The sequence below is a fragment of the Nicotiana attenuata genome, unplaced genomic scaffold (assembly GCF_001879085.1).
Source record: "Nicotiana attenuata strain UT unplaced genomic scaffold, NIATTr2, whole genome shotgun sequence".
Lineage (NCBI taxonomy): Eukaryota > Viridiplantae > Streptophyta > Magnoliopsida > Solanales > Solanaceae > Nicotiana > Nicotiana attenuata.
The window spans coordinates 350271-422098 of NW_017670660.1; the positions used below are offsets into that span (position 1 = coordinate 350271).

Consider the following 71828-nt stretch of genomic DNA (forward strand, 5'->3'; position numbering starts at 1 on the left):
TCATGTCAAGAATATTTATAGAAGACTAAGCACTCTATCATAATATCTTAGCCTCAAGAACCACGCATTTTTCACAACCTTCTCACTAACTCTAACACAGAGGTTAAAGACTATACCTTACCTTCGCAAATCATGTGCCCTCATACAAAAAATACAGAGTAGTTCCACATATAATAAAGTTCAAGAACAATTAGGAACTCAAGATAAATAGAATTCACTCACTCTCAAAACTAAAATTCTTATGCCATAGAAGACGTACCATATGCTTGCCCGTAGTGTAATACTTTACTAATTGAGCTAATTCGTCAAAGATAAAGTAGGACTTTATTTTGGTTGTAATGTAGGATGCGGGACGGGTAAGATACATTTCGATATAGTGACTACACCTCCTGAGCACTTTAATACATACAATTTTACAGTTTAAACCCCACACTTGTGTTGAACAACATCCTAACCTTTATAATATAACAATATCGAGCTCCTAATTTCTTTAAGCACAAACAAGATGAGAAACTACTGCTAGTAAGGAATCAATTTTTTTCTTCTTTAAGTTTTGATTTCTGTTTTTCTTTCTTCAATTCCTTACAAGTGGCTCTCACAAATTTTCAAATAGTCCGCCTCCCTCCATTATTCTTAGTTCTACTCAAAAGCCTACGATATCTCCACTTAGCTTTTACAAGATCATAACAAAATCACTTGCTCAAGAGGGGTAGAAAGTTTAAACAGATAGTCAATTCAAACGAGAATCGGGCTTGCAGTATGGTTGCGAAAGAAGTAGGATTATATGCTCAAAGGGGCTAAGTAGGATACACACTAACCGGGTGGGTAAAAGCATATATCTGGCTCAACAAAGAAATGCCTCTATCACATCCTAGACTGAACAAAACTGCCATGTCGCTTTGCAAATACACGTGGCAAGTTCTAGACATCAACTGACATGCACAGAATAACAACATCAACCTCACACACATTGGCACATAACTCACTCAGGATCAGATCTATCCCTACTCTCTAGTCAATGTAGTTAAGCAAAGTCACAATCAACCAATTTAAGGCACTTACTACTCTCAAGGCACAACAAAGTCAAGAGCAGTTATCTCCATTTAACACCGGAGCACAAGACTTCCCTATTTCTAACAAAAGAAAAACTAACTACACCCGGTTCAAACAAAAGTAAAGAACCGCGACATAAAGAAAAACCAAGAGGGAATTCTTACACTACCTAAAAAAACAAAAACTTTTGTTGTCTTCGACTTTGATCCCTCAAAAAGACAATCGAAGAAATCCATCGTCGGAAAAAGTCAAAAAAATTCAATCACAAGAAACGAAAACAAACACACATGTACATATTTACATTCCCCACCCCATACTTTAAATTGTGACATGTCCCCATGACACACAAATAAAAAGCAAGAGGTAAAGGATGTAGACATGTGATTTTCGACCCTCCCCAAGATTTTTAATATTTTAGCATGTAAATATTTAGTTTAGGCCTAATATCTCTATTTCAACTAATTTTGACTCTTTTACTTTATTTCGTCAAAAAAATGAAAATTACAAAAATATTTTAGTTTACGTATCTTTCATAAATTTAAATAAAAAATATATAAAAATAGTACCTTATCTTTATTTTCATATAATCTTGAAAACACAAAAATAGTTTCATGTTTTAATATAGTTTAGTTCAATTAATGAAGACTAGTTTTATATTTTTATATTATAAATTGTATATTTAGAAGGAAGGAGTTAGTCTTGGGTTAGTTGGTCCCGTTTTAATCTTGTAGTCCATTTTTTAGTCTTTCTCCCAATTTTAAGGCCCAATAATATCAAACCCATACCCCTTAACCTAAAAACCCTCTATATATAACCAAAATTAGCCTAAAAATCCCTAGACTCTAAGACCTAGATCCCTACACTATCAAATCTGCCGAAGACCCCATTTCCCAAAGAGCTACAACCTAGCCCCTACTTTTGGAGAATGATCACCTTTCTGCAAACAAAGAAAACGGCAGCCTAAGGTGTTGTTAGATAATGATCTAACAATTTGAGAAAAAGATCTCTCGCTTTTCTCTCACTCAATTTCTCAGATTCGCTTTCGTTCCTTCTTCTCCCTTTTCCGGTTCTCGAAGACACTTCTTTCCTTTTATCGGGCACGATGTTATAATTACATTGTTGTTTAAGGCACCCAGGCATTCCACTTTCAGATTCACTATTTTTTCTTTTTTGGGCCACCCTACTGTGGTTCTCGTGTTCTGTTCATTTCTGGGCCTGTACAGTTCTACTTCAATTGATCATTGTGATTTTTCCACCACATCAAGAGTTAGATTTTGGAGAGAGACTTGCTTTGCAACATTCTAAACCTTTGTTGACAACAAAGATAGAACCAGTTCAATAAACCAAGAATCCGAGCTTGGTTGAGTTTCGTCCGGTTTCGAGCTTTACGGTATCGATTCGAGGTTCCAGTTTGTTAGTTTCGGTATTTCGGTCCAAGGATTATTTTTTTTTTAGCCCAATTGATTTGCAATTTTCAACTTTGTTCATCAATAAAAGGTCCATTTCTCAATTTTTATTCTCATTTTATTGTGTTATGATAGCTTGGTGCGCGTGTTGGTTGATTTGTGATTCTATGTTGTTTGAGTAGCATGTTCTAGTTGTGATTTAAATTGTTTTAATTAGTTGTATTTCAATTGGGACTTATGTAGTCTTTTCTCTTGAATAAATGCTTTTAATTGGGTAGATGGCAAAATTGGAGTTGTTTCTCTCTTGGCAAGGAATAAGAATGGGCCATAAGGTGGGTCTTGAACCATAAGGAATCTGGCCAAGTAATAAATCATGTTAGCTAGCCTTTGCTCCCCAATAGTATCTTGTTCATAAATTTGGCATCACAACAATCTCAAAAATTAGGAAAAACATGAATATTCGTAGAAAATGCTTTAGGCGCGATTTAATACATCATCGTGATTGTGTACACGTTCGCGTGACATAATTACGATCCTAAAAACAAAACCGGAGTATGCATTCGCGCAACTTTGACAAAAAATTTCTTAATAATAATAAAGCGTTATTAATTGTGGACACGTTCGCGTGACACGATTTTTCACGCGCCAAACAAATGGGTACACGTACACGTGACCCGTTTCAAGATAATTTATTAATTAAAAAAAGGCAAATACACATAGGTTCTATAATGAGTAATTAGACAATTTAATAAGCCAAGTATGATCAAAGCGACCGTGCTAAAATCACGGAACTCGGGAATGCCTAACACCTTCTCCCGGGTTAACAGAATTTCTTACCCGGATTTCTGTGTTCGCAGACCATAAATAAGAGTCAATTTCCTCCATTCGGGATTTTAAACTGGTGACTTGGGACACCATAAATTATCCCAAGTGGTGACTCTGAATTTTATAAAAATAATCCCGTTTCGATTGTCACTTTAATTGGACAAACTCCCTTATATACCCTTCCGGGGGTAGTAAAAAGGAGGTGTGACAGCTCTGGCGATTCCGTTGGGGATAAGAACCCAGAATCCCTGGTTCAGGGTTCAAGAATTCGAGCTTGTTAAAATGATTTTTATTTGGTTTTATTTATTATTAATATTACTGTATTCTGTGAACCTTTTGTGCTAAGTGCTATCTGTTTACCGCTTTAATATTGTTTGAATTGTATAAAACTGTCTTCTTACGCCACCCCTCAAAGTCTTCTGAAAATGGTGCACACGTTCGCGTGGCCCGCTTTTTCTGTAGAAGTTATACCAAATAGAACGAGGCTGACCAGCAACATGGCCGGGCAGACTTTAGTGCTCCCGGTACGTTGCCCCCTCTTCGGCCCAGTTGTCCGCTCGGGTAACCCAGGTCTAGAACACAACCCCAGGATTTAAACCTAGAAAAAATACAACCTCGTGCCGGATCTCTAGTAGGAACGTTTGTTTGCATCTCGTGCATTTGACTTTAACACAGGAGTTGGGTCCGTCTAGGCAGGTGTACCCAAAAGAACAGACCATCTTGATGCACCCTATGTTCTACATGTTGCATTTCTTCAAGGGTAAAAGGGTTATTTGGCGGACCAATGATAGTTGAGGGCAAATGAAAACAGAAAAAAAAAAAAGAGAAAAAGAGAGGGTGAAGTGTGAAAATAAGGCAAGTAGGGCCCAGTTATGTTTTCTTTCACATTTTTGTTAAGAAAAAAGAAGAAAAACTTGAAAAATTCAAAAAAAAGATTTTGCACTTTTCTTCACTTTTCGAAAATCAAAAAAAGGGGAAAAGAAAATCCAAAAAGAGTTTACATGTTTCATCATTTTTCAAAAAAAAAAAGACAAAAAAAAATATTTTCACTAAATTAGTTGTGTTTTAATTCTCGCCCATATCCAATCTGCCCGAACTACGCATACCTGATTCTCGTCTTTCGGGGCTTGATACGTAGGCAACCTGCATAGGGTCCGATCTTCCTAGTGAGTTTAGGTTCTTGGCTTCGCGGGGTCTTAGCCAAATCTTGCATTTTTAGCTACTTTTAGCCACATAGGTTAATTTTAGAAAAATAGTCACAACTGTGTCCTGCATGTGTCTAGTAGGGAATGTTATTGTCTCACATATTGTTGGTTTCAGTTTTCTCATACAGGTGTGGATTTACTTACCGGAGTTTGAGCATGGCAGACACCCCGGGACCATCTAGTCAAGATCGCTCATTCAGGAGTGGATTAAAAGGAGATTTTCTTTTCTTTTTTATGTTTTGAGTCTGTTTTTTTGTATGTCGTCTTTTACTTTCTAGTTTTATACAGTAATGTCGAGTCTCTTGTTATTGTATTTCCTATTTTGTATTGGAAAAAAGATGTGTTATAAATCAAAAAAAAAAAAGAAAGAAAGAAATTTTGCGTTTTTATATTTCCATAAGAAGTTTTCTTTAGAATACTAATTCTAGGAATTAAAAAAAAAATCATTTGAGGTGGTTTTTCCTTTAGGCAATTAATATCTAGAACTTAAAATAAAAATTATTTTTATATTTCCTTTAGTATATTAGGACTAAAAATTCAAAAAAAGAGAATTTTCTTTTAGTACCTCTTTAAAAGTTTTCTTTAAGATATTAATTCCAACAATCCAAAAAGATTTTCTTTTGAGGTTCTTCTTTGGGAAATTAACGAAAAAATGAAAGAAAAAAAAATTTCTTTTATTTTCACTAGAACTTTAGGATATTCTACATAGAAGAAAAAAAATATACTTTATCTTTTGTTTATCTTTAAAGTTTCTTCCTTAGGTAATCAAAACTAAAATCCAAAAATATTTTTTATCTTGTTCATTTCTCGTTTCGAAATCTTTCTTCAGGCATATCAAATGAAAATTCAAAACATTTTTTCTTTGGTTTACTCTTTAGTTTTTCTTCTCAAAAAAAAAAGAATCAAAAAATATTTTTCTCTTGTAGGGTTTTTTTTTCCTTAATAATTTTTCATAGAGTATTTGTTTCAAAAAAAAATAAAAAGAAAAAAAATATGCTCGTTAAGCTTGAGTTTAGAATAGGTTATAGAACATTAAGTCTAGAAAATTTAAAAAAAAAGGGTCTTGCTTCTTTTACTTCTCTTTTCTCATCAGAATAGTCTTTAAAGTAATCAAAAAAAAGAAAGAGAGAACGTTAGTTCATTTAGTCTATTTCCGATCTTCCCGAACTACGCAAAGATCTGATTCATGCGGCGTCATGATACGTAGGCAACCTACATAGGGTTCGATCGAATCATTTTTCTTTTTATTAAAAAAAAGAAAGAAAAAAGAGGTGAAATTAGGGGATGTGAGAAATGAGAGGAAAGAAAAGAGTGATAATTAAAAGAAAAAAGAGGAAGGAAAATGAGCAAGCCAAGAAGTGCTAGAAAAGAAAGAAAAGAGAAGTTTGAAATGAACAAAATTGGGATGATGCCAAGTGACCTTGTGACCCTCGAAGTCATTCTAGAACCGTTAATTATTGTTAGGTGCATTGCACGCAATGTGATATTTTTAGTTGTTAAATGCCCTAATGCTAACAGGATGACCCCATTTTGTTCCTTTTGTTATCTCCATTGATTAGAAGGGTGGTTGGTTTGTGGTTTTTAAGTAACTTATCCATACAACACAAGGTCAAAGAGCAAGGTAGCCATGGCTAGCAAAGACTTGGACAGAGGGGTCATTGATCCGTCTAAGGGACTTGTTGAATTAGAGTCTGAGTTGAAAGAAGAGGTCTTAAGGTTGAAAGAACAGATGACCGAAATATACCAAGCCTGGATTAGTGGGCATCCTCCACCATCAGTTCCCACTAACTACACTGAAAGCCTTGTCACCATTCCGCCACTGTCACAAATCCAGCTTCCTACTGCTGCTGATGTCTACCTGCAACCTTTTCATACTCCACCCGCCAAAACCACCTCATATCCCGCTTCTTTGGCCACTCATGCTTTTGTAGCTCCTCCACCAGCTACTTTTCCTCGATCCTCTAACGAGACCGTGCTCAAAGTCCCCGATGCCCAACACTATGCTCCAGAATCAATTTTCAAGGTCTCAGGTCCATACTTTCACGCTCCTCATTTTGAGCCACCCGGTGAGACTGCAAAGCCCGCTAAGACTGTGGAGGAAGATGAGATATCCAGAAAGCTGAAAGGGTTTAAGATGCCAAAGTTTAATTTGTATGATGGGCGTGGAGATCCAATAGCCCATCTGAGGGGTTATTGTAGTGAAATAAGAAGTGTTGGAAGGAAAGATGAGTTGCTGATGGCGTATTTCAATGAGAGCCTGACTGGGGCAGCTTTGGAATGGCATGCTCGTCAAGATGTCGGTAAGTGGCATACATGGGATGACATGGCTCAAGATTTTGTGCGACACTTTCAGTACAATATAGACATTGTCCCAGACCGCTCCTCCCTATCTCAGATGGAAAAGAAACCTAAGGAAAGTTTTAGGTAATTTTGGTTCATATGGAACGAGCAAGTTGCTCGGGACAGTCCTCACATTGATAGAAAAGATGTTGCTGAGCCCCGCCAACGACAGGATCCATTGCGCATTCCTGCTAAACGCTTTCAGCCTCAGTACCGACCCCATGAACATCTCCAAGCTCCACATAATCCACCCCAGTATTATCCTTCAAACAACATCCGGCCATCTGTCCAACCACTAGGTCACTCCCTAGGGCGAGCACCAGCATCCCAAAATTCTCGTGCGCCTTCACAGCATTTTCGAGCATCGAACAACCCTAGAAAACTGGGGCATGGAGGGAAACAAAGGCAAAGAAATAGTTTCACGCCAATCGGAGAATTCTATACAAGCCTATTTGAAAAGTTAAAACACTTTGGCCTGATTGAGTCGCTCCTCGGCTATACTCCGGACCCATATGCAAAAGGTTTTGATCCTACTGTACGGTGCATGTACCACTCTAATATCCAAGGTCATTGCATTGAAGATTGTCGTGTTTTGAAAAAGGAAATAGAAAGAATGATTCAAGAAGGGGTAATTGTGATCTAGGATAGTGGCACCCAGCATATCGCGCAGAATCCTTTACCTGCACATGATGATGCACACTTTGTGGGGACGATCCGTGGTGACAGGGAGCATGAGAATTCTCTTGAGAACTTGCTGACTGAAGTTAATGATATTGAAATTGGTTTGGTAATATTGATGTGGAACTCAGTGGCTAAGATGCTGAGCTTGGTAATTGGAAAGACACTGCTCTCTTGGCTAGCCAGGGAGGAGTCTTGGTGGTTCATTTTGTTGTCATTTCTGTTGTCCGGTTTGTTTCAGGGTTGTAATCCGGATATTGTCTTATGAATCAAACCCTTCTATCCTTTTATTTGCCTAGTTCATTTAGTCGTAGTACCCCTTTTAGTGTTATTTAGGTTTTTCCAGGATCGTAGCCCCAATGTGATTTGTTTATTTTGTTGTTCAAACCCTTTCACCGTCTGTCTAATGCAATTCTCAATTATCTATTATTTCTAGTCATTTTTGTTTATGTAATGACCTGACCGATCGTTTTGTCTTTTAGAACCTCGTTCCCCTAAATAACGCCTCCCGTACTTGCTTTAACTAATTTACGACTTGCGGGGGCGATTGGTTCGGGGATTGGAAGGGTTTTGAGTAAATATATGCCCATTTGCTTCTTTAGGATTTCTTAAAAAGACCAAGTTTGACTTCGGTCAATATTTTGGGAAAACGGGCCCAGATTCGTGATTTGACGATTTCTGAGGGTCCGTGGAAAAATATGGGACCTGGGCGTGTGTTCGGAATCGAATTCCGAGGTCCCTAGCCCGCGTGTGTTCGGAATCAAATTCCGAAGCTTGGTAAAGGTCCGTAATGTCGTTTAAGACTTGCCCGTAAAATTTGGTGTCAATCCGAGTAGTTTAAGGGCGTTTTGACCCGTTAGAGGAGAGTTAAGAACTTGGTGATTCAATGGTTTGATTCATTTGGTTTTAGGGGGTGATTCCAAGATTTAGCATTGTATTGGGAGTTCTGAGGGTTCGAGTAGGTCCGCCTCGTGATTTCAGACTTGCCGGTATGTTCGGGCGGGGCTCGGGAGCCCCGAGCGTCAAACGATCGAGGCTCAAGTGAAGTTAAAAATTCAAGAAGAGGCTGAACTGCTGCTTCTGTCATAACCGCATCTGCGGTTCTAGGGCCGTAGAAGCGGGACTGCAGATGCGGTCAGGCCTTCGCAGAAGCGGCCAAGGGAAAACCGCAGAAGCGGTCATGAAACCGCAGAAGAGGTTCCGCTTTAGCGGAAGTTCGACCGCAGAAGCGGTACAGCGAAATTGGGCCAGAACCGCAGAAGCGGCCCAAAACCGCAGAAGCGCCGTTCAGACCGCATAAGTGGTCCAGTCGCCTAAGCCCAGAGCTGCAGATGCGGCCTCCTTTCCGCAGGAGCGGAACCGCAGATGCGGTTCCCAAACCGCAGAAGCGGAAACCGCTGGGCAGTGAGCTCTTTAATTCGAACTCAAAGCCATTTATTTCATACACACTCCACACTTAGGCGATTTGGGGGCTCCAAAGCGAGGGTTTCAACATAGCACTTCAAGGTAAGTTACTCCCATTCATTAATAGTTTAAATACATGTATATTAGATAGATTAAACACTAAAAATTAGATAAAAATCAAAGGGTTAGGGCTAGACCTAGGGTTTTAATAAAATTAGGATTTAAGCATGAAATGGACTAGAATTTACATATTAATGATCCTTAGGTTATAGAGAACAATTTCCTTCGAAAAATATCGGAATCCGGGCACGTGGGCCCGGGGTCGAAATTTAGGAAACTTGTGGGAAAGGATGGGAAATTACTTAAATAGTTAGAATTCGGTCTTTTAAGCCTTTATTGACTAGTTCTCACCTATTTTAACTAGTTTGAGATCGTTCGGCTTTGAATTAGGAGCTTGGGCTTATCCTTGATATTGGGACCGTGCTTTGGAGTGAGGTGAGTCTCCTTTCTAACCTTGTAAGAGGTAACTATCCCCATAGGATTAATAATTGAGTAATTGTTGCTAAATGCGGGGGCTACGCACGCGCTAGGTGACGAGAGCCCGTGCGTAGCTACTACTATGTTAACTGTCCGGGTAATTTAGGACCCACACCATGCTTGTTTATATAAATCTTTATATTATCTTGGTATTCGGAACACCTAGGATATGCCAGAGGCTTAAAAAGGGAATAAGAACGCGCTTGCATAATTGTTGGAGTCTTGCTTGGCATTATTGACTATTGATGTGCCTTGTGTGTATACTTGATATTATCTTCTTATTCGTGGAATGGGCCGATCGCCTCGGTATGAATAGATGCATCTATAGGCGCGCCGTCGACCCTCGGCCAGTGCACAATTTATTTCTGTTGGATCGGGCCGTCGCCTCGGCATATTTGCGCATGCTTATATAGCTTTGCCTGAGAGTGTTAGATATTAGAACTGTTGTTTTTCATGACTCGAAAGGAATTGATAATTGTAACTGAAGTAATTGATTAATCTGAATCTTAGCGAGAATATGTGTTATATACCTTGTTGTAAACTGTTGCCTATTAATGAGTTCTCTTTGTTAAACCTACACTTATAATATTATCTGACCCTAGTGAGTATCAAGTCGACCTCTCGTCTCTACTTCTTCGAGATTAGGCGGGATACTCACTAGGTGCATATTGTTTATGTACTCATGCTACGCTTCTGTACTTAAATGTACAGGGTCTGAGGCAGGTGGATCCGGTTATTTCTCTGGTGTGCATTCGTGAGCAGACTTGGGACTTCTACGGTGAGCTGCTTTCCTTCCATGTCGATCCACAGCCGAAGAAGTCTATCTTTTGTATTATTATATTCTGTCTATTCTGATCCAGACAGTAGGGTAGTGTGGTATCTTTTGGGTTGTATATTCTACTAGTTGCCCGTAGCTTGTGACACCAGGTTCTGGCACACACTTTGGTAGAAGATTATTTTGGGGTTGTGTAACTATTTTATTATGGTATTTATCTCTCCTGGTTTTAAATTTCTAGTTGAGTGTTTATTTCACTTATTCTAATTAAAAACTTTAGTAATATTTACGCAATGGCTTTCCTGACAAGGGTGTCAGGCGCCCTCACGACCTATTGTGAAAATGGGTCGTGACAACATGGTATTAGAGCACTAGGTTCACGTAGGTCTCACGAGTTATGGGCAAACCTGATAGAGTCTTGATGATCGGTACGGAGACGTCTGTATTTATCTTCGAGAGACTATAGGGTATTAGGAAAGACTACTCTTTATTCATTTTCTGTCGTGCAGTGCTTAGAGTACTAAATTTCCCTCTTCTATTCTCTCACATATGGTGAGAAATCGTACCGCTGACGTTCCGGACCCGGGAGGAGCTGCTCCCCCCGTTGCTAGAGGCCGAGGTACAGGCCGGGGGAGGGCACCAGCCCGTGGTAGGGGACGAGGGAGTCCCAGAGCCGTTCCAGTTGTACCACCAGCAGATCCTGTGGAGGACCCTATTATTAAGGAGCAGGGCGAGGTGCCCGCAGCTGATCCTACCCCGGCAGATTTCATGACAGCACCGGGATTTCAGGAGGTCATGGGCCGCATGCTACGGTCCATGGATACTATGACTCAGGATGGTTTATTTCCAGCAGACCCAGCCACTTTGCAGGCAGGAGGGGGAGCCCAAACCCCTACTGCTCAGGCTCCAGGCCACGCAGCTGCAGTATATCAGACTCCGGGTGCACTACCCGCAGATGGGGCTCAGCCAGCTGCTGCAGTGGCACCCCAGCCCAGGCTAGCTGTGGATGGTGACCCACATAAGTTATTAGACAGATGGACCAGGCTTCACCCTCCAGTCTTCGGGGGTGAGCGTCATGAGGATGCTCAGGACTTCATAGACAGGTACAGGGACACACAGCACAACATGAGGATATTGGAGTCGCATGGAGTCGACTTCACTACTTTTCAGCTTGAGGCAGGGTCCGTAGGTGGTGGCAGTCCTATGTATTCGGCAGGCCAGCAGGTTCTCCTCCCATCACTTGGGATCAGTTTGTACAGTTGTTCTTGGATAGGTATATCCCGCCCTTTGAGAGGGAGGAGCTGCGGTACCAGTTTGAGCAGCTCGAGCAGGGTCAGATGTCTGTGACTGACTATGAGGCGAGGTTTTCCGAGTTGTCCCGCCATGCACTCATGATACTTCCTATAGATGCGGAGAGGGTGCGGAAGTTTGTCACTGGATTGTAGCCCGGTATTCGATTTAGTATGGCTCGAGAGGTGGAGATGGGCACAGAGTATCAGCTAGTGGTCGAGATTGCTCGTCGGATTGAGGGATATCGCCAGAGGGGTAGAGAGCAGATACAGCAGGATAAGAGAGCTAGGTTCTCCGGCGGGTCTAGAGGTGCCCCAGCTAGGGGCAGAGGTCAGTATGGGAGAGGCCAGCCTAGTAGGCCACCAGTTTCAGCACCACCTCCTACCCGGGGGGCTCCAGCACGCCCCTATCTTAGTGTTATGCCAGAAACTTCCTACCGCCCGCCAGCCATTCAGGGTTCCTCCAGTGGGTATTCAGGTCCCCAGGGTCCTCCTGATTCTTATTTCAGTGCCATGCCAGAGAGTTCATGTCGTCCACCGGCTATCCAGGTTTCTTCCAGCGGCTCTACGGGTTATCAGGGTCAGCCATCAGGGCAGCAGGTCGCCGCCCCGCACTGTTGTTTTGAGTGCGGAAATCCCGGTCACATAAGGAGATACTGCCCCAGGCTTCGGGGCAAGACAGTGCAGCAGGGTCAGCAGCCCATGGTTCCAGCACCAGCTGCCCAGCCACCTAGAGGTGGAGGGCAGACGGGTAGAGGCCGTCTTAGAGGTGGAGGCCAGACAGGGAGAGGTCAGCCAGCTACTACTCAGTCAGGCGGAGGTCAGACAGCCGGCGCTCCAGCCAGGTTTTATTCTCTTCCAGCCAGGCCGGATGCATTGGCCTCAGATGCCGTCATCACAGGTATTATTCCCGTTGGTGGTAGGGATGCTTCGGTATTATTTGATCCAGGGTCTACTTATTCATATGTATCATCTCTGTTCGCTCGCTTCCTAGTTGTTTCTCCTGAGCCCTTGGGTGTTCCTGTTCATGTGTCCACTCCCGTGGGTGATTCTGTGGTTGTGGATCGGATCTACCGGTCCTGTGTGGTCACTTTTTGTGGTCACGAGACTAGAGCTGATCTTCTGTTGCTCGATATGATTGATTTTGAGGTCATCCTAGGCATGGATTGGTTATCTCCATATCACGCCGTCCTTGATTACCATGCCAAGACTATTGCACTAGCGATGCCAGGATCACCGAGATTGGAGTGGAAGGGTTCCACAGTTGATATGCCTAGCAGGATTATTTCTTTCTTGAAGGCTCGACATATGGTCGAGAAGGGGTGTTTGGCCTATCTAGCTTATGTTCGAGACATCACTGCAGAGTCTTCGACGATTGATTCAGTGCCGGTAGTCCGAGAGTTCGCTGATGTATTTCCTTATCTTCCTGGCATGCCTCCGGATCGCGATATTGATTTCTGTATTGATTTGGCTCCAGGCACTCAGCCTATATCTATTCCTCCATACCGTATGGCTCCTAAGGAGTTGAAGGAGCAGTTAGAGGAATTGTTAGCCAAGGGGTTTTTCAGGCCCAGTGTATCACCTTGGGACGCACCAGTGCTATTTGTGAAGAAGAAGGATGGGACCATGCGGATGTGCATTGATTACCGCCAGTTGAACAAGGTCACCATCAAGAACAAGTACCCGTTGCCTCGTATTGATGATTTGTTTGACCAGCTACAGGGTGCTAGGGTATTCTCTAAGATTGACCTGAGGTCAGGGTATCATCAGCTGAAGATTCGGGACTCGGATGTTCCGAAGACTGCATTCCGGACTAGATATGGCCATTATGAGTTCCTAGTGATGTCCTTTGGCTTGACCAATGCACCAGCAGCATTTATGGATCTGATGAACAGGGTATTCAGGCCTTATATTGATTCCTTTGTTATCGTCTTCATTGACGACATCTTGATATACTCACGTAGCCCGGGGGAGCACGAGCATCATTTGAGAGTAGTGCTTCATACCTTGCGAGAGCAGAAGCTGTATGCTAAGTTCTCCAAGTGTGAGTTTTGGCTTGAGTCAGTGGCATTCTTGGGGCATATTGTGTCCGGAGAGGGTATTAAGGTAGATCCCAAGAAGATTGAGGCAGTTCAGAGTTGACCACGTCCCACTTCAGTGACCGAGGTCAGGAGTTTCCTGGTATTAGCAGGTTAATACCGGCGATTTGTGCAGGGTTTTTCATCTATTGCCTCACCCTTGACTAGATTGACTCAGAAGGGTGCCCCATTCATTTGGTCTGATGATTGTGAGGAGGGCTTCCAGAAGCTCAAGACAGCTTTGACTACGGCACCAGTTCTTGTATTGCCATCCGGTGCGGGGATGTATACGGTGTATTGCGATGCTTCACGCGTTGGTCTGGGATGTGTGTTGATGCAGGAGGGGAGATTTATCGTATATGCCTCGCGTCAGCTGAAGATTCATGAGAAAAATTACCCTGTGCACGACCTAGAGTTGGCAGCGATTGTTCATGCTCTTAAGATATGGAGGCACTATTTGTACGGGGTGCCTTGTGAGGTTTACACCGATCACCGCAGCTTACAGCATTTGTTCAAGCAGAGGGACCTCAATTTGAGACAACACAGGTGGCTTGAGTTGCTGAAGGATTATGACATTACTATTCGTTATCATCCGGGCAAGGCGAATGTGGTCGCGGATGCCTTGAGCAGAAAGGCGGAGAGCATGGGTAGTTTGGCATTCATTCCAGAAGAGGAGAGGCCCCTAGCTTTGGACATCCAGTCCTTAGCTAATAGGCTTGTGAGGTTGGACATTTCAGAGTCCAGCCGAGTTCTAGCATGTGTGGTTGCTCAGTCCTCGTTATTGGGGGAGATTAAGGCCCAACAGCTTGATGATCCACATTTGGCGGTTCTCAGGGAGACGGTACTTCAGGGAGGTGCCAAGGAGGTTTCTATTGGCGAGGATGGCGTTCTGCGACTCCAGGGTCGTCTATGTGTTCCTGATGTTGATGGTTTGAGGGAGAGGATCTTGGAGGAGGCACACAGTTCGCGGTATTCTATTCACCCGGGAGTCACGAAGATGTATCGTGATTTGAGGCAGCATTTCTGGTGGCGGGGGATGAAGAAAGACATAGTGAAGTATGTGACTAAGTGTTTGAATTGCCAGCATGTCAAGTATGAACATCAGAGGCCAGGTGGCCTACTTCAGCAGATGCCCATACCAGAGTGGAAGTGGGAACGCGTCACTATGGACTTCGTAGTTGGGTTACCGCGCACTTTACGGAAGGTTGATTCAGTGTGGGTCATCGTGGATAGATTGACCAAGTCGGCCCATTTCATTCCAGTGGCGACTAATTATACAGCAGAGAGGTATGCTCAGATTTATATTCGGGAGATGGTTCGATTTCATGGTGTGCCGGTGTCCATCATATCAGACAGAGGTCCTCAGTTCACTTCCCATTTCTGGAGAGCCGTGCAGAGTGAGTTAGGGACTCGGGTAGAGCTTAGCACAGCATTCCATCCTCAGACCGACGGACAGTCGGAGCGGACAGTGCAGATCTTGGAGGATATGCTTAGAGCATGTGCGATTGATTTTGGAGGGCAGTGGGATCAGTTCTTGCCCTTAGCGGAGTTTGCGTACAATAACAGCTACCAGTCCAGCATAGAGATGGCCCCGTACGAGGCTTTATATGGGACACGTTGTCGTTCTCCTATCGGGTGGTTTAAGCCTGGTGAGGATAAGATACTTGGCACAGATCTAGTACAGGATGCCTTGGATAAGGTAAAGTTGATTCAGGAGAGGGTTCGCACAGCTCAGTCCAGACAAAAGAGCTACGCGGATCAGAAGGCACGGGAGGTATCATTTATGGTGGGCGAGAAGGTTCTCTTGAAAGTCTCGCCCATGAAGGGCATTATGAGGTTCGGGAAGAAGGGCAAGTTGATCCCAAGGTTTATTGGCCCCTTTGAGGTGTTGAGGAGAGTTGGGGAGGTTGCTTATGAGCTTGCCTTACCCCCTAGTTTATCAGGAGTTCACCCAGTCTTTCATGTTTCGATGCTTCGGAAGTATCATGCCGACCTATCCCACATGTTGGACTTCAACACCATTCAGCTAGATGAGAGCTTGGGCTATGAGGAGGAGCCGGTTGCTATTATTGATAGGCAGGATCGCCAGCTGAGGTCCAAGAAGATTTCTGTGGTGAGAGTCCAGTGGAGAGGCCAACCGGTCGAGGAGGCGACCTGGGAGTCCGAGGAGGACATGCGGAGCAGATATCCCCACTTATTCAGCAGTCCAGGTACTTTTCTATGTCCGTTCGAGGACGAACGTTTGTTTAAGAGGTGGAGAATGTAACGACCCGACCGGTCGTCTTGCCTTTTTGAACCCCGTTCCCCTAAATAAAGCCTCCCGTACTTGCTTTAACTAATTTACGACTTGCGGGGGCGATTGGTTCGGGAATTGGAAGGGTTTTGAGTAAAAATATGCCCATTTGCTTCTTTAGGATTTCTTAAAAAGACCAAGTTTGACTTCGGTAAATATTTTGGGAAAACGGGCCCGGATTCGTGATTTGGCAATTTCTGAGGGTTCGTGGGAAAATATGGGACCTGGGCGTGTGTCCGGAATCGAATTCCGAGGTCCCTAGTCCGAGTAATGAATTTTTATCTAAAATTGTTTAATTGAAGCTTTAAGGAATTAAAGAAACTAAGTAATCATTGATTCCCTAGGTATCGGGCTCGGATTTTGGTTCCGAAGCTTGGTACAGGTCCGTAATGTCGTTTAAGACTTGCCCGTAAAATTTGGTGTCAATCCGAGTAGTTTAAGGGTGTTTTGACCCGTTAGAGGAGAATTAAGAACTTGAAGATTTAATAGTTTGATTCATTTGGTTTTAGGGGATGATTCCAAGATTTAGCATTGTTTTGGGAGTTCCGAGGGTTCGAGTAGGTCCGCCTCGTGATCTCAGACTTGTCGGTATGTTCAGGTGGGGCTCAGGAGCCCCGAGCGAGGTTCGAGCGAAGTAGAAAAATTGAAGAGTAGCTGAAGGTTTGCTGCTTCTGTCATAACCGCATCTGCGGTTCTTGCGCCGCAGAAGCGGGACCGCAGATGCGGTCAGGCCACCGCAGAAGCGAAAAGGACAGGCCAAGCGGAAAAATCGCAGAAGCGGCCAAGGGACCGCAGAAGCGGTTCCGCTTATGCGATCCCCAGACCGCAGATGCGGTCCAGTCACTTTAGAGCCAAGCCACAGAAGCGGTTCCGCATATGCGGGCCTCAGACCGCAGAAGCGGTCCAGTCCCCTCTTGCCCAGTTCCGCAGATGCGGACCCATCTTCGCAGATGCGGGATCGCAGATGCGATCCATCAACCGCAGAAGCTGAAATCGCTGGGCAGTGGCCTTCATTTAATTCGAACTCAAACACCATTCTTTCATTTTACACTCCACACTAGGGCGATTTTGGTGCTTCCAAAGAGAAGGTTTCAGCATAGCATTGTAAGGCAAGTAATCCCCATTCGTCCTTAGTTTAAATACATGTATATTAGGTAGATTAAATACTAAAAATTAGATAAAATCAAAGGGTTAGAGCTAGACCTAGGATTTTAATAAAATTAAGATTTAAGCATGAAATTTGTTATGAAATGGACTAGAATTTATATATTAATGATCATTAGGTTGTAGAGAACAATTTTCTTCGAAAAATATCGGAATCCGGGCACGTGGGCCCGGGGTCGGAATTTAGGAAACTTGTGGGAAAGGTTGGGAAATTACTTAAATAGTTAGAATTCGGTCTTTCAAGCCTTTATTGACTAGTTCTTACCTATTTTAACTAGTTTGCGATCGTTCGGCTTCGAATTAGGAGCTTGGGCTTGTTCTTGATATTGGGAGCGCGTTTTGGAGCGAGGTGAGTCTTCTTTCTAACCTTGTAAGAGAGAACTGTCCCCATAGGATTAATAATTGAGTAATTGTTGCTAAATGCGGGGGCTACGCACGCGCTAGGTGACGAGAGCCCGTGCGTAGCTACAACTATGTTAACTGTTCGGGTAATTTAGGACCCACACCATGCTTGTTTATGTAAATCTTTATATTATCTTGGTATTCTGAACACCTAGGATATGCTAGAGGCTTAAAAAGGGAATAAGAACGCGCTTGCATAATTGTTGAAGTCTTGCTTGGCATTAATGACTATTGATGTGCTTTGTGTGCATACTTGATATTATCTTCTTATTTGTGGATCGGGCCGATCGCCTCGGTATGAATAGATGCATCTATAGGCGCGCCATCGACCCTCGGCAAGTGCACAGTTTATTTCTGTTGGATCGGGCCGTCGCCTCGGCATATTTGCGCATGCTTATATAGCTTTGCCTGAGAGTGTTAGATATTAGAACTGTTGTTTTCCATGACTCGAAAGGAATTAATAATTGTAACTGAAGCAATTGATTAAATCTAAATCTTAGCGAGAATATGACTTATATGCCTTGTTGTAAACTGTTGCCTATTAAAGAGTTCTCATTGTTAAACTTACACTTATAATATTATCTGACCTTAGTGAGTATCAAGTCGACCTCTCGTCTCTACTTCTTCGAGATTAGGCGGGATACTCACTGGGTGCATATTGTTTATGTACTCATGCTACGCTTCTGTACTTAAATGTACAGGGTCTGAGGCAGATGGATCCGGTTATTTCTCTGGTGCGCATTCGCGAGCAGACTTGGGACTTCTACGGTGAGCTGCTTTCCTTCCATGTCGATCCGCAGCCGAAGAAGTCTCTCTTTTGTATTATTATATTCTGTCTATTCTGATCCAGACAGTAGGGTAGTGTGGTATTCTTTTGGGTTGTATATTCTACTAGTTGCCCATAGCTTGTGACACCAGGTTCTGGCACACACTTTGGTAGAAGATTATTTTGGGGTTGTGTAACTATTTTATTATGGTATTTATCTCTCCTGGTTTTAAATTTCAAGTTGAGTGTTTATTTCACTTATTCTAATTAAAAACTTTAGTAATATTTCCGCAATGGCTTTCCTGACAAGGGTGTCAGGCGCCCTCACGACCTATTGTGAAAATGGGTCGTGACATACACCGACCTTAACAAAGCATGTCCTAAAGATTCTTTTCCATTACCACATATAGATCAATTGATCGATGCTACTACAGGACATGAATTGTTAAGCTTTTTTTATGCGTATTCAGGTTACAATCAGATCAAAATGGATCCCCTAGATGAAGAAAAAACTTCATTTATAACAGATAGGGGGACTTATTTTTATAATGTAATGCCCTTTGGTCTCAAAAACGCTGGTGCCACATATCAAAGATTGATGACCAAAATGTTCCAAGAACATTTAGGAAAAACTATGGAAGTCTACATAGATGATATGCTTGTCAAATCTCAACTAATAGGAGATCATTTATCACATTTGTCTGATACATTTCAGATCTTACGAAAATTTAGTATGAAGCTAAATCCCGAGAAATGTGCATTCGGCGTTTCATCAGGTAAGTTTTTGGGTTTTCTTATTTCTAACCGTGGTATTGAAGTAAATCCCGTGCAGATTAAAGTCATTGAAGAAATCCCTGAAATGCTTACAAATAAGAAAGAGGTGCAGAGACTAACGGGAAGAATTGCAGCCTTGGGGAGATTTATTTCCAGGTCATCGGAGAAATGTTTTAAATTCTTTTCAGCTCTTAAAAAGCAAGACCAGTTCGAATGGTCTGAAGAGTGTCAACAAGCGCTCAAAAACCTGAAGGCATACCTGTCAAATCCACCATTGCTCGTAAAACCGAAGGTCGGGGAAAGGCTACTTATTTATTTAGCCGTTTCAGAAGTAGCGGTGAGTGCTGTTTTGGTTCGTGAAGACCAAGGTAAACAATCTCCAATTTATTATGTTAGCAAGTCGTTATTAGATACGGAGACGCGATATCCTCAATTAGAAAAGCTTGCACTTGCATTAATCATGGCATCTAGAAAACTAAGGCTTTATTTTCAATGCCACCCTATTTCCGTGGTAACTGCTTATCCATTGCGTAATATATTACACAAACATGAATTATCGGGTAGATTAGCCAAGTGGGCCATAGAATGAGTGAATACGACATCACATATCAACCTAGAACCGCCACAAAATCTCAGGTGTTAGCAGATTTTTTAGCTGATTTTAGCCATGAGATACAATCAGAAGCTAAAAAGGAACTAAAAGTGTTTAATGGGTCTAATCCGGAATTTGGACCTTATTTACTGATGGCTCATCTAATGTGAAGGGGGCAGGTTTAGGAATTATTTTGGTACCACCTACGGGTGAAATCATTCAACAAGCCATAAAATGTCATCCTATAACTAACAATGAGGCAGAGTATGAACCGGTGATTGCAGGTTTAGAACTGGCACGTGAACTTGGCATTGATCCGATTGTAATCAAAAGCGATTCACAGCTCGTGGTTAATCAAATGCTGGGGACTTATACAGCCAAGAAGCACGAATGCAGCAATACTTAGAGAAGACACGTGATCTGGTTAGACAATTTCAGATTTGGAAAGTCGTGCAGATACCAAGAGAGGAAAATGGCGAGGCAGACGCCTTAGCTAATCTCGCATCTGCGGCAGGCGTGATGAATAACGAAAATGCTTCTGTAACTCATTTGTTTCATTCAGTACTCGATCATGAAAAAAATGAGGTAAATTTCCATAACTTGACCTGGGATTGGAGAAACGAAATTGTCACTTTTTTGCAGTATGGAACCGTACCTGAAGACAAGAAAAAGGCTCACGCGCTTCGTAAAAAGGCTGCTCGGTATTGTTTAAAGCAAGGCAATCTTTATCGAAAAATGTTTGGAGGTCCTTTAGCAAGATGCCTCAGGCCTTCTCAAACGAAATATGTAATGAGAGAGATACATGAGGGGCATTGTGGAAATCACGCAGGAGGAAGATCACTGGTAAGAACCATGATTAGAGCAGGCTATTATTGGCCTAAAATGGAAGAAGAAGCGGAAAATTTCGTGGGTAAATGTGATAAGTTCCAAAGATATGGTAACAACATGCATAGACCTGCGAAGTTGCTACATCCAGTCATTGCGCCATGGCCTTTTATGAAATGGGGGATGGATATCGTGGGTCCATTACCACAAGCAAAAGGTAAGGTAAAATTTTTGCTTGTACTCACTGACTACTTTACTAAATGGGTAGAAGCAGGAGCATTTAAACAGGTACGAGAAAAAAAAGTCAGAGATTTCATTTGGCGAAATATCATATGTCGATTCGGTGTACCAAAGGAAATAGTGTGTGATAATGGCCCGCAATTTATAGGCGCACAAATCACAGAATTTTTTCAAAGTTGGTAGACCAAAAAGATTACCTCCACACCTTACCATCCGGTGGGTAATGGACAAGCTGAATCAACAAATAAAGTTATTATCAACAATTTGAAGAAACGATTGGAAGAATCCAAAGGCAATTAGCCAGAATTGTTACCTAGTGTTTTATGGGCATATCGCACCACAGCAAAAACAAGCACGGGTGAAACACCGTTTTCACTAGTGTATGGAGCTGAAGCATTGATCCCAGTGGAGATAGGAGAACCTAGCACGAGATATACACAAGCGACTGAGGAATCCAATGAAGAGGAAATGCGACTAAATCTTGATCTACTTGAAGGAAAAAAGGAAGCTGCATTAATAAGGATGGCAACACAAAAACAAGTCATGGAATGATACTACAATCGAAAAGCACGTCTAAGATACTTCAAGATTGGGGACTTCGTACTCAAGAAAGTTTTTCAATCCACGAAGGCGGCTAATGCGGGAAAATTAAGTCAAACCTAGGAAGGACCTTACAAGATTCATGGTATTGTGGGGAAAGGAGCATACGAGCTGGAAACAATGGATGGCAAGATATTACCTTCACATTGGAATGCCGTTCACCTGAAGAGATACTATTTCTAAGGAGTACCCACGGTCAGGTATCCTCATTTTAAAATTTTGTTTTTGAATTGTTAAAATTTTACTAACGATTTTAGATGCTAGGCAAAAAGCTAACCCGTACTAAATGATGAATCACGACCTGCAAGGCACGTGGAATAGATTAAAATTCCCGGTCTAGGGTTACACCTATTCTGATAGAAATTGAGACGGGTTAAGCAGTCTTCATCTATAATCGTACCTCCGAATCCCGTATGTTTTATTCCTTTACAGGAAAAGGACCAAATAAGAGGAGTAATCAAGTGCTCGAGACTTCATACTTCAAAGCTCAAACACTTGGGGGACCATATAATATACATAGACATATGTATAAAGAAGGCAAAGAAGATTGAGAAATAATCAAAGTTCAAGCCTGAAAAGTTTACTCATTGAATGAGTCAAGTGCAGAGCAAAGTTACGAGCTAAAGCCAAAGAAAAACCTTATCATAGTTAGGTTAAAGGCAATCTGAAACGGGTTATAAATAAAAACCTTGTGTTTTATTTTCTTTTTTGAAATCTGTTGTAAGGAAAATAGTTACGAAAAAGTTATAGAAGTTATTTAAATACATGTAAGGTGTTATTTGAAACTTGACAAAGTTCAAATAAAAACTTGTCAAAGTTATTTCAAGAAACATGTGTATTCCTATTTCTTTTGTCGTACATTAACACCATTATGAAGTTGAGATGTCTTCTTCGTTAAGTGTCAAATATAAAAGGGCCATCTTTTATAAAGTTCATGATTGATTTAAACATTCATGGAATTAAAAAAGCATTTTACAAAATAAAAATGCAAATTATTGAATAAGTCCTTAAATATAAAGGCAAGAATGAGCAAAAACAAAAGTTCAAAAAATAACTACGAAAATTTCTTAACATTAAAAAGTTTAGACTAAGTATGAACTTAGTCATAAACTAAGAGTTATTCATAAAAAATGCCCCGAAAAAGGTCTGGGGACTTAATGTTTTCAACAAACCCTCAAATAGGACCAAGGGTTATAACCACATTCCACCAAAGAAACAAAAAGAAAAGAGTCACATATCATAAACTTGTCACTGAGGAGTTGAAGAAGGAACTAAAGCAGGGTCATCAGCAGCTGCAGGCTCAACTTGACTTGAAGGAATTGGAACACTCACCGTACCCATATCATCTTCAATGTTTTCAGAAGTTTCAGCCACGGGAGAGGGGAAGTCTTGGCTCTGCTAAGTCTTTTCAATGGTTTCTCTTATTTTAGCTAACTCAGCTTCCAAATTAAAATTCTCTTGGCTAACTTCCACAAGGGTATCATGGCGAGTATTTAAAAATTCCCAACTCACTTCAATTGCGGTTTTGTCCTCAAGAATCTCGTAATCTTTTTTACATTCAACAATTTCACTTTTAAGCTTCTCATTCTCAACCAAGGCAGAATCATAAGAAATTTGAAGAGAAGCATGTGAACTTTCTAAGGAACGAACCTTCTCAGAAGATTCCCGGAGGTCTTCTTGAGTCTGAGTCTGAGTTTGCACAAGTTCACCGGCATAAGCTTCTTTCTCACTTAAGAGAACCTTCAACTCTCTGATTTCCTCACTAGCCTTGGAGAGTTGCTCGGAAAAAGAAGTTTTGAGAAGAATCTTGTCTTTACCAGCTTGATTTGAGGAAGCTCTTTCAACCGCCAATTCTGAAGTTAAAGCTCTCAACTGCTGCTCTAAGGTGCACTTGTTCTCTTCTAACGTTTCCATGTCTATTTGAAGGCTTTCATATTGTTCTCTCCAGTTATCTTCTTCAACTTGATACTCATGCATTAATTGCTCCGTGTGAGAAACCCTCTTCATCATTTCTATACCAACGAGGTTGATCTAAAAAAAAAGAGGAAAAGGTAAGAACCTTAATAAAAAGGAATAGCAAATCTTTAAAAAGGAATACCTTTAATGATGATTGTATTATGTCGTTCATCCAAGTTAAAGAGTTGTGGCTCTCAAGCTTGGCTCTCTCGATTGGACCAATTAGGGGTTTCAACCACACGTCAGCCCCACCTGATTTTCTCAAAAGATTACCATCGGCAGGGACCTCGATGATAACTTGTTTCATGGCTCCACTTCCACTTGAGGAACCAACCTTAGTTTGTTGAACAATTGTAGGAGGAACTGTGGAAGGAGTCAAAACAGCTTGGGGAGGAGCAACAACAGCAACAGTCACGACTGGAAAAGAAGGTATCGCAGGAGCAGATATAGAAAGAAGCAAGGGGTGTTTCATCAGAAATTGGTCCTAAACTTTCACTACCAAACCCGCGGATAAAAAGCTGTTCAATAGAATCATGGGCAGCAGCGGGAGTATCATCGTCGAAAATCACCAACGAGGCTTCAACAGGCTCGGTGAGAGGAATAAAACGAGGGGGAGATGCTTCATCATCTGAAATAATTCTTCTTCTAGCCCGTGGTCTTTTTATCAAAGAACCCCCGTCTTGTTCTTCCTCCTCCTCAGAGTCTTGATCAACAGTAGCTTTCCTTTTCGATGAAGAACCTAAAATTATCTCTTGGGCCCTTTCCAAAGAAATTCTGGAAGCTACGACGGCCTCAGCACTTATACCTCGAATGGGAAATCCTGACAAAAAGAAGGGTTAAAATAATTTCTGGAGGAAGCAATAAGTAAAGTTATAAAAAAAAAACTCTTATCGTGAGTTTTCACTTTCCAACCAAATCGATGAGAGAGAGTTTTCCAAGATCTGCCCTCCATCGGGGCGGCATATAACAACTTTTCTACCCAACCACGGAAATTGGGAATCTCATCGACAATTCCCATGGTTGCTAAAAGAAAAAAAAGGAAAAGAAGGAAATTAAAATGACAATCATCAGAATTGAGAAAAAGGTACGAGAAGGTTATTAAAAAAGAAAAACTCACGTGCAAAATTCCACTTCTCAGAAAAGGGAATATTTTCATCACCCACTAAACCAACAGTGGGGGCAGCAACAAACCTGGCATACCAGCCACGGTCTTTATCGTCTTCTGGACTAACCAGAACTCTTTTACTTCTTGCTACTAAAGTAAAGATTCTTTGGCGAAAGAGTTTGGGAGAGTAAAGGTGAATTAAATGGGAGAAAGTAAAAGGCACACCAGCCATATTGGCCAAATACCTCAAACAAGAAACAACCCTCCACACAATAGGGCCAATTTGTCCTAAACAGACGTCGAAAAAACGACAGAATTCGAGGATAACAAGGTCAATAGCAGGTTTGCAACCCAACGTGAAAGGGTATGTATAAACAAAAGAAAACCCAGTTAAATAAAAGGTGATTCTTTGGTTCGCATTGGGGATTATAATGGGGAAGTCATGGCTCCAGTAACAGTCCCTACGAACTACAGAAATTAAATCTTCAGTAATCTGAGTCGGATAAATGTCAACACGTTCTAATGAAGACATAGAAGAAACTTGATTTCTAATGGATTCTCTATCATTGTAAAAAGATAGTTCACAGGAACAATCTCATCTACAGTAGGTTCACGAAGAGACTCGGCAGGTTCTTTACTTCTCGATGAAGACCTTTGAGAAAGGGAGCCTCTGGTTCTAGAAGGGGGGGTGGAACTGGTCGAAGGTAGAGAAGAACCTCACGCAGACGAAGAACCTAGATTACGAAGTCTACCTCCTCTCTTGTTCCTAATAGGAGCAAGAGGAAGGTTATCGACAATTGGGACTCTCCTAGGGTAAGGGTTTGACGAAGACATAATAGTACGAGGAAGAAGGAAACAAGAATTGAATATTCTGAGAACTTTTTGTGAGAAAGACAAAGGTGAAAACTATATTTATACTTAGAAACAACCGTCAAAGGAAAAGGTGCAATGATGGAAACGTCATGATGAGAACTGTCGTTTTGTAATTGGTGAAGCCGTAAAAAAGCCTTAAAAGACGCTGAAAAGTCGCAGAACCAATTAGAAGATGCCACGTGTAACGGACATTAAATAGAAGTGACAAATGAAGCATCAGTTCCAGAGGAGAATTAATGGCGGCAAATATTCCCGCTTTAATAAAATCCACTTCCCAAATATTCTATTGATGAATAAATGGCAGGTGGGGGGACTATCTGTATTGGGAAAAATTGAGTTCATAAATGTTGAATTGATTGAAAGATGACATGTCATGACACGTACACTGGTCAAAGAATGGCGATCAGCAAAGAATAATCAAAGAGGCATGAGTTACAACAGACACGAGCAGAGATTCAAGAGACTCGGTGCTCGCACCTCTTTATGTTCAAAAGTCAAAGATAAGAGAATGAACCTGATAGCAAAAGAGGGTACGGATACAGTATTTAATAGGCATTAATTACTGAAAACGTTAGAGAATCTGTATTGAATTACAATGATTACCATTTATAACGTAGCATTAAATGCCATTAATTGTCTACAATGGCCTTATTATGACAGAAGCAAAACATATCACCTAGAAATAGCTACAAAAGGGGAAGCCTGATCATTTGTAAAGACATGAAATACTATTGGAATACACTGATTTACTTTGCTTTCTATTCAACTATTCTTTATATCAATTATTCCTATTTCTGTTTGATTATCAGTAACCCGAGTTCTTCTAAAATAAGCTTTGGCCGAAATCCCAATTTTTGGTTAAACAATATATATATACACACACTGAAAAATTTAAGTTTTTTCCCCCAGTAAAAGCCAAATGGAGCCCAAAATTGGTGGATAACAATATAAGGCCTTCAATATTCTTTTACCTTTACTTCTTATGAGGGTTCAAACATTGTGCCTGAGACCAATTAGTCCATTTGTGGACATCAAAAAAAGAAGGCAACAGCGGAAAGAGAAAGGTAAAATGAATGACTCTTATCGTTTGGATGCTAAAAAACCACAAGGGAAAATGAAAGTAGTTTTCCTTAAATAAGTTTGTGCTATGTTATCTTTACTTGGATGTCAAACAAATTTGCTTGAATTCTCAGTTCTTATGTTTACAGTTTAATTTCTTCTTTTGCCTTTTTGACACATCATTCATTTGGGCTTCGGCAGCTGGGTTCCCATTGAATTATCAAGGCCTAAAGCTCATATGACTCCTGCAATCCATAGCTTGATCCTCTTGCATTTTGCAACTTTATTACTATCTAATAGTATTAGCTAAGATCTTTAACTTCAAAAATATGGTTTAAGAAGAACAAAAGCTAGTGCCTTCATCATTAATATTTTTCTTTGGGCCATTCCACATCCAAGATTATATGGCTGACATGCAAAAACGGAAGCTTGGGACCCAATAAATACAAAATTGGTGGTACAGCCGAAACTAATTGCATTCACTAGATAAAAAGTGTGTAAACTATATATATATTTTATGTATATAATACACATCTATACACAAAATATATATTTTATCGGCTATTATTTTAGGAACGGCTAAAAATATACATTTCTCCTAATACAAATTAGTTAGCATTTCTTCGTTACCATAGTTCTGTACAGGGATAGCTCCAATCATGGCATGTGACCGTCAAACTAGGTATCTTATGTACGTATTTTTTAGAATTAGTCTAATATTATCTGTTGGCACGCATAGTATAAAATATTGAATGGTATACTTGGTTGAATATTGGGTTATTTATCCTGAGGGATAGAGATTGATTTCTACTTANAACATTCATGGAATATAATGAAATTCCAGTTTTTTAATAGAATATATAATCAAGTCAATCATGTTTGATCTACTTCCATTTTTTCCCCAAGGTAAAATGGTAATGACACCACTATTACGTGCTTCAGGATACTATGTAATTCATTCTTTTTGGCTTTGTGGTAAGAATAAGAACTTCCTCGTTGCAATCTTATGCTATAGCGTCTAAATCTCACCAATGACCTTTCACTTCTCTTATTATTGGGCCATTACTTTTACTTCCATCTGATATTATTTTTTAAGGTATTCATTTACATCTTCAAAAGGCCATGAAAAAAAAAGGACAAAACCCGTCAAAGGCATGGATTGCCACTCTTTTCCCTTCTTTCCTAACCACTACCATATTATACTCTACTACACAATTTTTTCTAGGGGAATTACCAGCTATGTCCATTTATAAGTAGCTCATTATAAAAATTGGTCAATTGATAAAATATTACTAATATTAGCCAAATTAGCCAATTAGCTATTTGAAGCAAAAAAATATCAAATTTTTGCTTTGTTTTGAGTGGGTGTTATTAGAATAGATTGGGCACAACTTAAGGAGCTTGAATCTCAGTTTTGGGATGATTTGGTGAAGTTTTGAGGTGGTTTGAATTGAAAATTCGAAGTAAAAGCTAACATGAAAAAATATTATATGTGTATCACACTGTGTATCATTTGTGTATCACATATGTTATCATATTGTATCAATTGTGTATCACATGTATATCCATGTATACCTGTGTGTGAGATACATGCGTGATACATGTTTGATACATGTGTCGCAGAAGACTTTTTTGACTAATACTCGATTTAATTACCAATTTTTGATAAAAACCAGTCCAAATCACCTCCAATCTTCCTCAAATTTTGTATATTGACTTATCTATATATTTTCAATGAATTCAACTATACCCATTGAAAAAGTTCCTTTTTTGCTTAGATTTTTGGAATATTGTATAGATTTTTGTATTTCATCACCTTATTTGCTACCCCGTCCATGAAATTTCCTTTCCATCTTGTATCTAATGTTGCTAATCACGACTTAAAAATATGGAAGGTGATTTTTGCATGTGATTCTTTGATAGAAAGAATCCTATTATTTGGTGTTTCAATTTTTGTTGGCTAGTTTTGGTAAGTCTATGACTAATGGCTAGAGGTTGGTAAGTTGAGATTTATTTGGGACATTTTTGTAAATTTTCCTTTTTTCTATTTGTGGTATGTAGGGATTGGCCCTTTAGGACTTTCAGGGGTTAAGCCCATTGGAAAAGGACCCACTACCCACTCACTCAAGGGTGGTCCAACCGCAAATCTGGCTCTACCTCCACCAGGTGTTCGTTCAACAACATACGGCGAAGCCCCCCTACCTAACACACCTCTAAACCTTCCAATACTCCCATTCGGCGTTAATTAATTACTACTTAATTGATTGATTAATCTTGGAAACGTAGCAGTATTATGACACCGCAATTCAAATTACTCTACTATTAATGATCTTGAATCCTAGTGATTTCATTCACTATCTAGCTTCAAGTTTGCATTCCACGAATTAGAATTTCATTGATCTTGTTTCTTTTTCTAATTTACCTATTTCAGATTATATTGCACGTTATCGTTTTATAATAATATTTTAATATTAAGATGTTATTACCAATCTATTCTAATTGTATCATTGTCTCATCCCTACTGTTGTCCTGTTGAACCTTTCTAAACTTTTTCATATAAATATTTACTCTAGCAGTTCACGAAGTTGAAATAAAATTATGAAGGAGGCATAAGGGAAGTGCATTCTTTATTTGAAAAATTAGTATTTGAGAAAGAAAAAAAAGAAAGAAATGAACGAATTACATTAACTAATTAACTAATTAAAGCAGTCGAATAAAAGTCAGATTTTGCAGGTTCACTTTTCGTGCCTCATTTCCATCGATCTCTGCTTATTGCCGTAGCCGCCGCCAAAAAGAACCTGGACTCAGTACACTGTCACCGTTAAATTTGCGGTTTTCAATAACTTTGAATTTTGAGTATATCATTGATTCAGGTTAAGGTTGAAAGCTAAAAACTAGGCGGATCTCGATCTTATATGGCTTCTGAGGATGTGAAGGCGAGCGAATCAGCGGTGGAGAAATTTGTGAATCTCGCTGAAGAGGCGAAGCTAGCTAGACAAGACATTAGGCCTACAAGCCATGCCGTTATCAGTATCTGCAAATCACTCGTCGCCGGAGGTGTCGCCGGTGGCCTGTAAGTTTATACATCACTGAACGTTGAACATACTCTAGAAACTTCCTAAGCATTTTGTCTTATATTTGGAGTAATTTCATTATTGTGAATTATGGAATGTAATTTTAACATTAGTTCACGTCATAAATAAAGTCAGTTAGAAACTTAGAATGCATGAATTTGATGGACTCAATTTCAAGCTCGCACTTGATCGAGGTTTATGCTTTTATCCGTATTTATAATTTTGGTTTTTAAGATTTGCTAATCTAATCAGTGTTCCATCAGTATATGAGGTATTCATGACTGTTATTCGCCACTTGATCACATGATTTGACGAGTGTAGTATTGAAAATTTTGTTTTATTTTTTTGACTGACATGTGTGAAAGAGTCTTGAGTGTTCCGGCATGTCATTGATGTTTTGACACACTTATCTCAAACAGAGACTTTGATGAGATTGTAGTGTTATATGCTTCTTAACTCGGATGACTGAACTGTGTGGTTTCTACTTCCTGGGAGTGATAACAGGGGCCTATCTAGCCTTATAGTACCGGGTTCATTTGAACAGTATTTTCGTAGTCGAGCATAATTTATGTGTAAAAATTTATTAACTTGCAACAAATAGTAGATATGAACCCATAACTTGAGAAATATAATAAGTTCAATGCTAAAAGATTTAGAGATTGAACCCATAGAGTTTAAAATCCTAAAATCCGCCCCTGAATGGTGACTGCCAACTCTTTAACGAATAAAATTATGGATCTCATAGACCTGTATGGAGAGTATGAGCGAATTTCTGGATAGATTATTGTTTTGAGTTGGAGAGATGTGTTAAGATACTAATTTGAAATTTAAAAATGGGGAGTAGTTAGTTTAAAGGCATCACATCAAGTTTATGTGATACTTATGAAGTAATATCCTCTCCATCCATTTGATGTGACATCATTTTACAGGTTATAATGTTATTTTAGTTTTATGGATGAAACATTACTTCAAAGTGTAAATTGGTTTTGCTAAATGTGCTTGAATTCTATGAATATGAAAGTTGTATGAGCGAATATATTATTTTTGTAAGACGAAATATTTTGGGGTGTCCAAAGTAAGATTTCCATTGTGCAGAGGTAGTAATAACTTCTGCTAGTTTGAATTGCATGAAGGAAGTTTTGCATTGAAGAAAATAAGTCAGTTTTTGAGACGAACAAAGATGGAACAAAGGTCCATTTTACTTATACTTCTGTATTAATTAGCCTTCAACATGCATAATCTTTCAAAGCTTGTGAATCCGAACCTCTTTATAAAAGTGTGACTCCTTCACCGGAAGCATAATCTCAAAGTTTGAGATATCTGACTAGGTTGTCCGCCGCATAGTAACAACATCAGCAGACATAGTGTAATCCCACAAGTGGGGTCTGGGGAGGATAGTATGTACGCAGACCTTACCCCTACCTTCAAGAAGGCCTGCCGCATAGTATCTAGCAAAATCTTATTTGTGCTGGATATTGCTACATTGAGTTCCATCATCCATGTGATATATGAGTGCTTGAACATATTCTATTTTCCCTGAACTTTGACTTGATTCTGCACTTACTAGTACTCTCCTTATCCTGCAGGTCCCGAACTGCTGTTGCCCCACTGGAACGGCTAAAGATATTGCTCCAGGTGAAGTCTAGTTTCATGCTTTCAGTTTCTGCTCTATTCAATGGTTTTGCCGAAAGAGGAAAAATATAAACTAACTTTGAACATTCTTTACTTATTTGAATGAGCACTGTGACCATACTTTAATTTGTAATTACTGGATCAAATTCTGTTCCTTTTGAAGGTTAGGATGGTTAAACCTTTTTTCCGAACATGCATTTTCTTTGAAAGAGTCTAATCTTTTGTATCTCAGGTACATTTATCATTGCATTTAAGGGGTTTTTTCATCTAGTCTCCTAATTTTAACAGGATGCTTTCTGATGTGCAGGTTCAAAATCCACATAGCATAAAATACAATGGGACCATTTCAGGCTTAAAATATATCTGGAGAACTGAGGGGTTCAAAGGACTGTTCAAGGGCAATGGCACCAATTGTGCACGTATCGTCCCAAACTCAGCAGTCAAGTTCTTCAGCTATGAGCAAGCCTCCAAGTATAGTCATAACCGATCACTATGCAATTTTTGTAACTCAGACTTGTTTCTCATGTTACCCTTAAAATCAAATATCTGGTATCTATTCCCTCTATTGACTTCTTCATTGATATTGTAACAGGGGTATACTATATCTTTACCAGCAACAAACTGGCAATGGTATGTCTATCTTTCTTTTGGGTTGTTTAGTTCTCATGTGTATTTTTTTTGGTTTTACTATTGGGGCATCCTCCAATGATTTCTTTGTAGACGAGCTATGAGATTCCGTTTATGAAACCAACTGTAGAAAGAAAACAGATATCTGTAAAACTTTTAGCATCGTTCTTTTCCTACTACCTGTGTAAAACTTTAAGCACAGTCTTCTTCGGATATGTAAAAAACTTTAAACACAGTTCTTTTCCTACTATCTCTATAAAACTTTAAGCAGTCTTTTCCTACTGGATGAAACGTTACTTAAGTTTGGGCTCGTACATGTTTTTGTTAAGTTCTGTTTTTCTCCTTTCACGCTACTTCTAGTCCAAGTTCATTTCCTGCTAATGTATGTTTGGTTGTTAGTCATGAAAAGAATACTCTTATACGTTGGTCGTTACAGATGCTATGTTTTATTTAGCAATGGGATATATCTGTAGTTCTGTACTCTCCTTCTCCTTGTTGCTATGCCTGCTTATTATTTTGTCTGAAAAGGACCATGGCCTGGTGGGAGATAAAAGTGCAATCTGTTCTAGTGCGCAAATTCGGGTTCTAGTTGCGGGCAGCCACTTCGTGCAAAATGAGCCGGAGGTTGGGTCTGTACCTAGTTCAACCCTTCCAGCACCCTGGATTGAGGGGCCAAAGCTGGGTAATGGCTATATACTCGCCAATATTTTCTTTTCCTTGTAGTGGATGACCCTTTTGGAAGAAACTTTTCTTTCAGTTTGTCTTTCAGTTATGCTTGTCAAGAATCATCCATTTAAAAGAAGATAGAATTATTAAGATAAGAAAAGAGGAAGTAAATATTGGTTATGCCCGATCATAAATGCTTGCTCTCCAATTTATTTGCGTGAGCTTATTTCTTTTCCAGGATTCTACTATTTTCTAGTGCTTCAGCTTATCAATATAGTTTATCTTTGCAACAGGCCTTATATTAATCTCATTCGACCATTTTAATTCAGAGTAAGCAATATTACCCCACAACACATACAGTTCAAGATGTTGTTAAATCAAGTCAAAACATCAGCCGAGTCAGCAAAAAATAAACCTGACAAAATTCATATTTCAAGGCAAATCTGGATTTAGGTTAGAGTATATGCATCCTCATCCTGATCTATCCATAACTTCAGTTGCCAAATAAGGTTTTAAAGATTAGAGCTTTTCTCCTTCAATGCAATTCAGTTTTGCCTCCATGTGCTGCCTGTGTTCACTACTGGATTTTCTAGTAGCCGTGCAGTGTAAGTCCTACTAGGCAAGCAGCCTGATTGACTGCCAAAGCTCAAAAGACATTTTCAAGCCCCATATTGTGAGCATTTACTTGCTAGAGTATTCTGCACCTACCATGCTCATTTGACATGGTAGGCAAAAGATCATCTGATAAAGTTCTTTCTAATGTGTAAGTAAATGAAGATTGTCTGATGGTTTTGATGTGTCTTTTGTGCACATAAGAAGTCATACTATGCTAGTATTTAGAATAAATGAAAAAGGAACAGAAAGCTATCCCAAGAATTTTGCATCAATTGGACTGACATCTTCCTTTTTCCACAGAGGACGCTCAGCTCACTCCCATACTACGTCTTGGAGCTGGAGCTTGTGCTGGCATAATTGCCATGTCTGCAACTTACCCAATGGACATGGTGCGGGGCAGAATCACTGTGCAGGTAATTTATGAGTTCTTTGGAAGAAATATTGCCTGTTCTGATGTTCTGCATACCGTGCTGTGCATATGTAGCACTCTGCTGATACGCCTTTCTTGAAAATCCTCTTTCCTGCTCTGCAGACAGAGAAGTCTCCTTATCAGTACAGAGGAATGGTCCATGCCCTATCCACCATACTTCGTGAGGAAGGTCCACGTGCTTTGTATAAAGGATGGCTTCCTTCCGTGATAGGAGTCGTAAGTCTTGCTTTCCTGAATTTATAAGTGATTGCAAGTTTCCTACTAAATTGTTAACCATGTTCAAACCATCTTCATGGAATGAATCTCCAAATGTAAAGTTGTTTATGAGGTTGAAAATACTTGCAATAATAAATAAGCATACTCTAATGTTATTTATATATTTAGTTGCACAGTTTCAATCCAAAAACATGATGCTTCAAAGCTTGTTGAGAAGAAGAAAATGAAATGTTATTGTCTTTTAGAGGTGTTACGAACTTTATCCACCAGTTAATTATACTGTAATCCAAAATACTCCTGGCTAGTGCTGGCAAAATGAGCCCATATTTTTTCAACCCGCCCAATCCGCCCATATTTTAGTGGGTTGGATGAGTGGTATTTAAGTTGGGTAATTTGGGCTTCAGCCCATATTCAACCCATAGAAATATGGGTATTCATGGGTAAAATGTGGGTAAAATATGGGTTAGCCAATTGGGTTATCTTCCAACTTTTGCTCACTCAAAATACATGATATCATTTTTCAAAACCAAAAATGCTATAAAGGTATTCCAACTCCTCTTCCTTCGTCTTTTCTTTTACCTCCCAAAAATGAATTTTTATATTAGACAAAATGTAATATAAGTTACTTTCCTACTATCTAGGATATTTATATCAATTAAAACTTGGTTATTAAATTGTACCTTATTGAATTAGGTAGAAAGTATTTAGTAGTTTAAAATAATTGAAATTTTACCGTGTAAAAGTCAATTAGGAAAAAGTTAGTATCATCTCAACTTGTTTTATAGGAGCTCTAATTAATCTACCAAGTAAGAATCATTTACTATAAAAATACTTTATACAATATAAATGCAATAGGTAAATAAGAGAGATAGTATGTAAATTGTTTCGTCTATATATATAACAATTTCATTTTACGTGGCTACCCATATACACCTGGTAATAAAGTATAAATATGATATGGTTTGTAATATTACCTTGCATATTATGTCCATGAAGGAATCTTAGGGTACCCTGTTAATTAAAATTACATATTATCTTATTCAATATTGGCGCTAAATTATTACTATTTAATAACACTTATTTTCACTTTAAATTATCACTTAATTATGATAAATTAGTATAGTTTAATATTTGTATATTGACGATGATTCTTTTTTCTTTTCAATATATTGACAGATGACTAGCTTCTATACACCACTTTCTTTTCTTATTGACTTAGTTATACAGAATCAATATTTCTCATTTTCAGCAACTTACACTTTTATTTTATAACTTATTATAATTTTTGGAATTATATTTTTATACTTTTAAAATTTTTTTACTCACTTAGAAAAGGTACACGCGCAACGTGCGTACCTATAGACTAGTGTGACTAAATAATCTAAGCAAAAGGAAATTATAAATTGCACTAAAAAAATATTACACTTATATAATATGGGTTAACCCATATTCAACCCGCCCATTTGACACCCAACCCATTTTTGACCCACATAAAATATGGGCGGGTTAAGACCCAACCCATTTTTACTTAACCCACTTTCAACTCGCCCAAATCCGACCCAACCCGCCCATTTGCCACCACTACTCCTGGCAAAAGTTTAAAAATGCCTTCTCGCAGTAGTTTAAAAATGCCTTCTCCCTGAATAGTGTGACAAAAAAGGAAGAGGAAAGAACATGCAACACAAATAGAGTGTTCTTCTGATTCTTGTGAAAGTTCATAATTTAATTGGTGTTTGCAGATTCCATATGTGGGACTTAACTTTGCAGTCTATGAATCTCTAAAAGACTGGTTGGTCAAAACAAAACCACTTGGTCTCGTTGATGATTCTACTGAGCTTGGTGTTGTTACAAGGCTGGCATGTGGGGCTGTGGCAGGGACTGTGGGGCAAACTGTTGCTTACCCTCTTGACGTTGTACGCAGAAGGATGCAGATGGTGGGTTGGAAAGATGCTTCATCCATCCTTACCGGTGATGGGAGGAGCAAGGCTCCCCTTGAATATTCTGGCATGATTGATACTTTCAGGAAAACTGTTAAGTATGAGGGCTTCAGGGCCTTGTATAAGGGTTTGGTGCCCAATTCAGTGAAGGTTAGTCTTGTTTCCATACCTTGTACCTTTTTTTTTCTTCATTGAGACTTGGTTGAATTTTATTAGTTTCTCTTCTTTAGGCACATAGAATTGGCTTCCTTTTTGTTGCAATTTTGCTTATATAGGAAACTTTTGCTCTTGGTGAGACATTATTTTATTCGTTACTATGCTCGACCGAGTAGATGATGTCATCTTTTACTTATCAAAACCTCTACATTACATATCCTTAATTGATAAAAGTTAGTTGTTGGTCTCCAATATCTGACACTCTCATTATATTGGCAGTAATCAAATTTCAGCTTCTCTTTTTCTCCCATAATCATTCTTAAATACTGTGTGTTTCTACTTGGGACCAATTGGACCAGCCAACATAATATTTAATGGTATTCCTGGAGGAGATATCTGCGGTGTAAAAACCTCCATTTGAGTTGTGAAATAGTTGGTCCGTGCATAATTAAAAGTACACTCTGACATCACAAGCTTTAATACTTTCTCTACTACTTGTTGGCAGTATTGCTGTGCTTCTTGTAAAGCATGGAACTATCTTCTTAATACCTGATTCTTTTTGGACTAATAATAGCTTTAACTTATCTACTACTATGATAGTTCCCTTTTATAATATATTTCAGCATCATTCCTAACTGTTCATTATTTGTTCAGGTTGTCCCTTCAATAGCTATTGCTTTTGTGACATATGAGCAAGTGAAGGAACTATTGGGAGTTGAGATCAAGATATCTGACTGATGAAGACAAGCTCCAATTTGTTCCCTGCATATGATAATTTTGTAGGCAAGGATAGATAGAGTGATTAATAATGTGGCAGGTTACACCATTTAAACAGAGCATTAATGCTTCTGTTCTAGCTTGTGACGGAAAATTTAGGATCTTCTAGTTGTGTTGATAATTCCCCTTAGGTTATCTGCTTGTTGCTTATCTGATGTTTGTTGCCAATAAGCAACTTATCAAGAATAGTGGAATGAATAATTTGAATACCTTGCTATAGCGAGTGAAAGAAAGCTCATAGCTGGTGCCTTTTGTTAATCCTGGTCTCCATGCAACCAAAGCTTTCTAGTCTTTGTCAGTTCTCAACTATTTCTGTTTTTCTTTGGGTAAAGTTTGAATAGTTTATGTAAGAAGGGTACTCACTAGCATCATCTGCTAATGCTATAATATTAGTCTCTTCAATAAACATGCCATTTACTGGTACGTTGTTTAATGTGACGCAAAAGAATTGGTTATATGTATATAGTCCAGAGAGTAGAGAGCTGCATTTTCCGTGCTCAGTAGCGTTTTATTGGAAAATTGGCGAAAAGAATTTTGTGCAAAGTTGTAATTTCTATGAACTTCGAAAACCTCCGTGACAGAAAGTTATTCATTTTTTCAAAGCTAGTAAGTTTTTCCCTTGACGTCGGGAAGAGTTTGGTTTTTCTTTTATTCTTTGTTTTTTGGTTTCCCACCTGTTGTCCGGTACCTGCTTGAAGCTCGACTATATTCGGATTCATACCCAAGACTCGAACCCGAGACCTCTGGTTAAGGGAAGAGCAGCCCCATCCGTTGCGCCACATCCTTTGGTGGTAAGTTTGGTTTTTCTTGAAACACAACCAAAACAAACTAAGTTATGAAAAACTGTTTATATCATTTTGCTACCAAATGCCTATCGCTGCCGCAAGGAGAAACGAACACAACCAAAACAAACTAAGTTATGAAAAACTGTTTTTATCATTTTGCTACCAAATGCCTATCGCTGCCTCATAAAATAGGTGGTCGTTGGGATGTTTTTATGTATAATGGATGAAAGGCAAATGATGTGCCGAAGGAGAAACGAAAAAAGATGATGAGAAAAGCAAATTTTGTTCATTGTTAACAAATCGAAATGGGCATTTGAAAAAATGAGAATACATCAACTTTGTTTCAACTAGTACTCTTTAATATGAACTCTCTCTTCCCAAACAAATACAGTACATATTAAGGTAGCTTCTAGGGGTGTTCAAACCGAATCGGAAAACCGGATCAAACCGAAAAATCAAACCAAGTCAATTAAAAAATCCGACTAGGTTTGGTTTGACTTGGTTTGGTATTGAGTAAAAAAAACCCGAATCAAACCGGCATATAAATATATAAATTTTATTTATATTTTTAAGATCTTATATCGAATTTTCTTTAGAAAATGTAGAAATATTTGGGATCCTCTCATGTTTTAACCTTGAAAGTGTACGTTAACGAACAACTATTGTTAGACGACTAAGAAAATAACTATCATGTGTTACTAAAAAAATTCTCCCATTAGAATATTTTAATAGATCATATGTTTGTCAAATTTTTCAATATTTACTAAACATATATTCACTTATCAAAGCTTTATCTATAATTTTAACAAAGTAAGATGAAATAATATTAATGTAACAAAAAAACCCGAAAATCCGACAAAACCGAACCAATCCAAACCGATATAGTTGGTTTGATTTGGTTTTGATAAAAACCGAACCAACCCGGTCCATGTACACTCCTAGTAGCTTCTATGGCCATTGGCCTGCTGGAAAAAAACCTCTGTTGGTACGTTCTTGCTTCTAGCTTTAGTCAATGTTGCTTTCTTCACATTCTTCTATTATGCCTGAACGAAAAACAAGAACGAGAAATCATCTTATGGCACATTAAACGGACTACTGCTCCAAACTTTAAGAAATACTAACGAATTTACAGTATTAATTATGTACTCTTTACATCCTAAGAGGGAATTACCAAGAACTAACAAAGTATGTCTATAATAATGAATCATAGAGCCAGTGGCGGACCAATGTGTTATAATAAAGGGTCATCGGATCCCGTAAGCTTCGGCAGAAATCCTATATACGTATATCTATATACCTTAAAAATGGTTAATTTAAAGTACTTGACACCCTGAATACTAAAAACCTTTAGGGGCACTGGTTTAAAAATGGTTAATTTAAAGTACTTGACACCCTGAATACTAAAAACCTTTAGGGGCACTGATTGAGCAGAATAGTGTACCCCGTCGTCAAAGGCGTCTTAATAAAATTCGTGGCCTAAAGTCAAATTTTGATAAGGGGCCATATTTGCTTTTGGTCTATAGTATAGTTATCTTGTAAAATATAGTATTATTATTATATTGGTTTCTTTTTTTATCTTTTTTTAATCTATTGTGTAGTTATCTTATAAAATATAATATTAATATTCAAATTGGTAAGAAAATTCAAGTTAATAAGATGTTACCGACTTATTTATAATTCGTTACCTTGAATTTTATTGTCAAAAATATTATTTATCAATATGAAGATTTGAGTATCTTAATTCAAAGTTCTAAAATATTTATATTGTTAAAAAATAGATAATCTTTCTTTCCATTTTTATAAGAAATTTGTACTTTCTTTTTCGTTTTTTTATAGACTTCAATATTGTCTAAGTGAAGCAAATGTTTTACTAGCCTCCCCTTGAGCCACCCCTGCCCGTCGTATAAAAATCCTGATAGAGCGGCCGTCGTATAAAAATCCTGATAGAGCGGGAGGGGAAGATGTTCATCCCAGTTTGATCAGTTTGTTGGCAAATCAAGTAAAAAACTGGTTAACTCTCCTTGTCATATAACATGAGACCAAAGAGAGTAACAATTTTAGGGTTCTTACCTGCAATCTCTAATCTTGGTCGAGAATCTTTGAATCTCTGGTTCAATGTTCTTGTATTTCTTGATTCCACCCCGTTTTCTGGAACGTAGATCAGAAACAACTTTATGTTCTTGGTGAGCTTTGGCATTTTCATTAATCTCCAGCGCCTCAAAATCAAGTTCTTCAGATGATAATGAAAGGTATGAGATGATTTGAATGAGATTCAGCTCTGCAAGAAATATTGTCCTTGCATTCTCATCCCTATGATCTTCCTCTGTATCCACCAACTCTTCTTCTAGCTCCATTCCCATGGTTGCAGATTCAGCCATTTTTTCTCTAATTTTACAAATATAACTACTGCAAGCAAAAACAGTGTAATGATTTATTGTGCATCAATAAACAGAATAATTAAATAGAGCACAAAATGCATAATTTTTTTTTTACCTTCTTATTGAGTTTCCAACGAAAATATGCTTTTCTTGTTGTTGTGTGTGTTACGAGATTTTGGAATTATATTTAAAATGAATGAGGAGGACGTTGCATATATATAGGAGTACAATCAGTGGGTGCTAATATATGGTGTCAACTTTGTTTTAACCATCCACCCTTTTTTGATGTAACAGTAACCAGAAATTGCTGTATAATAGGCAAATGTTTGGCTAATAGATAGGGCATGTGTTTAACAAAACAAATGGAATTTCGATTAAAGCTTATAATTTAGAAGAACGCGGGTTACTAATAATCGAAAGAATGTATAAAAGAAAGCAATTTGGATAGCAAGAATATAATCAAGAGAGAAACAAGTAAACCAAAGTATATTCAGATAGTGTCTCGTGTCCATACAATTGATGAGTTATCTCCCTTTTATAGCTATTTGAGAGATATGCGTTTTGCCTTTGTCATAATAAGGCTATTATGGGCAGTTTAATGGCATTAAATGCTACGTTACATAATCATTATATTTAATACAGATTCTCTAACGTTTTTAATATTAAAGGCTCATTAAATACTGTATCTGTACCCCTTTGTATTGTCAGGTTCATTCTCTTTAATTCTTGAACTTAAATAGGTACGGACGCTGAATCTTCCGCATAGCTGCTCGTGCCTCTTTTCATGCCTCTACTCGTGCCTGTTGCAACTCGTACCTCTTTGCTAATCATAATTCCTTGATCGATCCACGTGTCATGACATGTCATCTTTATATGTAAACTCAATTTTTCCCAATACAGATAGTCCCCCCACTTGCCATTATTCATCGATTGAATATTTGGGAAGTGGAATTTCTTTTAAAGCAAGAATTTTTGTCACCATTAATGCTATGACAGAATCGACTCTCCAATTGTCACTTCTAATTAATGTTCTTGACACGTGTCATATTTTTATTGGTTCTGCAATTCTACAGCACTTTTTAAGGCTTTTTTATGATTTCACTGTATACGAAGCGACAGTTGTCATTATGACCCTTCCATCATTACACCTTTTCCTTTGACGGTTGCTTCTTAGTATAATTATAACTTCTTTCTTTGTCTTTACCACATAAAGTCTTCTGAACATTTAATTTCTCAAATCTTTGTTTGCTTCTTCCTCGTATCATCATGTCTTCACCAAACCCTAACCCTAGTAAGGTCGCCATAGTTGATAACTTCCCTAACGCTCCCAGTAGGAGCAGAAGAGGAGGTAAACTCCGTAATTTAGGATCTTCATCTGCACGCGGCTCTTCTGTTCCTTCTCCTAGTTCTGGTCCTTCTTCTAGAACTAGGGGTTCACTTTCACAAAGATCTTCTTCAAGAGGTAAAGAACCTTCTGAACCTCTTCGTGAGCCTACAGTAGAGGAAATAGTTCCTTTGGAACTATCTTTTCATCATGACAGAGAATCTCTTAGGAACCAAGTCTCTAGTTTAGATCGTGCTGATATCTTCCCCACTCAAATTACAGAAGTTTTGATTCATGTAGTTCGTGGAGATTGCCATTGGAGTAATGACTTTCCTATTATTATCCCCAATCCAAACCAAAGAATTACCTCTTACATAACTGGGTATTCTTTTGTTTATACATACCCTTTCACCTTAGGGTTTAAGCCGGCTATTGACCCTGATATTCTTGAGTTTTGTCGTTTCTTTGATGTCTGTTTGGGTCAGATTGGCCCAATCGTATGGAGGGTTGTTGCCTGTTTGAGGCACTTGTCAAACACAACTGGTGTTCCCTTTACCTTCCCTCATTTGATTCACCTTTATTCCCCTAGGCTTTTCTGCAATGGTGTTTTCACACTAGTAGCCAGGAGTAAGAGAGTTTTGGTGAGCCCTGAGGATGACAAAGACCGTGGGTGGTATGCCAGGTTTGTTGCTGCCTCCACTGTTGGTTTAGTGGGTGAAGATAATGTTCCTTCCCTGAGAAGTGGAATTTTGTACGTAAGTCTTTCTAACTTTCTCGTGCCTTTTTTCTTCAAGTTTGTCAATTTTTCTAATTTTGCCTCTTTTTTTTTTAGCAACCATGGGAGTTGTGGAAAGTGTTCCCAATTTCCGTGATTGGGTAGACAAGTTACTAAAGACTGCACCAATGGATGGTAGGTCTTGGAAGACACTTTCTAACCGATTTGGCTGGAAAGTAAAAACTCATGGTAAGAGTTTTCGTATTATTTTATTTTCCATATAAAGTTTTTCTAATTTCAATCCTTCTTTTTATCAGGATTTGCTATTCGGGGAGTTACTGCCGAGGCGGTTGCGGCTTCCCGCATCTCTTCAGGAACCCGTATCTCTTTAGAGAGGGCTCAAGAAATAGTCTTGGGTTCTTCATCAAAGAGAAAAGTTGTTGAAGAAGAAGATTCTGAAGAAGAGGAAGACGGGGGCTCTTTGGTGAGAAGACCTCGAGCTCGAAGACGCATCATTTCTGATGATGAAGCTGAAGCATCCCCCCGCCATTCTATTCCTTTTACCGAGCCTGCTGAGGCCCCGGTGGTGATTCCCATATCTGATGATGACGCTGCTCCCGCTGCTGCTTATGATTCAGTTGAGCAGCTTTTTATTAGCGGGTTTGGTAATGAAAGCTTGGGCCCAGTTTCTGATGAAGCTCTCCTGGCTTCTTTTTCTACTCCCGTGTCTGTGATTCCTTCTTTGCCGGTCTCGGCTGTTTCTGCTCCTCCCCAGGCTGCTGTCTTTACTACTTCTACCGTTCCTCCTTCGACAACTCCCCCTCTGATTTCTCACCATGTAGAGGTTGGCTCCTCAAGTGGAAGTGGTGCCATGAGGCAAGTGATTATTGAAGTCCCCGCTAAGGGTAATCTTCTAAGGAAATTAGGTCAGGCGGGCGTATGGGTAAAGCCCTTAATTGGTCCGATTGAGAAGGCTAAGTTGGAGAGACATAGTTCCTTGACGTTGATGAATGATATTGTGCATGCGACTTTGAAGGTATTCATCTTCTCTCTCTTTTTCCTTTACTTCATAGTTTTTCTATCTTTGGGATTCTTATTTCTCTTCTTTTTTTTAGGCCAATCTTATCGGCACAGAGATGATGGAAAGTGTTACCTCCTCAGAGAAGATTGCACGTGATTCTCAGCTAGAAGCATTCAATTGGAAGGAACAGTACGAAATCTTGCAAATTGATATGGAATATTTGGAAGAGAGTAAGAGTACCTTGGAGCAGCAGGTTCGAGCCTTGACTTCGGAATTGGGGTTTGTAAAGGCTTCTTTGAGTCAAGTAGATAAAGAAAGAGCTAATCTTGAAACTTCCTTCTCAGAGCAGCTATCCAAGGCTAGTGAAGAGAACAGAGAGTTAAAGGTTCTCTTAAGTGAAAAAGAAGCTTACGCCGGGGAGCTCGTGCAGAATTTGACACAAGCACAAGAAGTCCTTCGAGTTTCTTCTGATAAGGTTTGTGTTTTGGAAAACTCCCATGCCTCTCTTCAAGCCTCCTACACATCCGCCTTAGCTGAAAATGAGAAGTTGAAGAGCGAGATTGCTGACTGGAAAAGGGATTACGAGATCCTTGAGGATAAGTCTGCTATGGAAGTAAGTTGGGCATTTTTGAATTCACGCCGTGATACCCTAATTGAAGCTGGCCAAGAAAATATCAACTTAGAGTCTGAGTTGGCTAAGATCAATAAAACTATTGAGAAAGCTGAGCAAACTCAAGATTTTCCTTCTCCCGTGGCTGAAGCTTCCGTGAATGTCGAAGTTGATACGGGTATCCCAACTCTTTCAAGCCCAGTCGAGCATGTTGCTGCAAGCCAAGTTGATCCTACTATTGTAAGCCAAGTTGATCCCGCTGCTGTTGATGCACCTTTTTCAGTTCCCTCATCTTCCTAGTGATAAGTTTAAGTTGTTTGAATTCTCTTCTTCTTTTTTTTCCTTCAGGTACCTTTTTGGAAGGTTATGTTTAAAACCCTCGGTTTCATTTGAGGGTTTGCTTTTAAAAACTTAAGTCCCCAGACCTTTTGTGGGGCAGTAATGTATAAACAATTTGCAATTCCTACGACTAAGTTCTTACTTAGTCTTGAGCTTTTTAATATTTTAGAAGTTTTCTCATTATTATCTTGAACTTCTATTTAATTTATTCTTGCTTTTACTGCTAAGGACTTATAGAATAATCTGCATTTTTATTCTTAGAAAATGCTTCTGTTAACTTCATGAATAACTAAATTAATCATGAATTTTATAAAAGAGTTCCCTTTTATATTCAACACTTAATGAAGAAGACGTCTCAACTTTATAATGGTGTTTAACATACGATAAAAGAAATAGGAATACACATGTTTCTTAAAATAACTTTGACAAGTTTTTATTTGAACTTTGTCTAGTTTTGAATAACACTTTACATGTATTTGAATTACATCTAAAACTTTCTCGTAACTGTTTTTCTTGTAACAGGTTTAAAAAATAATAAACACGTGGTTTTTATTTATAACCCGTTTCAGTACATAGCCTTTACCCTAACTATAATGAGGTTTTCTTTGGCCTTAGCTCGTGACTTCTGCACTTGTCTTTTTCAATGAGTGAACTTTTCAGGCTTAATCTTCGATTTTTCTCAATCTTCTTTGCCTTTATACACATGCCCGTGTATATTATGTAGTCCCCCAAGTGTTCGAGTGTTGAAGTATGAAGCCTTGAGCACTTGATTATTCCTCTCATTTGGTCCTTTCCCTGTAAAAGAAAAAACACACGGGACTCGGAGGTGCGATTATAGATGAAGACTGCTTAACCTGTTTATATTTCTATCAGAATATTTGTAACCCTGGGCCGGGAAGTTTAATATTTTCCACGTGCCTTGCAGGTCGTGACTCATCATTTAGTACGGGCTAGCTTTTTGCCTATCATCTAAAATCCTTAGTAAAATTTTAACAATTCAAAAATAAAATTTTGAAACAAAGATACCTGACCGTGGGTATTTGCTATAAGTAATATCTCTTCAAATGAATAGCATTCCAATATGAAGGTAATATTTTGCCATCCATTGTTTCCAATTCATATGCTCCTTTACCTGCAATATCATGAATTCTATAGGGTCTTTCCCATGTTGGACTTAATTTTCCTGCGTTAGCTACCTTCGTAGATTGAAAAACCTTTTTAAGCACGAAGTCCCCAATTTTGAAGAATCTGAGGCGTGCTTTCCGATTGTAGTACCGTTCTATGACCTACTTCTGTGGTGCCATTCTTATTAGTGCAGCTTCTCTCCTTCCTTCAACTAAATCAAGATTTACATGCATTTCCTCGTCATTAGACTCTTCTGTTGCCTGCGTAAACCTTGTGTTTGGCTCTCCTATCTCAACAAGAATTAAAGCTTCTGCTCCATAAACCAATGAAAATGGTGTTTCTCCTGTACTTGTTTTTGTTGTTGTGCGATATGCCCATAACACACCAGGTAGCACTTCTGGCCAATTTCCTTTTGATTCTTCTAAACGCTTCTTTAAATTATTAATAATGACTTTATTTGTTGATTCTGCTTGCCCATTACCCACCGGATGATAAGGTGTAGACGTAATCCTTTTAATATGCCAACTTTGAAAAAATTCCGTGATTTGAGCTCCTATAAACTGAGGGCCATTATCACATACGATATCCTTTGGTACACCAAATCGTTATATGATATTCCGCCAAATGAAATCTTTAACTTCCTTTTCTCGCACATGTTTGAATGCTCCTGCCTCTACCCATCTAGTAAAATAATCAGTGAGTACGAGCAAAAATTTTACCTGTCCTTTTGCTTGTGGTAATGGACCTACGATATCCATTCCCCATTTCATAAATGGCCATGGTGCGATGACTGGATGTAATAATTCCGCCGGTCTATGCATATTGTTACCGAACCTTTGACATTTATCGCATTTAACCACGAAACTTTCTGCTTCTTCTTCCATTTTAGGCCAATAATATCCTGCCCTAATTAGGGTTCTTACCAATGATCTTCCTCCGGCGTGATTCCACAGTGCCCCTCGTGTATTTCTCTCATTACGTACTCCGTTTGAGAAGGTCTGAGGCATCTGGCTAAGGGACGAACATTTTACGATATATATTGCCTTGCTTTAAGCAGTACCGAGCAGCCTTTTTTCGAAGCGCATGAGCTTTTTTCTTATCATCAGGGACGGTACCATACTGCAAAAAGCAACAATCTCGTTTATCCAATCCCAAGTTAAGTTATTAAAATTTACCTCATTCTTATCAGGGTCAAGAACTGAATGAAATAAATGAATAACTGAAGCATTTGCATCACTCGCCACATCTGCCGCAGACGCGAGATTAGCTAGGGCGTCTGCTTCAACATTTTCATCCCTTGGTATTTGCGTAACTTTCCAAGTCTGGAATTGCTTTACAAGCTCCCGTACCTTCTCTAAATATTGTTGCATTCGTGCTTCCCTGGCTGTGTAAGTCCCCAGCATCTGGTTAACCACGAGCTGCGAGTCGCTTTTGATTATAATTTGATTAATGCCGAGTTCTCGTGCCAGTTCTAAACCTGCAACCATAGCTTCATACTCTGCTTCATTATTAGTTATAGAATGACATTTAATGGCTTGTCTAATGATTTCACCCGTAGGTGGTACCAAAACGATTCCTAAACCCGCACCCTTTACATTAGATGAACCATCAGTAAATAAGGTCCAAGTTCCTGGATTAGCCCCGTTGAACACTTGCAATTCTTTTTCTGCTTTTAATTGCATCCCTTGGCTAAAATCAGCCACGAAATCAGATAATACTTGAGATTTTATAGCAGTTCTAGGTTGATATGTGATATCATATTCGCTTAATTCTATAGCCCACTTGGCTAATCTTCCTGATAATTCATGCTTATGTAATATATTGCGTAATAGATAAGCAGTTACGACAACGATAGGATGAAATTGAAAATAAGGCCTTAGTTTCTTAGATGCCATGATTAATGCAAATGCAAGCTTTTCTAGTTGTGGATATCGCGTTTCTGCATCCAATAAGATTTACTAACATAATAAATCGGAGATTGTTTACCTTGATCTTCGCGAACTAAAACATCACTTACCGCTACTTCTAAGATAGCAAGGTAGATGAGTAATCTCTCCCCAGCCTTCGGTTTTGCAAGCAATAGTGGATTTGATAAGTAAATTTTCAAACTTCTGAGTGCCTGTTGACATTCCTCGTTCCATTCAAAATGATCGTGCTTTATAAGAGCTGAAAAGAATTTAAAACACTTTTCCGATGATTTAGAAATGAATCTCCCCAAGGCTACAATTCTTCCCGTTAGCCTCTGCACTTCTTTTTTACTTGTAAGTATGTCAGGAATTTCTTCTATGGCCTTAATCTGCGTGGGATTTACTTCAATACCACGATTAGAAACAAGAAAACCCAAAAACTTACCTGATGCAACACCGAATGCACATTTTTCAGGATTCAATTTCATATTAAATTTTCGCAGAATTTTAAACGTCTCAGACAGATGCGATATATGATCTCCTGAATGCTGAGTTTTTACGAGCGTATCATCTATATAGACCTCCATAGTTTTTCCCAAATGTTCTTGGAACATTTGAGTTACCCGTCTTTGGTATGTTGCACCTGCATTTTTAAGACCAAAAGGCATGACCTTGTAATAGCAAGTCCCCTTGTCTGTTATAAACGAAGTTTTTTCTTCATCCGCGGGATCCATCTTGATTTGGTTGTATCCTGAGTATGCATCTAAAAAACTTAACAACTCATGACCTGCAGTAGCATCAATTAGTTGATCTATATGAGGTAATGGGAAAGAGTCTTTAGGACAAGCTTTGTTAAGATCTGTATAGTCTACACAAACTCGCCATTTACCGGTCTTTTTAGGTACCACAACAGTGTTAGCTAACCAATTAGGATACTTTACCTCGCGAATAGACTCATTCTTTAATAATTTTTGCACCTCATCTTGTGTCACCTGATTTTTGAAAGTACCTTGCTTTCTTTTCTTTTGTTTGATAGGTGGATGAGACGGGTCTTCATTTAACTTGTGAGTCATTACCTCCGATGGTATACCTGTCATATCAGAATGGGACCAAGCAAAACAATCTGCGTTAGCTTTTAAAAATTCAATGAACTTACGTTTCATATCCGGGCTGAGATTGGCTCCTATGTAAACTTTTCTTTCTGGCCAGTGTATAAATAGTACTACAACCTCCAGTTCTTCTATCATTGTTTTGATATTTTTATTTTCTTCTGGTTCTTGAATGGTATCAGGCCTTGAATCCACATCTGTTTGCCCCTGTGCAGTTGAGGTTTGTGGTATGGTGTCCTCAACTGTTTTCTGTGATTGCTATTTTTCTTCACTTTTCGTATTCGTGTCTGCTACGGAGTTGATGCTCCTGGATGTATGTTGATCTCCACGAATTTGACGTAGTGATGGAAATTTAATGACTTGATGCAAGGTTGAAGGAACATCATCCATTTCATTCATCCATGGTCTCCCCAGAATCAAATTATAAGCCATCTCCATATCTACTACCTGAAACTTTGTATCTTTGACGACTCCTTCTGCAAATGTGGTGAGTGTTAACTCTCCTTTCATCACAACACTGGAATTGTCAAATCCAGATAGAGTATGCGCTTTTGGTATTGTTCTATCTTCAGCTTGCATCTCACGTAATACTCTTAGCAAAATAATGTTCACGGAACTTCCTGGATCAATCAAAACTCGTTTCACATTAGTATCATATACGATTAGAGATATTACCAGTGCGTCGTTGTGAGGGGTTAATACGCCATCCGCATCCGCATCGTCAAATGTAATGATGTCTTCCTCTAAGACATGACGTACCCGTTTCCCTTGAGTAATTGTAACTTTGGAAATTTTATTAGCCGCGGTGTACGATACGCCATTGACGTCTTCACCCCCGCTCATAACATTGACGGTTCTTTTGGGAGAAGGTAGTTTAGGTGGCTCCTGTCTGTTCTTCATGTAAGCTTGTTTACCTTTCTCACTGAACAACTCGGTGAGATACCCCTGCTTTAATAAATGATCGATTTCACTTTGCAAGAACCTACAGTCTGCCGTTTTATGCCCATGATCATTATGAAATTTGCACCAATGATCAGGGTTTTGCCTGTTTGGATTCGATCTCATCTCCTTTGGCCATCGTACCTTATCTCCCATGCTTCTCAAGACAGCCACGAGTTCAGAAGTGCTCACATTGAAATTATAACCACCAAACCTCGCCTTTAAGTTTCTATCATCATCTCGTGACTCACGTGTGCTTCGATCATTTCTAAATCTCGAAGACGAACCCGACTCTCTATTCCCCGATCTGTGATCGTACCTCTGATTATCCTGCTTTGACCGTGAGTCTTCTCCCGCAGGTCCCATGTATGGCTCGTACCTGTTTTTACCGGACCTTTTTTCGGTTTCTGCCCGTCTCGAACTTACCTTTTCTTCTTTTTGATGTCGTGAAATAGTATCTTCTTCAATCCTCAGCTTTGTGCTATACCTGTTATAAACGTCATTCCATGTCGTTGCTGGGAATTCACAAAGACTCTCCTTAAGTCGCCTCGTAGCTTCTGAGCTTTTTTTCATTCAAGTTACTTGTGAATGCTATAGCTGCCCAATTGTCAGGTACGTGTGGTAACGTCATTCTTTCCCGTAGGAATGTGTCTACAAACTCTCTGAGCAATTCTGAATCCCCTTGCTTGATTTTGAAAATATCCTCCATTATTTTTTCAACTTTCTGAGCTCCCGAGTGTGCTTTGACAAAAGAATCTGCAAGCTCAGCAAAAGAATTTATAGAATTTTCGGGTAAAAGAGAATACCATGTTAATGCACCCTTAGTGAGTGTTTCACCGAATTTCTTGACCAATACAGGTTCAATCTCCTGTTTGGTCAAGTCATTGCCTTTGAAGCCTGTTGTGAATGCAGTCACATGGTCTCGTGGATCAGTTGTTCCATCATATTTTGAAATATCAGGCATTTTAAATTTCTTTAGAATTGGGAGGGGAGCAGCACTTGGCTTCCAGTGTTGTTGCGAATATTTATCCACATCTATCCCTTTGATCACGGGGGGCACCCCAGGTATTTGCTCTATGCGGTCACTTTGCTCCTTAAGCTGTTTCTGCAATGTTAGAACTAAACTTTGTAAATCGGGATTAACTATGTTACCTGGTTCTCCCTCTCGTGATTCACTGAGGATTCCACCACTGCCAGAATTAACAAGCCCAGAACGAGGGTTTTCCAAAGTGTTGGTATTTATAACTGGTGTTGATGGTGCAACAGGTAATTGGCTAGCAAAAGCTTCAAGAGTTTTATTGACCTGTTGGGCGATCAACTTCTGCAAGGCTTCATTGATAGCTTCATCGTTGTTAAATTGAGTATTTGCATTTGAATGGGATCCATCAGGAGTTCCTTCTCGAGACCGCCGAGGCGAGCTTTGTGGAGAAGGAATCGGAGTGTGAACATCTTGTGGGTCCCCTTGGAGTTGGTGGTTTCCTTGGTTTCCCTGGGTGTTGTCGTTAACATTTGACGTGATCGTTGATGTAACGAAATAGACAAGGTTGAGAAAAAATAGATTATCAGATTCCCGGTAACGGAACCAATTTGTTTAACCAAAAAATAGAATTTCGATTAAAGCTTATAATTTAGAAGAACGCGGGTTACTGATAATCGAAAGAATGTATAAAAGAAAGCAATTTGGATAGCAAGAATATAATCAAGAGAGAAACAAGTAAACCAAAGTATATTCAGATAGTGTCTCGTGTCCATACAATTGATCAGTTATCTCCCTTTTATAGCTATTTGAGAGATATGCGTTTTGTCTTTGTCATAATAAGGCTATTATGGGCAGTTTAATGGCATTAAATGCTACGTTACATAATCATTATATTTAATACAGATTCTCTAATGTTTTTAATATTAAAGGCTCATTAAGTACTGTATTTGTACCCCTTTGTATTGTCAGGTTCATTCTCTTTAATTCTTGAACTTAAATAGGTACGGCGCTGAATCTTCCGCATAGCTGCTCGTGCCTCTTTTCATGCCTCTACTCGTGCATGTTGCAACTCGTACCTCTTTGCTAATCATAATTCCTTGATCGATCCACGCGTCATGACATGTCATCTTTATATGTAAACTCAATTATTCCCAATACAGCATGACCTCTCGATTATTTTATGTCAAAATAGCACGGTATAGCCAGTTTTCGGACTGGTCATTCAAAAATAGCCAGTGTTTAGCAAGTCAATAAAAAATAGCCATTATTTTGCTGCAACAGAGACCGGTCCAACATAATATACTGGAGTTCGGTGCACATATGTATGAACTCCAGCATATTATGCTGCACCGGTATACTTTGCTGGCTCCAGTATAATATACTGGAGACTGGAGCACCGGTGCTCCAAACTCCAGTATATTACGGTGGACCGGTATACTTACTGGAACTCCAGTATATTATGCCGGAGTTCTAGTATACTTATGCTGGAACTCCATCATATTATGCTGGAGTTCCAACATAATTATCCTGGAACTCCAGTATAATATGCTGGAGTTCAAGTATACTTATGCTGGAACTCCAGCATAATATACTGGCGTATTTTTCCGGGTTTTGAACTGTGTTTTCGCTCAGATTTATCTTTACATGAAAAGTGGCTAAATTTTGATTACTTTTGAAACTGGGCTATTTTTGAACGACCAGTTGTAAATCTGGCTATTTTTGAATTTCGCCCATATTTTATTTTCTTGCCTCCCTTAATCTGATGCTCAAAATCATAATTTTGTATAGCTGGCGATCCTTCAAAGTCTAAAGCACAATCCGTAGGTGCATTCAATTATCACGATCCAAAATCCACTTGTAAATTATTATTTTTTTGTTGGTCATGCTTGTGTTCATTACCCAGAAGTCACTTTTTTTTGTTACGTAAAAATTATTAAACTTTGTGTTCATTACCCAAAAGTAAATTTTTTTTGTTACACAAAAATTATCTTACTTTGCTCTAGTTACCGGACCAGATTTTATAATACTTTTACTTGAAAAGTTATTATCCCTTTTTTATAAATCCTCCAATTATGTAATACCTTCTATATTATACACTAAATAATATATTTTTACCTAAGTGTCTTACTCATTATTAAAATGAATTTATAATATTTTATTATTCATTTTATAATATATCCGTATATTTAATTTTCCAAGGCACTCAATTTGTTTAATCATATTTAAACATGAATATTTTGAAATATAAAAATGACAAAGATATTTATTTTTTAATATTTATTTGAAATAATAAAAATAGATTTGTTTAAGAAATGAGCTTTTTGTAGTTAGTAAAAATTAAATTTTTTTAAAGATATTTGTCTTTAATATTAAGTTATTTTAAAAGCTTTATCTGTTAATATTATTTATTTAAATGGACTAATATGATGTGTCAGCGCTCTAAATGTTGTATTTTATTTATTAGATTAATGAATATGACTTGGCTGATAAATCTGTGAGCTTTAATTTTATAATTTTAGTTGAAAATATTTCATTAGGCATGGTTAAAAACGTTAACTTGAGATTTGTCTACAGTAATGTTACTGACAAATTTAATAGTACTACCTATATATCTTGAAAATTAATCTTAAGAAAAAATTAAATGTACAAATATATTATAAAACATATAAAATAATATAAATTTTATTTTAACTAAAAGTAAAATACCTAGGTAAAATTATATTAGATATTATATAATATAGAAGGTATTACATAAATGGGAGTATGTATAATGTCAAGGGCATAATAAGCTTTACAGGTGAAAGTTTTATAAAATCTGGTCAAAGTGGCTCTTGTGATAACTAGACTATGGTAAAATGATTTTTACGTAGCAAAAGACAAAAAAGTAATTTTTGGGTAATAAATATAAAATTGAATGACTTTTACCTTAAAAAAAGAAAGAAGAAGTAACTTTTCCGTTTCAAATAGTAGAATGGTTTACTCCTTCCGTTTCATGTTAAATGAGGTACTTTCCTTTTTAATCTGTTCCAAAATAAATGAAACATTTCTAAATTTGGAAATAATTCAACTTTAAACTCCTCATTTTACCTTTAATGAGAAGTTTTTATAACCACGCAAAAGTCATGGCCCAACAAAGCTTACCACAAATTTCAAAAGTTTTCTTTTTTTCCTTAAACTCCGTATCAAGTCAAACTACCTCATTTAATTTGAAACCGAAGGAGTATTAGTTTTTGTGTCCCAATAGGAATGCAACATGTATCATCATATTTCATTAGAATTTACCAATTTTCGTTTTCCAATAAATTAATTATCAATAGTAATAAATTTTAAAAATCCTCTATATAAATAGTTCATGAATCAATTAAAACCTGACGTACTCTACTAAACTCTAGCAACAGGCATCGCTACTTGACCCATTTACTTCCTACTTGATCCCAGGTTCGACTCTTGAGATTGCTGCTTGACTTTGTTGTTTCATCTGGACTATTTTTCGTGCATTTTCGTTTAAAGGTTTGAAATTTATTTCTCGGATTCTTGATTTTCTGTTATGTGTTTCTGGGACTAATTTTCTTGCTTTAACATTTCACCCTCTCAAATTTGTTTATTCTTCTTCTTTTGAATCGTGTATAAACTAGTGTCTGGTTAGGGTATCGCGTCGTTCTGGATATTGTTTCCTCAAGCGGAATGTTAGATTTTTATTGGCCAGTTTCAGAAAATCTTTCCGACTTGATTCTGCCTCCAACTCCTTTAAAACAAAGAAGATAGTGATGTGTGTGTGCGCACGCGCTACTGAAGATTTATTTCTCTGTTCTAATTTTGTTCTAATTTTTCACAGTCAAGATCTAATTTCAAAATTTGAGTAACTCAAAAAACGCTTTTCTACTTGTTCAGGAAGAATCAACTTTTGAAAAGCATGAGATCTACATACATGACGATTCTAGAAAGATAAGGTTTACATCTACTTGTTTTTTTCAAGGAGTCTCACATGAAATAGAATCCTGATTATTTGAATGACGAGTTTGAAGCAAATGATCGTATTTCAACTTCTAAAACGAGCTGGTTTACTTTTGTTTACTTTTTTGCATTAATTTGTCAAACATTAGATCAAACATTCACTCCATTATGAAGATGCAATGGAACTTGAAGGGTTGTGTAGTGCGATTGTCGCTGGTTTTAGAGCACGAGAAATCAGCCAATCCATTCTCGCTTGAATTGCTTCTGCGTGGTGAAAAGGTATCTTATAATCCTTTTTGCTAGATGTAGTTGATAGTGGACCTTTTGTAAAAAGGAGCAGGCTAGACTTCTCATGTACTCGGTTTCCTTTAAAAGGTCAATTCCTTCACCATCAAATGCATCTAACAAAAAGGATTATATGATATCTTTTCATCCTGCATAAGCAATTTAAGTGAGAATGGATCGTCTGGCTTCTCGCAATTTGAAATCAGCAACAATCGCACTACACAAACCTTCAAGTTCCATTGCATCTCTGTTTGTTTAGGAAGAAGCATTTTCTTTTAAATAAAATTACTATATATATGACCATTCAGAGTTTAAGAGAGGGCAATGTATGTGCATTTCTTTTTTATGTCAATATCTTTTGTCCGTAGATTCATTTTGCTCTGGCATTTCTTTCAGTTCTATACAAAATGATATTTACGTTAATATGGTAGTTGATCTCTTCTTCATGCACCTTAAGGATAACTGATATATGCAGCTCAAGGAGCACAACGCTAATATGATGGTGCCATTTTCTTCTCTTTGTTAGAAAGCAAATGGAAGGCACACCGAATCGGGAGACAAGTCTAAGGAGGCACAATTGACACTTTTGAACCAAAAACCTTTTTGCACTCACAAAACACTCATAATTTTTAAAAACTACAACTGTCCAAACACATCTTTTTGCAAAAACTTTTTTCTCCAAAACAAGGATTTTCTCCAAAATTGTCCGCACGGCCTAATATGCTCTCTGCAAGCTGAATGAGGGAGCTGAATTGCCTCTTGGAACCCTTCCAAATCTTACACAATTCCGGGTTGTAAATCTAATCTGATAAATGAGGATCAATGAGGAGCCTCTAAATGCCGCTGTTCTGAACTTCCAGTCCCTTCCCTATATGAGACACTAGGGTGGTATATATTACACAAAACAAGTAACAATAATGAATATCTTAGACCACAACCATGTTATTTGTTGATCGGGTTGGATCAGAATGTATTGTAAAATGTGGATAATTTGGAAACTAGTTAAGGAAGCTCCGAATCTGATGCATGACCAGATGATCTCCTTGTTCTTGGGCTGTTCATAATCATTAGCTGACTTTCGGAATTCTGCCTTATAGTGCGTATTTGTGGAGGTCTTACCGACCGTCCCCTTGGTGTTCCTGGAACAATGATCTCATGATGATGTTTGAGACAATGAAAAACAATATGGAAATTGCATAATTGGAATCGTTCTCCTTTTCTTTGTAGCTTGCACTAATAGTTGAGGATAAGGGAAGTGAAGATGCCGGTAGACTAATCTACAATCATTGCACAAGGTATCGCATGCATCAATTTGTAGGTTCTCTTGGAATCATTCTTGTTCTGGCAATACTGTGTTACTGAAGCTCATAGATACATAACCTAACTAGATGCTGTGGCTGCTCATATTTCATGGTATTGCTAAGAACCCTAACATTATCTATGTAAAGGATCAAAGTTGATGTGATTTTAACTTTAAGATAAGAACTTCTTAACATGATTACTTTACATCTACCAATTAAGTGTTCCATAGTCCTCATCCGGTTATAACAAATGAGAACTTATTTTGTGGATTTTTGCTGGTAAGGAGAAAATAACAATAAAATAGGGTTATATGCTGTTACTGGTGTCCCAGAGTTTCTGTTAGGCTGTCGACTTTCTGTAAAATTTAAGAACAAGGTAAAGTAGCCCTTAAGAAAAGGCAAGATTAAGCTAAAATATTGCACGATATAGCTTTTGAGCCAAGAAATCGTACCTGGTTGCTTGCCGACTTTGATATCTGCAGGTTTCTTAATTGAAAGTCTCCTGCTCAAAATCTCAGGAGATGCAATATTCTTCTTTTCGGTTGGTGATGGAAGTGGATCATCTGCTGTTACAGGATCATCCCCACATGCTGAAGCTCCATCACTTCCTGATTCAGAATTTATGTCTCTGTGACTTGTGCTTGACTTTTCTTTCTCAGTCACCCTGTACGCAAACATTTGGAATGGTATTTGTGTGACAGGCAGAGGATCAGATTCAGAATTTCCTAAAAAGGGGAAGCTCCTTAAGATGGCAGCCTCAATCTCGGCGTAGTCTACTGGTGGCAATGGTGAATCTTGTTGGCCGTGTTCAGGATTCATCACCAAGAATCTCTTTACGTAGCGGAGAACCCTGCAAATGGATGAAAAACTTGGTCGTTGGTATGGATCAGTATGCCAACACTTCTTTGTCAAGCTTGTCACATATTTTGGTGAGTGAAATGGGAATAATGGCCTCTCTCCTGCCCTTATATTTCTACTCATTTTATCTCCTTGTAGATGGCTATCTTCAAAGGGAACTTTCCCTGTTAATACCTCAAAACATATCATCCCAAAACTGTACACATCAGACTTCTCAGTATACTTGATGCTCCCTCCATCCCCCGACTGCTCTTGTTCAGCTAGGACTTCTGGGGCAAACCAAATGAACGGGAGAGTCCCATTATTTTGACTCACATGAGCTTTCTGAGGAAGCTTGATAGAACATGATGAGCCAAATCCACAAACCTTTGCATGTAAGTACCCTTCTGTAGTTATGTTCCTCGCCTTGACAAGGATGTTGGAAGGACTCAGTTCACCATGATATATTTTCTTTGAGTGGAGGTATTCCATGCCCCTTGCAATCTGAAGCAGTAAATCAATTGCAACTGGAAGAGAAAATGGTACGCGCTTTCTTGGTCCACAGATCTCTTTGATGTAACTAGATAAATCTTTGTTCATAAGTTCCATGATTAAGAAACATTCTCTCTTTTCTTCATCACTGAAACCACAGGAGACGTGCATTATATTTGGATGAGAGAGACTCAGTTCTTGAGTGATCTCTGGAATCAGGGGCTTAATATCCCCAAACAAATGCCTTAAACAGAAGGTTTCCCCCAACCATTGGATCTCCTTGTATTGGCTTCCACTACCTAATCGCCTTCTTATCTGGTAATCCTTAGAATTTACAAGAACTGAGCTAGGTAAGAGTTTGTGATCATTCTCTGTCTCCGTCTCGTTTAAGTTCCTCAAGAGGAGATCAGCAAGTCGTAGCTCGTGCTTTGTCAAAGTACATGAACCTGAATTCTTCTTCTTCCCGCGAATTTTATTCTGCATTATCCACTTGTCTTCATTCCAAACTAAGCTTACCCTTTCACAGAACTTCTCGGAAACCAGATACTGCTTTCCGAATTTCCATTGGAAAATTCTTGGGTCTTTACACTCTTTCTGATATTTCATTGAGTAAATGAATCTCTTCTTCTGTATCTCATCATGGTCACTACCTGAAATCTCTCCTGCTATTTCTATGGCCTCAATGACAATTGGAACGCAACAGAGCAAATTGTGGATGTGAAATTCAACAGAATCTGTATTCTTGTAAAGAACTATGGCTTTTGCCCAGAAATCCTTCATTTCCAGGGATTGCTTGATGTACTGTTCTGCTTCTTTGAATACCCTGAGAAGCTCTTTTAAGGGGTTCTCAATAATTTTCCATTTGATATTCTTCTCTTCAAACCTCAAGTTCTGTTTCATGGTTTCTGCAATTGTCTTGTAGGCACATTTGAGCATATCCACCAACAAGCAACATTGTTTCTGATTTATTTGTATGTCATCTTGGAAAACCATTAGAGCTTTAAGGCTCCCAATTACCTCTCCTATCTGCCTGAATTCCTCCAGCGCCGGCATGCTTGGACATATATATAAGATCTGGTCATAAGCATATCAATCAATTACATCTCAATTATGAGTAAAGAAAATATTATTGCCTATGAATATCACATGTATTTTTGAAGGCGAAAAAAGAAAAAATAGCAAAGGACATGGCTTACCAAGAAATTGTGATTTTTGAAATGGGGTTCCAACAAACGTAAGGGAGATCAAAGTTGGCCTTGATTAAACATCAAATGCCAAACTGCATCGTCCAGTTCTTGTTCACAACCTGAAGATTCGTAGACCAAAAAAATGTATATCAAACTTCCCTAAAGAAAAAGGGGAAAAGATGGGGTCTTGAAATGAATACCAGCTGCAATATATTTCTTGAGAAAATATGAAAATGTTAAACGGTTGTGAATTGGATATGAGCCTCAAAGAATTTACAATTGGTTGCAATGAACGACTTACTCTACTAGTGGCTTGGCTTCGTCATGCTCCTTTATCACATTAAGTAATTATGAATCGTTAAAACCTTTATGAATATCTCTCTTGGCAAGGCTATTGGACTTGCTACCAAAAACAGAATATGAAATTGTTAAGGTTGTTGAATTGAATCTGAGCTACTAGCAATCAAATCTTATACCGCAACGTAGAACTTGATTGCATAACTATGACAATGGATCACAGGGGGGCAATCAAGCTCTCTTGGAATTTTCAGAATTACAGAAACTAAGAAAATAAAGTAAGAAATGGTTTTGAAACAGGAACTTTGTTGATGGCCCAACACTTGGCAGATTCTCTAGTATAATTTGCTTGCGCCAAATTGCACGTTTTAGGCCGGCAAAGCTGTATATTCCATAAAATACGTGCTGTTGACATTTTCGAGTTTGTAATATGTGAAAGGTATCACTTTCTATATCGTTAGTCGCAATGCCTCTTTCACTGCTTCAACTCAATATTTTGACAATAAGCATAACTTAATATAAATAAGTATTTCGGGAAAAAAAATAATCAAATATATAGTTATTTCTACAGAGTAGAATGGAATCATATGAATGGTTCACATTAATATCAACTTACTTGAGATTGGTGTATAGTCGATTGATTGTTTAAAATTTATATAATTTGAGTATAAGAAAGTAAATGCTTTTGCAACCACTGCTCAGGAGGTGGATCCACCCATACCAATTCTGAACATTAAACCATGTAATAATACAAAGAAGAAATATTATCTTAATAAATATCTTATTTTAAATTTTCTAACAAGTCATATATTGTATAGTTTTATGCCTACAATATTTTATACCAACAAAATAAAACAGAAAAAAAAAAAGAATGCATGAAACAACACTAGCATTTGCCGACCAAAGGAAGAATATTCTATAAGAAAGTTAAGAAAATGATTTCTTCAACATTTACATTTACATTTACATAGATAGGAAGATTCCAAAAGTAAAATTTCATGGATGGACTAGTGAAATGTTTTTTTTTTTTTTTTAAATTTTTTTTAGTGAAATGTTGATTTCTTTTAATGTATGATATTCGAACAGCTTGCACACATCTGAACTGATAAAGTGCTAATCTATTTTTTTTTAATAATATATGCTACAGCCTACACGCATACATATATCAAAGATCGACTTCTTTTCTTTTCACATGAAGAGTTCCTTTTTTGAAAAAGAAAAACACTCGGAAATACCCAGTGGCGCTGTGACAGTGTGTTCGTAATTTCAGAAAACTCCTCAAAGAAGAAAGCAGAACGGAGAGCAGAATTTCCGATTCACATTTCGCCGGGAAAAGGCAGGTAGCGAATCTCCGGCGATATGCGGTGGTACGTCGTCGCTTCGCTTCTCACCGTTCTCACCAGCTCTCAGGTTTCTCCTAATTCCACTCTCCGTTTTCTGCTTCTCGAAGTTTCACATCTGATCTGTGTTTCTACTAACACTTAGAATATTAGCTCATGAATATGTGTGTAAAATTGCTATAGCTACAATTTGAAAGAGTAAAATCAAGTTCACTTTTCATCAAGAAGTGTATTGAGCCGATTAATGAGATTTTCTGTAAGCGTTCCGCATTTTAGTTTGCATATTATTGTATAAGTGATAATTAGTGGTTTGATTACATATCAAGTGTCGATTAATTGAAATTAGATACATGTAGGTTGATAATCTTGGATTTATGGATTAATGTTCGAATTATGCATTCTGTGACAGGGAATTTTGACGACGTTATCTCAAAGTAATGGAGGATACAAATATGATTATGCTACTGTTCCTTTTCTAGCTGAAGTTTTCAAGGTATCATTTCTTAGATTAGCTTTTTCTGTTTAAGAGGGTGGGTACATCGTGTTCTATTATTTTAATTAAAATACTAGAATAAATAGGATTTTGAGGAATGCTCTTTTTTGCTATAGCTTTCAAGTAAAACTTATCCTGAAGTAGAAAGGAAGCTTTAAATTGGATCCTCATTCTTCTTATACCAGCTGTACTATCATGTTTTGTTCCTTTTCAATTTACTAATTTAATGTTGTGTTTGCCGTTATGCTCTATCATCATTAAAAATACTAGAATGAAAAGCTGTTGAGGAATTCCATCTCCCCTCTTTTGGATTCTGTATAGAATGTTCCTCTCTTAATCTTCAGCTTAATGAAATGAACTACATCTATGTCTCTATTTTTTACAAAAGTTCGCCTCATATTCATCATTAATTAGAGCAATCTCTTAAAAACATATGGATTATCCTACTTTAAAAAAGAATAGATATATAGTTTGTATGGAAGATCCTGTTTGACTGTATATCTACCTTTGGAAGGATCTTTTGGAGAGGGCATTGATGGGGCTATTTGCTGTGTAGTAATCCTTTTTGCATTATAGTTACTTCTTGATTTGAGGATTTTCTCTGATATTTTCCTCATTCATTCATTTGTCAAACTGCAGCTTTTAGTATCTAGTATCTTTCTTTGGAGAGAGATGCAAAACTCACCGCCTCCCAAGATGACAATGGATTGGAAGAGTGTTCGTTTATACCCGATTCCATCTATCATTTATCTCATCCACAACAATGTGCAGTTTGCTACATTGACATATGTAGATACATCGACTTATCAGATAATGGGCAATTTAAAGATTGTTACTACGGGAATATTGTTCAGGTGCTTGGTGCTGACTTTTTTGCCTAGTTTCCCACCTTTATTTCGCTTCTTTTCATTCAGCATCAATTCCTTATTTCCTGCATTGAACTTGGTAAGTAAATTAGAGAATTATCTTTCATATTTTAGGCTGTTTCTGAAGAGGAAACTTACAAACTTGCAGTGGATGGCAATTGTACTTTTGGCTGTTGGAACAACCACAAGCCAGGTGATTATGGAATCTGCTTGCCTATTGTCTAAGCATCATGATTTGGGTGCGTTAAACCATGTCATGTGTAGAAATTTTCTTTTAGAGACCTGACCAGAAACTTAATCATGTATGGTGTTGGAAACAGCATTGTCAAATTGAAGTCCTGTATTCCAGCTGTTATATTAATTTCAAGCATAACCTGTTCTTTATCATGAAAGATGGTTACTGCTCAGTGATTGCTCATATAGGATTATGCTACAAGTATAATGGATTATTGGTTCAGTTATGGGATCAAAATTCTCAGTAAATTGCCTGCAGATTTGATTCTATATGCTATTATGGATGTACCAGTGTAGTTTGTAATATATGCTAATGCTCTCTACTGTTTTTCTTAGGCAATCATTCAATTTCAAAGACTGGATCTTTTTAGTATTGCCTGTCTGCATCTAGTTCAAGCTTAACCTTATGACTACTCCAGTTGACTTATCCTCAATATGTGGATATATTACAAAAGTAGATATCAGAATATTGCCTCTTTTGTCACCGTTTTGAAGAAATAAAGTGATATTCTCCATACCAATTATGTGACACTCATTCCATTTTGAGACGTCTCAAAATGTTTGACCCTATTCCATTTCTGAACAACTTTCTCAACTTTCAAGTACTCAAGTCCTAAACTTTGATATTATGTTTCTGTTAACCATTTATTTAATATTGACTTTTATTATTACTAATATAGCATGTAAGTCAATTTAAAATCTCATGTCCAGTCAAATAGGACTGAGGGAGTATTAATAATTGCTCTGCACTTGCCTGGTGTTCAACACAGGTGAAAGGCTGTGGAGAGGCTTCTTGTGACTCACTCTTTTCATCACCCATTCAAGGATATTTGTTTGGTGTACTCTCTGCTTGTCTTTCAGCACTGGCTGGTGTTTATACTGAATTCTTGATGAAGAAGAATAATGACAGCTTGTATTGGCAGAATGTCCAATTATACACGTGAGTTCTTCCTGACCAAACGATATATACTGGTTTGGTTATTGAATCCAATTGAGTTCATTCTCTCATACATATGTTAAAACTCTAAAGTAGAAGATGGTTTCATGTGACTTTAAGGAAGAAATTTTGTTAGTCTTCAGATACTGATTGAGTCCTGTTATGCGATCAAATTTCATTCTATTAGTAAAGGCCCTTGAAATCAGTCAGTTAATTTAAATAGTGCATTGGACTTTCAGATTTGGTTCAATATTCAACATGGGTCGACTTCTTATGGATGATTTTAGAAGTGGGTTTGAGGAAGGACCTTGGTGGCAGCGCCTTTTCAATGGATACAACATGACCACATGGTTGGTAGTGTTGAATCTTGGAACCACTGGCCTTTTGGTTTCATGGTTGATGAAGTATGCTGACAATATTGTAAAGGTACCTTATCTTACCGAATTAGATGCATTTGCTTTCTGTTCCATTTGTGAACGATTCTGATCACCTTTGATAAGTTTGTTATGAACTGTAGTTACATATCAATAAAAGTTCTTTTTAATTCCCCTTGATTTTCATGGCAATTGTCTATGTTCTTGTACATTAAGAGTTACAAATCCTACTATATAACGTTAAAGAATTTTTAGATTCCTGATTCCGGTTCTCAAATAAATTATCCAGGGATGAGAAAGCCGATGAGTTATTTTAGATAGCATCTCTGCTTAGAAATTGAGAGAGGCTAAGGGGAAGGGGGCGGTGACGGGACAGGTGTAGTTTCTCAATGAGATGGAAGTTTTTATGGGAAGAAAGATAACTTTTGGACTGTTCAAAAAAACCCATAAAGACTGGGTTCGAGCAACTTAAATAATGCATCTAGGCGCAATGTTGCTGAAAAGAAAAGGAGAAAAAAAGGAAATGAAATTCATACTCATGGTTGCTTGCACATAGTGTGTGTTGAACGAGAGATGAAGTGTCATTTCTCGTTCAACACTGCAACTGGCCATTATTTAAATGTATAGAGATAGCTAGTTGATGATATGCAGGTCTAGTGATTTTGTGTAATAAAGTGTGTATCAGTTGTTTTACCTTTCTATCTTGGTGATTCAGAGCTTTTCCAAAATGATTGCTTAGCTATAACTATGTGATGTCATTTTTACTGGGAATTTGTTTGTTTTGCTCTCTTTTGAATGATTGCTCCTTTAGTCTTCCTTTTGCTCTTCTATCCGAATAATCAAATTGTTACCTGTTCTTTTTCAGGTGTATGCCACTTCTATGGCGATGCTCCTGACAATGGTGTTATCAGTGCTCCTCTTCGACTTCAAGCCAACTGTACAAGTAGGCACCAGAAAGCTGTTTCTAATTTGCATTGCTTTTGTTATTTGCCCTTATATTTCATAAACATCTCTTTACTGTGTCATTGTCAGTTTCTTCCTTAGTGTTTATTCTATTCTTAATTTTTCTATTTGCAGCTCTTTTTGGGTATAATTATCTGCATGATGTCCCTACATATGTATTTTGCTCCTCCAAGCACGATAGTGGATTTGCCTTTGACAGTAAAACCGGCCTCTGAGAGTGTATCTGAAGTTTCTGTTGAACGAAGAACAGATTCCTGATGTACAAAATACTGCCACCAATTTTTTTCTTTGATTTGTGCAAAGCGCTTTACAAATTTGAGCCTCAGCTAAGGTCTGCATGACCATCACTTGGATTCCAGGAAATCAAGATGACGTGATTCAAGAGTTGAGATTAGAAGCTTTCTGATGACGGGAGTTTATCACTGGCCTGGTAATGTGCATCAAAGTTAGACGAGCACTGTCAATCTTTTGTCTCTCCTTTTGTACCCAAACCAAGTACAAACTTTATGCCACAGTAACAGTTCCTTTTTATGCTCTGTGCTTTTCTGGTGTCACTAGCAAACGCGCACGAAATCAAGAAAATGCAGGCAAAGACTAGGATGTGGATTACATAAACTTCTCATGTGTTCTGTTATGATTCATATCCAAAGTTAGCTAGTATGGGTGCATGAAACTTTGAGTGGAACAAGTTGCATTAGAGACAGATCTTTCTTGTGCCAGAGTATCTTGTGCTTTAACTATAAAAATCATGTAATTGCATGAAAGAATAGCTTAGTAATTTACCTTTTTCATGGATGTATGTGGCACTTTGGACACGGTGAGTATATTTACAAGTCATTTACAGGTTACTGGTAATGCTGAAAGACAGTTAATTACTTGTAGGGGAGAAGGGTCAAAAATGCCCGTCTACTATGTGAAAAGGATCATTTATGCCCTCCGTTACACTATACCCCGAAGTTATAAAACTAGTGCAAAAACACCCCTCCTCCGTTAGGACCCTCCACCATGGCCACACCGTCTCACATGACATGACGTTTCGCTGATATGGACACCATATGGCACACCACATCACTGTCCCAATCATATTTTGCCCTCTTCTTCCACCTCTTCCACCAGCACCTTCCCCTTCACCCTGTCTCCCAAAAGAGATCATCCGTATACACCAAAAAAAAAAAAGAATTTAAGGGAAGTTGTTTACTAATTCTATTGAGCAAACAGAACACAAAATATATTGTTATCTAGACATATTGTACCAAAAAGAAAAGGATTCTCCAGCATACATATGCTTGTATATTCCTAAGAAAGGGAGGGAAGGCAAAGGAATTCATTAAAGCTTTAATTCTGGGAAGGAAGCTCCTCTCTGCACCTTAAAGTTGAAAGTTTTATAGTTGGATTATTAACGCTCTTCAATTTCTTAATTCACATTAAAAATGAAGAGTTTAAATACATTTTTACAAAAATTGAGAAAGTGGAAAAGATAACTAGTCATCCAGAATTGTTTGAACAAATCATACGAAAACACAACATGCATCCAATCGAGAAAAAAAAACCGAAAAAAGACCAAAATTTCACTTATATCCAAACGGAAAACGAAATAAGTAAAATTTTGTATCCAATTTTACCAACTTTAGGGGAAGAAAAAATAGAGCGAATCCAACTAGTATAACTGGGGAACTCTCCATGAGCTTACAAAATATCAATTCAAGCAAACAAGGTGATGGTGGCGGTGGTTGGGTAATGGAAGAGGTGGTGGTGGAAGGAGAGGGTAAAATATCGTTGGGATACTAGTGATCCTTGAGATGGTATGGCCATCCTAACGGAGGAAGAGTATATTTGCATCAGTTTTATAACATGGGGGTAATAGTAGACTAAAAGTATAACGGAGAGTATAAATGATCCTTTTTGCATAGTAGAGAAACATTTTTGGCCCTTTTCCCTACTTATAGATTGTCTTGTTGCTGCAAATTTTGTTGGGCTTAAATAGCTGAGCTACATTGTTAGGGCATTTTTGAGGAATTATCATTTTGGTTTGAATCCCAAATAATTAGGCTTAACAATAATGTGTCTTTTTATTTGTATCCTTATACGTACCCAATTACCCATGGGGGAGGGTGGCCCTAGACGTATGAAATTCGAGCATAGCCATATACTTGCTTCAAGCAACTTGAGTATTAAGTATATTGCTGATATGGACAAAAATCCGGAGAAAATTGAACCTAAAACTTGGTTGGCAAGTGGGTCGGTCCCGGGCTTAAGTGGGCTAAGTGGGCCGGTCCCAATTTAAACGGGCCAAACGGTCCCTGTCCTGGTGGTCTTTTTGTAGGAACCGGCCCGGGACCGGGCCCACGAACTAATGGTCCCGGACTAAACGGTCCCAGCCGCTGGCTAAGTGGACCCAGTGGATACATTTTTTTTATTTTAAATTTTATAGAAATCAGAGAAAAAAAGATGTTAATAAAAATATCTAAGGCAATTCCTTGTAAATTTTATTATAAAATTATGACCTAAATTTTTTAATTCAAATTTAAAGACAAAAGTTATTGTAAAGAATATTCAAAGCAATGCGTTATAATTTTATTATAGCATTAAAAAAATATGGCAATATCTTTCTTAGTCTTCCTTCCCCCTATGGAATGAGCACAACAAGGTGCTAATACCACCATTGAGAAGAAAAAGAAACTAATCAAGATGTGCCAAAATACAAGTTACATAATACATACTAATTTTTGTTCATACAAGTTACATGGTATCTCTTACAAACTTCATAAATCCATTAAGGTCCGGAGGAATTTCCGTTGGTGGTTGCGGAAAAGAAGCTTGGTCATCATCGCTTCCGGGCGAAGCAGAATCCTCCGCAAGTTCAGCTAGCATTTCTTCGTAAGCTTCGTCTACCTCTGGTTGTGATTCAGCAACTCCAAAATTTCTTCTTTCTGAACGGATCCAATCTCTAAAAAGTACTGATTTTTCCAAGCTCTCCCTCATAGACGCTTTATAATCACCGAGTTGAAGTCTTGCTTGACTGAAAGCGCTCTCTGATGCCACTGTTGAAGCTTGAATAGTTAAAATGTCTCGGGCCATCCTTGAAAGAACCGGAAAGTATTTTTCTTTGTCCTTCCACCATTCCAAAAGATTAAAGGAGCCATCGGGATTCACTTCCTCAACTCCCAGTGACAAATAAACTTCAAGCTCATTTAGTTGTGAAAAATCACTACTAGTAGAACCTTGAGAACCCCTAAACCCCGCCGACGCACTAAGTGCTCTTACTCCCGTAGTTCTTTTAGATGATTGAGAATCAGAAGAAGAAGGAGTTGGAACATTTGATCTAGCATGATCTAATGCAACTTGATAAGCATTATAAATAGTTTGAGCATTTATTCTAATTGAGGCTATTGCTTTCGGAAGTTTAGACAACTCCTCATCTTCAAGTGTTAAACCTTTATAAACAGTTTCATACCAAAATTGAGGACCTCCTAATTTCATACAAGGATTTAACAAAGCAACAATACCATAAATAGGGGAAATAGGGAAAAAATATTTTTTAAACTTTTTTCTCATAGAATCAGTAGGAAGTTTATAAATTTCCCCACCCTTTGAAAAATGAGCAAACAAATTTGCAAGTTCTGCAATATAAACTAAACACTTAGAAATAGTAGGATAATATTGCCCAGAAAATTCATTTGTAGAAAAATATGAAATTTTTCTAAAAACTCTACAAGCATTTTAACATTAGCCCAATCCGCATTTGTAAGGTGCTCATCATCACCACTTACATGAGCATTAAATGTTGAGTTTATGGAGTTTCTATATTCATATGCACCAACTAAACTTTCATTCATGTAATTCCATCTAGTTGGACAAGGTTTAGGAACCTTTCTTTCTCTTAGACCAAATTCATCGCATCCTTTAAAATACTAGTTTTAGGGTACGCGCTTTGCGCGTGTACCTTGTATTAATGAGTATTTAATTTTTAAAATTAAATAAATATTATTAAACGTAAATGAGTTATAAACTAAAAATTTAAAAAAGCATGAGTTCTTTAAAATGATGGATGATAATCCCATATGGTTAATTCGGTAAAGAGAGCTATTGTTTGTTGGAATAAATGCAAGATTTAGTTATTTGTTTCAACATTAGAGGAAGTAGTTTACTTTTATTGATTCAAATTGTTAATATAGGTCATCCAATATTTAAATGTTATTCTGACGGTCAAATTCTTTCTTTCTCTTTTATATTCTCAAATATCTTTTTGTTACTTGTTGAAATTATCGAGTGTAGTATTTAAATATTATACAAAAAAAAAAATGATTGATGAATAACAAACAATGTTTGAATAGAAAAGTAGTTCAAATATTATATGAAAATATATTATAGTTCATATATATATATAATTCAAAGATAATACGAAAGGAATTACACTAATGTTATATTGTTCAAATATAAGAAAATGATTGTATAAAATAATTAAAATCTTAATTTGATTTTAGATTCCTAGATATTGATACTTTTTATAGGTCAAATATTTTATTTCACAAAATATCTTATTTTAACTATATTAAATATTCGTCCACTTGGAAAAATAACAGTAAAAAGTTGCAGAACTCTAATAAGAATCCACTTGGAAAAATAACTTCTTTATTAGAGGAATAGATGCTATTCTAGACAAACTGTATTCTTTCAATTTTACCATTATGGATTTGAATATGGATCGAATTTAGTCCATCGCCAGCTAATTTACATAAATTCGAAGTGGATATAATTTTAGTTGAAGTTAAAGTTTATTATAAGTCAGTGTCTAAATATCGTAGTACATAATTTATATATAAGGTAAATTTTAATTGATTGTAAAGTTTTAAATATAGGATCATTTACTTAATTCAGATAAGGAAAGTTATATCAGTTCAAATAAAATATCTAATAATCAAAATTTTAGTAGATTAAAATCCTAAATATTAGGAAAATAATTTGAATTATGATTTTGTCCAATGTGAACTCTATTTTAAAGGGATAAAAAGGCGAACGATATTTCGCTAAGAGCCTTCATGCTTTTAATATAATACTAGTTTTAGGATACGTGCGTTGCACGTGTGTATAATGTCTTATAGTATAAATTTTTAAAAACTACATAAATATTATTAAAGCATGTGTATGAAGTATAAATAAAGAATGAAAGTTAAAAAGTGTTAGATGAATTAGCAAACTGTGAACTCAATATTAACTATTGAGTGTTATGCTATCACAACTTGTTAAATGCCATCATTACCAAAATCAAAATTTCGGACCGGAAGGTCTGGAAACAAAAATAGAGGTTTGGTAGCAACCATAGGAAATAATGACAATAAAGCAAAAGGAATCAGCTATCTCATAAAAATGTGAAAATTTTTTATTTGTCTGTGTAGCTCGAACTAACGTTTTTGTTTAAATCCCCTTTTTTAGCGTGTTTGTTAAATTTCTTTTAAGAAGATTTTGTCATTTTTAAGAAATTATTAGATATCTTTCAAAGAAAAATAGTTTTTTCACTCTGAAAACACTTAAAAATCTTGCCAAACACTTTTAATTATCCAAAAAATAAAGTTTTGGAGCGATTTTTGAACTTTGCTCGCTTAGCGCTTAGCGTGTAATGTCCTAAAAAGTTGATGTGTTCTGAAATCTAAATATAAAGAACCAAAAAAGATTAAAATCGTCCATCGAAACAAAAATGCCAGGAGTAATTAGGGAAGATTTTTGTTCATATGTAGCACCTCAAACTATTATCATTACAAAAAAATATTGAGAGAGAGAGAGAGAAATCGGCAAAAATAAAGTATTCTGCCAATGAATAACTTAGCCCAAGTTGTTCTCACTATTGAAAAATTGAGATGCAACATCAAAATTAAACATGCCTTGTTGTTATCAATAGATCCTACTGTAAGTTATTCTAAATATAACAAAAAAATATATGATGATAGGGTTACAAACACTATCGATAAATTGAAATAGTAGCTAAAATATATATAATTTTAATTCTTTCGCTGGTAAATACTTTTTTATAATAATAGCCTACCCTCTTTGTCCTTTAGTATCTCGTTAATTTCTCTTTTCAACAATCTAGAGTATACTTTTATTTTCCATTTTTTGTCGCTTTTATGATATACATGTATTTGAAAAAATCAAGAAAATAAAATATTCAACCCATTAGAACTTTATGCTTCACAAATATCGGCAAATAGCAAATGTTGAAACTTTTAGTGTCTGTTATCTTATATTCTTTTTATTATTTTAAGATTTTTGTGGTCGTTTCTTCCTTACATATCACTTTAAGAATGCCAATGATTAAGGAGCGACATAACATGCTCCAACACTGAAGTAATACGAAACCTCTTATTGATTGTCACGAATTAGATAATTTGGCAAAGCACATTCTAATTATGAAAATTAATATTTATGCCAATATAATCATCAATTAGTAGATAAATGACATAATATATCATGACAATAGAGACTGAAATTCAAAAAATTATGAAAGAAATTAGACCAGTTAGAGAGACTTACTGCTCTATAATTCTTCTTGCAATGCAGAATAGTTTTTGACCTATCACTTTCACGAAAACACACATAAAGATAGAATTAGTAATTTAAAATTCATACGGATGATTCAAATGATTTCCAAAGAAAGAATCAATAAGGTATTCTATCTATCTATCTATCTATCTATACAATGAACATAACTCGATAATTAAAATATATCTGTTTGGACACTAAAGAATATAATTAGTGTGACGATCCAAAGGGGTCATCACCTGTTTTAAATAAATTTTGTGCTTCCGAGGCCTTGAAAACCTCATTTAGAATCGCCTCGGTTTGCATGCGCAGTCCGAGCGCGTAACCGGAAAGTTTAACTGTGAAATTGTGTGAAAAATGCTAAATTTTGGTATTAAAATGAATGAATTTGACTTCGGTTAATATTTTGGGTAAACGGATCCGGGCCCGTGATTTGACGGTCCCGGAGGATCCGTAGGAAAATATGGGACATGGGCGTATGCCCGGAATCGAATTCCGAGGTCCCAAGCCCGAGAAATGAATTTTTGAGTAAAAATTGTTTTTCTGAAATTATTAAGGAAAAATTGAAATGAAAATTGATTAGAACATGTTGGTATCGGGCCCGTATTTTGGTTCCGGCGTCCGGTACAGGTCTTATATGTGATTTAAGATGTTTCTGTAAAGTTTGGTTAAAAACAGACGTCGTTTGACGGGATCCGGACCCTAAATGGGAAATTGATGTTTAATAGGAATTTTGAGAAATCTCATTGATCTCGAGGCTTAATTTGATGTTCATGATGTTATATTGGTGATTTGATCACACGAATATGTTCGTAGGATGTTTTTGAGGTAGTGTACATACTTGGGTTGGAGTTTAGAGGGCTCGGGTGAGTTTCGAGTAGGTTCCGGGATGCCTTAGACTTAAAAGATCAGATGTTGCAGGTTCAGGAAATATTGCAGGCCTCTGAACCCTCTTGCGCGGTCCGCGAGAAATCGCGTGCGGCCGTGGAGGGGCCAGCGCAGCCGCGGTCGGCCTTCTACGGTCCGCACGGGGCTATGATCTGCAGGTCTTCAGGGAGGCCTGTGCGGCCGCGGTCCTTTATGCGCGGTCCGCACAGGAAGTTTCAGAGGGGTATAAATAAACGGGATTTCAGTTATTTTACACTTTTCAATACCCAAAACATAAGAGGCGATTTTCCAAACAAACTTTCTTCTCCAAAACGATTGGTAAGTGATTTCTAACTCATTTTCTTCACTCCTCAACATCTTCTAACATGATTTCAACTTCAAATCAAAGATTTTCATGGGGAAATTGCGTGTTTTGGATAGAACCTAGGTTTTTCAAAAATTGGGAATTTATACCTCAATTTGAGGTCCGATTTTAAAATAAATTACATATTTGGGTTCATGGGGGAAAGGGGTAATCGGGTTTTGGTTCGAACCTCGGGTTTTGACCGCGTGGGCCCGGGGGCATTTTTGACATTTTTGGGTAAAACTTGGGAAAACTCATTTTTATGCATTGGGCTTGATTCATTTAGCATGTATTAATGTAATTAAGTAATTTGTGATTAGATACGAGCGAATTGGAGGTGGAATCGCGGGGTAAAGCTATAATTGAGGCTTGAGTTGTATTCAAGGCATTGAGGTAAGTGTTTGGTCTAACCCTAGCTCGAGGGACTAGGAGTTGAGTCTTATTTGCTAATTGCTTCTTGTTGAGTACGACGTATAGGCATGGTGACGAGTATCTATACGTTGGTGTCTAGCATGACCGTGAGTCTTTAAATTGATATCTTGATTTCGTGGTATTTCTCTTGCCTTTGTGATGATCCCTATTTGTTGTGAAAAGCTTGTGAAGGGAAATTATGATCTATGAACAACGAGGAGCATTGGCTCAAGTTATATTTCAATTGTGAACGTATATGAAATGGTTGAACCCTTTGGAGCATTGGCTCAAGTGGTAAAGTGAGATATGAAATAAAAGTGAAAGGAAGAGAAAGAGTATTTAAATTGTTCCCTTGCCGGGATATTATTGTTTATTGATTATTTTTCCTTGTCGGGACGTTGAGATTATTGATGTTGTACCCTTGCCGGGATTTAATTGTTTAATTGTGTTCCCTTGCCGGGATTTCTTTTATTATTTTATTTATTCCCT

The 71828-nt window shown here is 37.8% G+C and overlaps 4 protein-coding genes and 1 long non-coding RNA gene across 6 annotated transcripts; 3 read left to right on the top strand and 2 right to left on the bottom strand.

Annotated features, from left to right (window-relative positions):
• Nucleotides 1-28532: 28532 nt before the first annotated feature.
• On the top strand, nucleotides 28533-36678 carry LOC109241993 (mitochondrial adenine nucleotide transporter ADNT1-like). The gene is made up of 8 exons (XM_019408821.1): nucleotides 28533-29312; nucleotides 30900-30948; nucleotides 31253-31416; nucleotides 31538-31575; nucleotides 33154-33266; nucleotides 33386-33499; nucleotides 35239-35586; nucleotides 36247-36678. The coding sequence occupies exons 1-8, from the start codon at nucleotides 29155-29157 to the stop codon at nucleotides 36328-36330; spliced, it is 1068 nt and encodes a 355-aa protein (XP_019264366.1). The 5' UTR covers nucleotides 28533-29154; the 3' UTR covers nucleotides 36331-36678.
• A 1250-nt stretch (nucleotides 36679-37928) lies between these two features.
• LOC109241994 lies at nucleotides 37929-39734 on the bottom strand. Of its 2 annotated transcripts, none has more exons than XM_019408822.1 (3): nucleotides 39648-39734; nucleotides 39225-39560; nucleotides 37929-38197 (listed from the first exon to the last, which is right to left on the bottom strand). In XM_019408822.1, the coding sequence occupies exons 2-3, from the start codon at nucleotides 39530-39532 to the stop codon at nucleotides 38179-38181; spliced, it is 327 nt and encodes a 108-aa protein (XP_019264367.1). In that variant the 5' UTR covers nucleotides 39533-39560; nucleotides 39648-39734; the 3' UTR covers nucleotides 37929-38178. The 2 variants fall into 2 exon arrangements, with proteins under 2 accessions (XP_019264367.1, XP_019264368.1); XM_019408823.1 differs by having other exon boundaries at nucleotides 39225-39557; nucleotides 39648-39707.
• Nucleotides 39735-52976: 13242 nt separating this feature from the next.
• Nucleotides 52977-55743, top strand: LOC109241996. The gene is made up of 3 exons (XR_002070334.1): nucleotides 52977-53550; nucleotides 55067-55134; nucleotides 55659-55743. It is a non-coding gene; the product is annotated as an uncharacterized LOC109241996 (long non-coding RNA).
• Nucleotides 54404-58248, bottom strand: LOC109241995 (mitogen-activated protein kinase kinase kinase 7-like). The gene is made up of 4 exons (XM_019408824.1): nucleotides 57958-58248; nucleotides 57666-57775; nucleotides 55593-57543; nucleotides 54404-54978 (listed from the first exon to the last, which is right to left on the bottom strand). The coding sequence occupies exons 3-4, from the start codon at nucleotides 57520-57522 to the stop codon at nucleotides 54842-54844; spliced, it is 2067 nt and encodes a 688-aa protein (XP_019264369.1). The 5' UTR covers nucleotides 57523-57543; nucleotides 57666-57775; nucleotides 57958-58248; the 3' UTR covers nucleotides 54404-54841.
• An 865-nt stretch (nucleotides 58249-59113) lies between these two features.
• Nucleotides 59114-63957, top strand: LOC109241998 (CMP-sialic acid transporter 1). Its single transcript, XM_019408825.1, has 8 exons — nucleotides 59114-59363; nucleotides 59703-59786; nucleotides 60426-60640; nucleotides 60767-60845; nucleotides 61657-61826; nucleotides 62063-62249; nucleotides 63063-63140; nucleotides 63275-63957. Exons 1-8 carry the CDS (start codon nucleotides 59313-59315, stop codon nucleotides 63416-63418), a joined length of 1008 nt encoding a protein of 335 aa, XP_019264370.1. The 5' UTR covers nucleotides 59114-59312; the 3' UTR covers nucleotides 63419-63957.
• Nucleotides 63958-71828: the final 7871 nt, after the last annotated feature.

Coding starts and splice junctions, on each gene's coding strand:
- LOC109241993 (XM_019408821.1), top strand. CDS start 29,155: ATGGCTTCTGAGGATGTGAAGGCGAGCGAATCAGCGGTGGAGAAATTT. Junction 31,576..33,153: donor CCAGCAACAAACTGGCAATG/GTATGTCTATCT, acceptor CTTTTTCCACAG/AGGACGCTCAGCTCACTCCC. Junction 33,267..33,385: donor GGGGCAGAATCACTGTGCAG/GTAATTTATGAG, acceptor CCTGCTCTGCAG/ACAGAGAAGTCTCCTTATCA.
- LOC109241994 (XM_019408822.1), bottom strand. CDS start 39,532: ATGGCTGAATCTGCAACCATGGGAATGGAGCTAGAAGAAGAGTTGGTG.
- LOC109241995 (XM_019408824.1), bottom strand. CDS start 57,522: ATGCCGGCGCTGGAGGAATTCAGGCAGATAGGAGAGGTAATTGGGAGC. Junction 54,979..55,592: donor CAAAGTCGGCAAGCAACCAG/GTACGATTTCTT, acceptor TCATTGTTCCAG/GAACACCAAGGGGACGGTCG.
- LOC109241998 (XM_019408825.1), top strand. CDS start 59,313: ATGCGGTGGTACGTCGTCGCTTCGCTTCTCACCGTTCTCACCAGCTCT. Junction 59,787..60,425: donor TTCTAGCTGAAGTTTTCAAG/GTATCATTTCTT, acceptor GTCAAACTGCAG/CTTTTAGTATCTAGTATCTT. Junction 60,846..61,656: donor TTGGAACAACCACAAGCCAG/GTGATTATGGAA, acceptor TGTTCAACACAG/GTGAAAGGCTGTGGAGAGGC.